Here is a 72,089-nt window from a genome sequence, read left to right on the forward strand (position 1 = left end):
TAAACTAGATCCTTATTTTTTATATTAGTACACAAATACCATAGCTGACTCTACACTGACTTTCCAAACAATCCATAACACTAAGATAGCCCTTCTCTCCTATAGTTCATTAAATATTACATTGGAGTAATAAAAAAGAGGATGATTGATATCCTGTGGATGTTTTCTGTTCAAATGCACAGGACATAATTCTACCTACAAGACACCTTCCCATTAATTTTTTGGGGGTGACTCATGGTGGGGGAAAGGGAATGCACACACCAGTATGTCTGGGCAGAGGAGTTAACTGTGGTTGTTTTTCTCTGACAACAGCTATACATTTAGCAAAATTAAATAGTTTTGAATTGTTAATCATTAATTTACTTTCTTTGAAAGAGAGGTGCACTGAAAATTCAGAATCGCCCCTAAATATAGCTATTTTATCATTTGGCCCCCCAGTTTTGGACAGATCAGCATTTGGATTACTTTCTCCATTGCTCTACAAGAGAAAGCACAATTGTTAGGGCATATTTAAGTCCTGGAAATTCTATTAAATGTCTGCTTTAATCCACATGAGATATCTAATTACTTATGCACCTCAGAGCTGCTTTCCACTATACTCTGAAACAAGATAAGTGAAATAATCCAATGCTTTAGACCCCAGGTACTGAGCACCTCCGCATCTTCCAGTCCCATTTGACGTCTCATGAGTTGATGGCATTTTCTATCAACCCAGATAATTCTTTAGTATAAAGAAGACCAAAATCACCAGCATTTTCCCATCCAGAATTCAACTGGTTTGAGGAGATCAGAGAGAGGAAGTTTAAAGGTCCTCTTGCGCCTTAGGCTACATCTAGACTACAAACCTCTTTCGAAAGAGGCTTTTTAGAAAGCCTCTTTCAAAAGAGAGCTTCTATACTACAAGTAGAGTTTTTGGAAAAGCAAGCTGCTTTCTTTGAAAGAGAGTGTAGACGCTCTCTATCGAAAAAGCACAGTTTACATTAAATAGCGCCTTTTTTCAAAAGAGTACTTTCGAAAAAAGATGTTGTTCCTCGTAAAATTAGGTTTACTGCGATAGAAAAAACTGCCACATTCTTTTGATTTACTTTCAAAAGAACATGGCTGCAGTCTAAACGCAGGTGAAATTTTTTCGAAAAAAGGCCACTTTTTTTGAAAAAACCCTGTAGTCTAAACACAAAATATATATATAGATAGTATCATGATCTTTCATGGGCACAACCCACTTCTTCAGATGACAAATATCATTATTGCCATCTGAAGAAGTGGGTTGTTCCCACGAAAGATCATGACACTATCTCTAAATACAGTAAAACTTCAATAGTCCGACATCTAATTGTCCAGCACTCCTTATATTCCGGCATCAAAATGGCCAACCCAAGGCTCCCAACGGAAAAAAATTGCATCTCCTGATGGAACTGGGACGGAACCCAGAACCGCTCAGGTCAGCCACGCTCACGGCCTGCACCATTCCACTCATGGCCCCCAGCGCACTGTGTCATACCTTACACGTGCATGCTGGGTCGCACACAGCATCCCAGCCTGCACGTGCTAGCAACCAGCCACTGAGCACAGGCAGCTGCTTCGGGACCCAGACATAAGGATGGGGAGGAGAGATGCCTGGCTCTGGAGAAGGGGAGGGAAATCGGAGTGGGGGGGAGGGGCCATGCGCATGGCATCCCGCGTGCAGCACAGTGGCTCTGGCTCCAGGACCCGAGCATAAGGTTGGGGGGGGGGAGGGAAATTGGGTTACAGCAGGGCGGGAAGGTGTTTGGCTCTGGGGAAGGAAAAAGGAGGGGAGGGGGATTGTGTTGTGTATGGCATCCCAGCCAGCTCATGTTCAAAGCTGGCCTCTCAGAGCATGTGCCCCAGTGCCTGGAGGGAGACGCGCGGCTGTAGCAGCAGCTCTGGGACCGAGAATTAGGTTAGAGCGGGGGGGAGGGGGATTGGGTTGGGAGTATGCCCCCTCATAGTATTTCCTGATAGTCCATCATATCCATAATTCGGCACCACCTAGGTCCCAAAGGTGCAAGATTATCGGAAGTCTACTGTATATTTGATTAGTCTCTACAGGTATGTCTACACTAGCCCCCTAGTTTGAACTAGGGAGACTAATGTAGGCATTCAAAGTTGCAAATGAAGCTCGGGATTTAAATATGGAATGAGGTGTAACAGTTAACTCGAACTAAGGACTTAGTTTGAGTTAACATTTGACTGCCGTGTGTAGCCGCGGGCAGTTAGTATGGACTAAGGAGTTTTAAAAATGGCGCCCGGACAGGACGATGCAAATAAAGCCTGGGATATTTAAATCCCGGGCTTCATTTGCAACTTCGAATGCCTACATTAGCCTCCCTAGTTCGAACTAGGGGGCTAGTGTAGACATACCCTAAGGTTCTACAGGACCATTTTGGGTTTTTTTAAAAAAAGTTTAGTTACAGACTAACACAGCTACCCCTCTGAAGAAATTTTAAAATTTCTACTATTTTTCTGATACTAACATCTCACTTTGGATACTAAGTGTGATTTATTTTAGTGCCTCTTCAGTAACATAATTTTGTACGGTATAATGTAGTGGGTTTAGTGGTTTGACAAATTTCTGATATTTTTTAAAAAATACCAAATACCTAACATACATTTATCCATTTAAGTTTACACTAATAAACTTTGGCTAATGTAATCAAAAGTGATGCTTTGGCACAAGGACACAGCTTGGAAAATATTACGAGAAGTTCCTCTTACTGCTATAATTAAAGTCCTTCTTTTTATACATTTTTTTTCCTGAATCTTCTTTCTCTTCCTCATATTTTGAGGAGTAAGGGTTATTTTGAAGGAAGGGTTTTATCTCGAAAGAACCCCATTTTTTCTCTCAGAATAGCACTATTTCGAAATAGCACCATCATGTGATTATGCAAATGAAGCATGGGATATTTAAACCGCTGATTCATTTGCAATTTCAGGTGTTTGTATTTGCATGCCTCTCTCTTGAGAGGAATGAAGTGTAGACATACCCTGAGAGTTTATTTCAGAGAAACATCCAGAATAGCCAGCCCACCAGTACCAGTTCAGCTAGATCAAGTACAGGCAGTCCCCGACTTACGCGGATCCGACTTACATCGGATCCGCACTTACGAACGGGGCTTTCTCGCCCCGGAGGTCGAGGTGGCGGATTGCTACCTGCAAGCTCCGGGGCGAGAAAGCCCCATTCGTAAACTGCTCCTGTGCCCCTGGTCTGCTGGAGACCGTCTCCAGCAGACCAGGGGCACCGGGCGGGTTCCTGCGCTTCTGAGGCTTTGCCAGAGCAAAGCCTCAGAAGCGCGGGAACCCGCTGCTGCTGCGGCTTCAGTCCACAAGGAGTACAGATAGTTCAGAATGGCTACGTAGTTCGAACTATCTAGCCCGTGCCGCGTGTAGCCGCGCGGCATGGGGTTCGCACTAGCCGGCTTTTAAAAATGGCGGCGCCGGCTTTATGCTAATGAAGCCCGGGAAATTCAAATCCCAGGCTTCATTAGCAAGTTCGGTATGCATACATTACCCCGCTAGTTCGAACTAGCGGGGTAGTGTAGACATACCCTATGTAAGTCAGAACTGGCGGTCAGTTTCAGCAGCGGCTGAATCTGGACGCCAGTTCTGACTTACATACAGATTCAACTTAAGAACAAACCTACAGTCCCTATCTTGTACGTAGTCCCTATCTTGTACATAACTGCCTGTATCCGGAAAAAACAGTCCAGATGTGAACAATAAAAGCTATTACTAGCCACTACCTCCGGAGTCTCATATACTATTAAGGTTTGTCTACACTGCCGGCTTTTGCCAGCAGAGAGTATGCAGTGTTAATTAGCATTTTGTCTTGCTTCATTTGCATAATCAATTTGTGTCATTTTTGCACAAGGGGCTTTTGCTCAAAAACAAGCAGTGTGGACATTTCCTTTTTGCACAAAACCCCCTTTTTATGCAAGATCCTTATCCTGCTCCGGGAGAGGCATAAGGATCTTATGCAAAATCGGGGTTTTGCACAAAACGGAAGGGGCTACACTGTTTCTTTTTGTGCAAGAAGAATCGGCAGAAAATATGCTAATGATGTCACGACTCATGCTAATGAGTCCCTCATTAGCATATATTTTGTTGCAAAAACTTGCAGTGTAGACAAAGCCTTATGATGGAGTAGCCTACAGTTTAGTGTATGCAAAGATACACATACAGCTCTCAGTGAAAATTTTTCAACTCAGTGAGATCAGAAGATGCACAAGTGAAACAGGGAAGTATTTATCTTATCATGGTTTCATTAATATAGTTTTGCATATGTCTATTTTTTTTATATAAATCACAGAAATTTTCAGTGTCAATGGGTGAAACTAATATTGTTTTTTATTCTAATAAGCCACTTCTCAACTCCATTTTTTTCTTCCTACTGCAGTGAGATACTGTGTCCTGAGATACCTGGTAGCCAGGGATCACCTTTCTATTTCCGAAATCCCATAATGATATACAGATGCACAGAGGAAAACAAAGGAGTCTAATTCCTATTCGATTTTCACTGGTCTGACACTGTGCTAGGGATGCAATTCTTAGAGGAAAAAATTATTCCACATAGCACGAGGAATTAAATATTATGTTTCAATGCCAAACAACATTTTTATATGGAAATATGCAAAAGAGGAGCCAGAGAAATCCTTTACAAGACTGATAGAAACACACAGATTCCTTATATGGTTCTAAAATGGTCTGTGTCAAAAACATATTGAACACAACAGTTTATAGAATCATTACATCTTCAGCAACTAACAGAAAGACCTCTGCAAAAATGTATCAAATCACCCCTTTTACTTTAAAGGCAAAGACAATTCAATGGTCATTGACTTGTGTTTAGAGTGCTGTGAGTGTTCTACAAGATGACCTGAATGAAACCTTTGATGTCTAAAATGGCATGAAATTCCTTAGCAAGCGGTTTTCAGATAATAAACTAGTCAAAGATGGAAAACTTTGACAAAACCTTAGATTTGTCTGATCATGTTACATTCAGTCCATCATCCCCAAGGATAAAAGGACATGAAGAACGAACAGGTCAAACTCCAAAATATACTCAAAACATTAAAAGAGAATGATAAAGATCCTTCTTGAATATACATACAGAAATATATCCTAAAAGTTAATCTGTAATCTTCCACTCAATCATAAATGTAATATATTGTCATGAATAGTCCACCTCCAGAAAAAAGAATTAAAGAAGTATATATTTGTTAGTCTCTTTAGGGTACATCAACACTGCACACTTATTTCAAAATAAGATATTCTTGAATAGTTATTCCGAAATAGCTTATTCTGAAATAGCACATCTACACTGCAGGGAAGCCTCAAAATTAGTCCAAGGCAAGCTTTCCTAATGTAAATGTGCTATCTTGATTTAAAGCCCCAGGAGGCACTGGGGTGGAAAAACTTAGAATAGCCCTGGTGAGGGGCTATTTTGAAATAGCAGCAATGGAATGTCTACACATGCCTTATTTCGAAATAGCTATTTTGGAATAGGCATTATTCTTCATAGAATGAGGTTTAGAGATTTTGGAATAGGCTGTCAATTATTTAAAAATTATTTCAAAATTACGGAATGTCTGTGTAGACATTCGTATTAATATTTCAAAATAATACTAGTTATCTTGAAATAATGGTGCAGTATAAACACACCCTTGGGTGCCACAGGACTACTTTTTGTTTTTAAAATTACAGACTATCACAACTATCCCCTTGAGACTTTTACATATGTAGGTTGAGAAGACAAATGAAGAACTCAGTAAGGGTATGTCTACACTAGCTCGGTTGTTCGAGCTAGGTAGGCAAATGAGGGCAACCTGAGTTGCAAATGAAGCCCGGAATTTAAATATCCCGGGCTTCATTTGCATCTTCCCGGGTGCCGCCATTTTTAAATCCTCCTTAGTCCGAACTCCGTGCCCGCGGCTACACGCGGCACGGAGTAGGTAGTTCGAATTAGGATCTCTAATTCGAACTACCGGTACACCTCATTCCACGAGGAGTACCGGTAGTTCAAATTAGAGATCCTAATTCAAACTACCTACTCCGTGCCGTGTGTAGCCGCGGGCACAGAGTTCGGACTAAGGGGGATTTAAAAATGGCGGCGCCCGGGAAGATGCAAATGAAGCCCAGGATATTTAAATCCCGGGCTTCATTCGCAACTCTGATTGCCCTCATTTGCCTACCTAGCTCGAACTACTGAGCTAGTGTAGACATGCCCTCATATATCTGAAGCAGGTCTAGCTTTTTTCAGTACCATAATACCTACTTGTTATTAATGACTGCAGCTTGATTGTTGCTTCCCAACTTTTATTTTAAGGGGGAGGTTTACTGGTAAAAGCATGAAGCAATTATTTAATATGTAATTACATGAGCCTTCTTAGATGTAACATTTTGATTTATCAAGGACCTGCTATTGCTAAACCCAAACATTCTCAGACCATAAATTGGGTGCCTGTTTTTTAAATCATGAGCGGTCTTTAGTCTTCTGGTTTTTGAGCTTATAGAGTACATTTGAGCCACACTTCACATTTTTCTGTGCAGCCATAAGTGCTTATATTCAAAATGAAGGCTGAGATTTTAACATAGGGTCTGTCTACATGGCACACTCCTTTTGGAATAAACAATTTCAGAATAGAAACTCTGAATTAGTTTATTTCAAAATAGCATGTCTACATAGGAAATGCCCATCAAAATAGTGTTGAGCTATTTTGAAACAGAGCATCCACACTCATTGGGGGCTAAATCGCATTTAAGGTCACCTGGAAGCACTTCAGGCAGGGCATCAGGACAGCACTCACTTCCTGGAACTGCTTCCTGAGTCTATCTGAGGCTCATGCTTAAAGGGACTCCTTTGTACAGCAGTGTCTCAGGATCTTCTCCTATGCCTTTTCTCTGCCTGCTGTGGTTGCCCTTGTGGACATCACAGTACTTCCAGGCATGGAGCCAGACTTGCCTGCAAGCAGTCAACGGCTCTTAGGCTCCATGCCACACCTCCTGGTACAGTTGCTGCAGGCTGCCCTCATGGCCCTGCAGGAAAACACCCCCAGCTCATTGCAGGGCACCTCCTTTCCTCTCTCCACATGCTGCTCATGCATCATGACCCCTCTGGCCTTTCCCTGTACACTGTCCGCCACTGCTTCTGGCGACTGGACACCAATTCCAACAGGTGGAACCAGATTATCCTGGAGCAGTGGGAAGACCAGCAGTGGCTCCAGAATTTCTGTATGTGGAAAGACACCTTCATGGAACTCTGCGAGTGACTTGTTCCTGCCCTCAGTCAATGGGTCACCCACATGTTATCCACCATCCCTCTCCAGAAGCAGGTCACCATCGCTCTGTGTAAGCTCGCCATGGTGGACAGTTACCACTCCATCAGGAACCAGTTTGGCATGGTCATCCAGGTATGACACTCTTGTGCTATTGTCCCAGGAGGGTGGTGAACTGCTGGAATGGGGTTGCTTAGGAAAGGGGGGGAGAGTGGGGGAAGCTCCCTCCCAGGAAGGGTTTTTAGTCCCACCTTCACAAAGCCCTGCCGGGGGAAGGGATAACTAGAGGGTTGGTCCTGGTTTGTCTGAGGGGAATGTAGCCAGACAGGAACCCACCCTGTAACATCCATTTTTACTTGCCTGGAGCATACAGGGCACACAGAGCAGAAAGCCTTGAACAGAAGGCCCGGATATGCAGGCTCAGTGACCGTGAATGGCTGTAAACAGAGATACGCCAATTGCTGAACAAGAGGCTGCAGAGGAGTGCCCTTGACTGAAACCCATATTGATACGAACACACAGCCGTCCGCGGGGGAGAGGAATCTCTCGCCCAGTAAAAAAATGTCCAGTACTCACAATTTAGTTATCTCTCTTACAAGTGTAAATTAAGTTGAAACTTGCTTGTAAGAACTGGTGCCACAAAACGGACCAACACAATTTAGCATCTTAGATAAGAAAGAGGATACGGGCCCCTATGGGTATAAAGATGGGTCCAGCAGCACATTTACTCTGAGTGTCAATCTACCATCTATCTGATGGTCGTGTTAGGTGTTTGACCTCCCGAGGTTCCATTAGGATGCCCACCTCGTATTCGTCTTTCCTAGAAATTGAGGGACTGACCCTGGCCTGACACGCTAGGACCGAGAGGCACAGAAGGGGGTAAAAATTGTACCTGGATGTGGTCCTTTGTCTTAAGTGTACACATAGACTTAGAGCTCTTTAAAGATTAAGCTTTCACTTGGTACCATTATTTCTATTTTCTATCTTTATTTTCTTTGTAACCATTTTTAAGATCTATATTTGCTAGCAGTTAAGAAATAGAGCAATAGCCAATGTAACTATATGCTTTTTAAGCCTTTTTACTAAACCTGTAACTGTTTAAGTTTTAACCTGACTCCTTCACTTGCTGTAACAGAACCAAGCACAATTTAAAAGAACTTCAGCCGGTCATAAGGGACTGGTGTAGGAAGAGCTTGGGCATTTTGGATCGTGTCCCTCCCAGGGGATAGATCCATTGGGGCATCTCTCAGTCTTCCCTAGACTGCCTGCTGCGAAGGGATCCTGTATCCTAGCAGCTGAAATCTGAGATGTAATAAGCTCTTCCTATAAACTCTGGGGCATCTGTCAGCCTGTTGGCTGCCCTCCGTGACAGGACCCCGATCCTAGCAGTAAAGGCACGGATGTTAAACCTTTTCTCGGTAACACACACACACACACACACACTGCTCTGACCGTCGGCTGATAGGGAAGGGGATGGGCAACACTGTGATTCTCTGTGTCCGTCTACACATGGTGAGGACCATCAACACCATCCTCTTCCTCCTGGTCAACATGGACCCCATTGTCACCATCTTTGCTGCCATGGGCATCACAAACTGCAGGGGGGGCATTCACAGCACTCACATCCCCATCTGGGCTCCTGACCACCAGGCATCCGACTACATTAACCACAAGGGGTACTTTTCTATGGTCCTGTAGGCCCTCATGGACCAGCAAAGCTGGTTCACAAACATCAGCATCTGGTGGTCAGGGAAGGAAGAAACTGCATGCCAGTACTTCTTTCCCCAACCACACCATCAGGGTTGGGGATGTGGACATGCTTATGTGCATAGTGGGGGATGCAATCTACCCTTTGCTTCCCTGGTTGATGAAGCCCTACACAGAACACCTGGACCAAAACAAAGAACTTTTCAATGCCAGGCTCAGCATTGAGGTTGAGGGTACCTTCAGATGAATGAAAAGGAGGTTCTGCAGCCCCTTTATCTGCCTCAACCTTGGCAAGCAGAACATTCCCCAAGTGGTGGCCACCTGTTGTGTTTTGCATAATATATATAAGAACAATGGGGAGACATTCCTGTCAGGGTGGGGGGCAGAGGCTGAGCAGCTTGGAAGGGCCTTTGAACAGTCGTGCATGGCTGCCATCCTGCAGGCCTATCAGGGATCTGTGCCTATCCAAGAGGCCTTGAGGTAGAGTTTCACACAAGGACTCCAGTGACACTCTTCCCTGGGCCTCCCCATAAGGGGCCTGTGCACTGCCCCAATGTGCCTTTCCTCCCTCAACCTTCCCTTTCCCTGCCTTCCCTTCCACCCTCTCCCCTTTTTCCTTCCCCTGTTGATACAATAAAGCAGACCTTCAGTTTTTGAAATAAGAAACTATTTTTTTGATTCATTGAGGTAAATGTAACTGGGGAAAGAACCTGGGAGGGGGAAGAAAAGGGAAGGAAGGAGGAGAATGAGGAAGAGAGGCTCTGAGATTGAGCTGGGAGTGAGTCGGGTGGTCCCACCACCACCTGTGTGGGGCACTCAGCAGCCACAGGAGAGGGGTGGGGGAGAAGCCAGAGGGGCAGGACATGGGGCAGGAGCTGGGGCAGAACCGACCAGAAGGTGGTTGATGGCAGTGGTATAAGTTGCACACATGGTCTGGGCCTGCTGCAAGAGCTCCCACCAGGTGGTGCGGTGCTGCCTATATCTGTGTCAAGAGACCACTTGAGACCATGCAGAGTGGCAATGTGCTCCCGCTCCAGATCATTACAGATTCATTTTCAGCAGTGACTCCTTACAGGTTCATCTGCAGGTTCATCTTAGCAGCTCCTTACAGGTTCATCTGCAGCAGTGGCTCCCCTGGGGACTAAGGGTACGTCTAGACTACATGCCTCTGTTTGTCGGCTCAGCGCAATAGTCTGGACGCACGGGTGTCAACATCAAAGGTATTTGTCGACCACCCAGGTATGCCTCCTGGGATGAGGTTTACCTGGGTGGTCAACAAATACCTTTGATGTCGACACCCGCGCGTCCAGACTATCGCGCTGAGCCGACAGACTATCAGCTGTTTGTCGGCTCAGCGTGGCAGCCATGTAAATTTAAATGAAGCGGCGATTATTTAAATCGCTGCTTCATTTTCCTATGTCTGGTAGCCTAATTTACATGCCTCTGGCGACAGAGGCATGTAGTCTAGACGTACCCTAAGACAGGCCTGTGCAGGAACCCGGGGTGCAGGAGCACAAAGGTCCTCTCTGGCAACCTCCTGGGGCTCAATGCTCCAGACTGGCACTCCATGTGCACCGATGTGTACAGGCTGCTATGTGATGCCCAGGCCAAGAAGGCTGAGCAAGGAGCACACAGTCTCTCACTGCCCACTGCCTCCCCCTGGGTGTATCTTGGAACAGTCCTGGAACGCACCTGATGACCCTTCCCTGTCTTTGCCCAATCCCTGAGTAACATCCAGGGAGGGTGGAAATGGCTTCAAGGACAGAGTGAGATCCTGGCTGGTGGGCATCGTGGATCCTAAGGCCTGCACCTCCTCCTAATCCTCCTCCTTTTGGCCCCAGGCCTGCCCTCCGGGAGGGTGATAATAGGCATCTCCCAGCCAGAGTCTACAACTGGGGGAGAGGGGAAAAGGGACTGACCCCCTCCCAGAATCTGGTGGAGCTGGTCATAGTACTGGCAGCTCTAGATTGATACCCCTGAGTGGGAGCTGAACTCCCCTGCCTTAGCTTCTTAACTTTCATCCACACCTGCTCCTGGGTGTGGCTATATACCCTCTGCTCCAGGCTGTCAGCCATCTGGTGATAAATGTCCACATTCCTGTGTCTGGTGCAAAGATCCTGGAGGTTCATCTCCTCACTGCAGATCTCAATGAGATCCAGGATCTCCTCACCATACCAGGAAGGTGCCTGCCTCTTCTGTCCCTGGACAGGGGTTTGGGAGCTTTCTGCAGCTGTGCTGTCAGCCATGTGTGTGGAGTGGGGGGAGGAGGTTCAGGTGCAATGCTCCTGAGGGATGGCTGCTGCTGTGTGGCATGGTGCAAGCTGGGCTTGCTATGTGCTACACAATGTTTCCCCTGTGGGCTGCACCTTGAAAGCTTACATGGAAAGAGGAACTACAGAGTTCTGATGCATGTGGACAGAGTGGCCAGCAGGGCACCTGTGAGAAGCCCTGGAGGCCCCTTATTTCAAAATAACCACAACTGTGCTGTCTACACACACCCTATTCCAAAATAACTATTTCAAAATAAGCATTAGTCCTATAAAATGAGGGTTATGGATTTTGGAATAAGATGCCCGTTATTTCAAATTATTTTAAAATAATGATTTTGCTGTGTAGATGCTCACTTTATTTCAAAATAACACTAGCTATTTCGAAATAATGCTGCCATGTAGACATGCCCATAGTGACCAGATTCCAGAAGCTATGGCTTTAACAGAAATACTGAATGCAACAAGACTCACAAGAGTTAGTTTACTTTGCAGCATAAACATAGCCCCACTGACCTCACGCTCTGAGAGTTTGCCAAAAAGTATCCCATGATCCCACAAGCTGTCTTTCTTTGTCCTCTGAACAGACAATTTTGGTTGAAAGTTAAGTTTCCACACTGTACCACAAAAAAGGATTATCACAGCCACATTTTGGGAGGGCACTAGGAATCATGGGATAAGCCTGGCTGGACACTGGATTGTATATTGATGCTGGAACCCTAGTTTGGAATCCAGGGTTCAACAACTTCTAAACTGGGTTTACAAATGGTTATAGAGGCTCAAGACCTAGATTAACAAACCTAGGGTCTTCTAACCCAAATTCTACTAACCCCATGCTTATTATATTGCAATGTAGACATATCCCCACAACCTAGGGCATATGTTGTAGGGCTGAAAATAGCAGTGTAAATATTTGGGCCCAGGCCAGGAGCCCAGGACCTGTAATCCTGTGAGGTAAAAGGGTTGGTCTCAGAGTTTGGCTCCAGCCCAAGCTCATATGTCTACCCTGCTATTTCACTTGACCAAGGCTCTAAAACTTGCTTCAGCAGAGTTTTTTGTTGTTGTTGCTTCATTTGTTTTTTAATTTTTATACTATGTACCTGTAAGTGTCTATCAGGAAATGCGGAGGCAGGAAGTGGGCTACAGAGGGAGATGACACATACAGAGTTTAGGCATTTTCTCAATACAGCAATAAACCTGGTTTCATCTGTTCTTGATGTGACAGATAAAATTGTTAAACAGGCTTTTTGAGAATACAGCATTTTTCTTCTGAATACAGCACCCTTGATACTCTGGCTATAATAGTTATATTACATTTGACAGAAGAACAATCCATTCTTGATTATTTTATTGATTATTTCTCTTTTCAGAAATGTCTTCCTTAAATAGACACAAATTTTTCCTTTTCTTACTCATGTGGGACTCATTTCCCCATCACAAACACCTTGGCTGTGTTTAGACTGGCAAGTTTTTCTGCAAAATCATCTGCTTTTGCAGAAAAACTTGCCAGCTGTCTACACTGGCCGCTCGAATTTCCGGAAAAGCACTGACGATCTCATGTAAGATCATCAGGGCTTTTCCAGAAATACTATGCTGCTCCCGTTTGGGCAAAAGTCTTTTTCTGAAAGACTTTTGCGCAAAAGGGCCAGTGTAGACAGCACAGTAGTGTTTTCCGCAAAAAAGCCCCGATCACGAAAATGGCGATCGGGACTTTTTTGTGGAAAACCGTGTCTAGATTGGCCACGGACGCTTTTCCGCAAAAAGTGCTTTTGCAGAAAAGCATCCTGCCAATCTAGACATGCTTTTCCAAAAATGCTTTTAACGGAAAACTTTTCCGTTAAAAGCATTTTCGGAAAATCATGCCAGTGTAGACGTAGCCCTTAAGTTCAAGTATGAGGTGAGGGTCTGTAAGGTCTGTCTACACTGCAGTTAGACACCCAAGGCTAGTCCGTGACTGCTAATTCATGCTTTCGGGCTCAGGCTGAGGGGCTGTTTTTTGGTGGGTTTTGGCCAGGGAAAGTGCCAATGCAGTCCCCCACTACCACAAATTATGCAATCGAGTATCCCACATTTGGGCTACATCTAGACTACAGGCTTCCTTTGGAAGAAGGTTTTTTGGATGAGATCTTCCAGAAAAACTTCTTCTGAAAGAGAGCGTCCATACTGCAAATGTTCATCGAAAAAGCGATCTGCTTTTTTTGAAAGAGAGCGTCCAGACTGAATGTAAGCTCTCTCTCTCTCTCTTGCATGTAAGCTGTGATTGCAAAGGATGGAATGGCCACGAGGGCACCTGTGCTTTTTCCTCTTTCCCCTTCTTCTGAAAGAACTCCCTCTTCTTTCGCAAAAAGGCTTCTTCCTTGTAGAAAGAGGTTTATCAATGTCGGAAAAAAAACCTCTGTTCTTTTGATTTTCTTGCAGAAGAATGCAATTGCAGTGTGGACGTTCCTCAAGTTTTGTCAGATCATCGGCTGTTTTTCCACCAAAACTTTATAGTGTACACATACCCTTGGGGAAATCACAGGGTTCAGCACACCCACAATGCAATGGCTGAGCCTCACCCTGGGAAAACCACCTTCATGATCAGCGGCTGTTTAATTGTGGTGTAGATGTTTAGGCTCTAGCTGCTGTCCAAGTTCTGGGACCGTCTAACCTCATAGGTTCCTAGAGCTGGGGCTCCAGACTGAATCCAAATGTCCATATCACTGTTAAAGAGTCCCTTAGCCTGAGACCTGCAAGCCCAAGATAACAGGCATGGGCCACCCATGGATGTGTAATTGCAATGTAGACATCAGGGTTGTCAAGTCCAAATCAAGTCTCAAGTAACTACAGTTCAAGTCTCAAATCAAGTTTCGAGTCCCTAAGTCACTTTCGTCAAGTCCCAAGTCAAGTCTCGAGTCTTAATTTAAAAAAATGTCAAGTCACTTTTGTATAAACCATCAATATCAGCATTTTCAGACAATTTTTTCACCAAGTCCATTTAACAAAATTAGCAAGTCTCAAGTTGAGTCTCAAGTCACAAACAATGAACCCGAGTCAAGTCTCAAGTCAAGTCACCTAGGCGACTTAAGTTGGACTTGAGTTCAAGTCGTGGGACTCGAGTCAACAACTCTTGTAGACATACCCTAATGCTTAAAATGTTATGTGGCTAGTATGCTATCTTCTTTCATTCCTTGTGGCATAATAGAAAACACAATTTAATATTAAACATTTTACCCAGACCAAAGGCTGAAAGTTAAAGCCAGATATATTCACATTAGAAAAAGGACACTTTTTTTTTAGTGAAGGTGGTTAAGCATTAGAATAAATTACCCAAGAAAGTGGTGAATTTTCCATCTTTTGATGTCTTCATATTTGAAGACTTGTTCAGTATCAGGTCACCCTCAGTCTTCTTTGAAAAGTTTCCATGCAGCTTGCAGGGATTTAACTTTGGTACGGTACCTTTTAATTTCTGTGTAACTGACCTCCTCATCTTTTTGTAGTTCCCCTTTCTGAAATAAAATGTCACGGTGTTAGGTTACTGTGATGTTTTTCCTGTCATAGGAACATTCAATTTAATTATATTGTGGTCATTATTTCCAAGCAGTCCAGCTTTTGCACCAGCTCCTGTGTTCCACTTAGGACTAAATCAGGTATTGCCTCTCTTCTTGTGGGTTCCAGAACCCACTGCTCCATGAAACAGTCATTTAAAGATACCAGAAACTTTATCTCTGCATCCTTTCCTTAGGTGAGATATACCCATTCAATATGGAGTCAGTGGAAATCCTCCACTATTAGTGAGTTTTTTATTTTTACAGATTTTCTAATCTCCATTATCATTTCACAGTCACTATCACCATCCTGGTAATATATTCTTATTATTAGAGCATGGACTTACTATTCAGGGAGATTCTATAGAACTGTTTGGTTCATTTAAGATTTTTACTTCATTTGATTCCATGCTTTCTTTCACTCCCTCACTCCCACACCAGTATGATCTCTTCCATCCTTCCAATGTATTTTGTTTCCTGGTATTACTGTGTCACATTGATTTTCTTTATTCCACCAAGTTTCTATGATGCCTATTATATCAATATCCACATTCATTATGAGGTACTCTAGTTCACCCATTTTATTATTTAGACTTCTAGCATTTGCATATAAGTACTCTAAATCTTACCACTATTTAGCTGCCTGCTATTACATGATGTGATTGAATGGGACTCTTTTTCATTTGACTGTTTCGCATCACACATTAACCAATATTTTATCATCTTCCATCTTCTCCTCTTTACTAAGACATGGAGAATCTCTATTAATAGACTCTCACCTAAAGAATGTGTCTGTCTAACCCATGTGTGCCTCCACTCCTGTCATATCTTCCCCAGATCTTAGTTTTAAAACTGCTTTATGACCTTTTTAATTTTAAGTGCCAGCAATCCAGTTACATTTTGGTTTAGGAGGACCCCCACACTTCCTGCATATGCTCCCTCTTTCTGCAGAGTTTCCCTACTTCCTAATAAATCTAAACTACATACTCCTTACACCATTGCCTCATCCACATTATTGAGACTCTGAAGTTCTGCCTGCATATTTGGCTCTGCATGCAGAACTAAAAGCATTTCAGACAATGCTACCTAAGAGGTGTCTTACCTAGCATCCTAAATTTGGCCTCCAGGACTTCTCTCCTATCCTTCCCTATGTCACCGGTACCTACATGTGCCATGATCATGGGCTCCTCCCCACCACACATAAGCATATCTAGATGTCTCAGTAGATCTGCAACTTTTGCACTAGGCAGGAAAGTCACCATATGGTTCTCCCCGTCATCACAAACCCAGCTGTCTATGTTCCTAATGATCAAATCCCGCATTACTAACACCTGTCTCTTCCTAATAACTGTAGTTTCCTCTAGAATCATAGAGCTGGAAGAGACCTCAGGAGGTCATCAAGTCCAGCTCCCTGACCAAGGCAGGACCTATCCCAAATAAAATCAACCCAGCCAGGGCTTTGTCAAGCCAGGACTTAAAAACCTCTAGGGGTGGAGATTCCATCACCTCCCTAGGTAACCCATTCCAGTGCTTCACCACCCTCCTAATGAACCAGTTTTTCCTAATATCCAAACTAGACCTCTCCTACTGTAACTTAAGACCATTGCTCCTTGTTTTGCTATCCATCACTACTGTGAACAGCATCTCTCCATCCTCTTTGGAACCTCCCTTCAGGAAGTTGAAGGCTGCTATCAAATCCCCCCTCACTCTTCTCTTCTACAGACTAAACAAACCCAAATCCCTCAGTCTCTCCTCATAGGTCATGTATTCCAGCTCCCTAATCATTTTGGTTGCCCTCTGCTGAACCCTCTCCAATGCGTCCACATCCTTTTTATAGTGTGGGGCCCAGAACAGGACAAAATACTCCAGATGTGGCCTCACCACAGCCGAATAAAGGGAAATAATCACTTCTCTAGATCTGCTGGCAATGCTCCTCCTAATGCAACCTAATATGCCATTAGCCTTCCTGGCTACACGGTCACACTGTTGACTCATATCCAGCTTCTCATCCACTGTAATCTCCAGGTTCTTTTCCGCAGAACTGCTACTTAGCCAGTTGGTCCTCAGCCTATAACAATGCTTAGGATTCTTCCGTCCCAAGTGCAGGACTCTACACTTGTCCTTGTTGAATCTCATCAGATTTCTTTTGGCCCAATCCTCTAATCTGTTTAGGAGAGGTATCGGCAGTTGAGATGATACCACAACATTATCTGGAAGGAGTGTCCCAACTGTGGGAACATTTTCCTCTGCTCCACTTGGATATTCTCCTTCCCTGAGATTTTTACCTTCGTCCAAAGCACAGAGGTTGTCTAATTGGAGGTATGACCATTCTACTGTGTCCCAGAAAGTCTCATCTATGTACCTCTCTGCCTCCCTTAGCTCCTCCAGTTCAAAGCCCATATGCTGTCTCTGAGAGGCAGGAGCTTCTTGCACCAAATACACACATATCACACCTGCACATTGGGCAGGTAATCATATATGTTACATTGGGTGCAGTAAAAAAGATAGCCATGACTTTGTTGTTGGGCTTCTGCCTGCATTCGCTTTTTAATCCTAGAGCTTATTCTCATTTTGTGTTAAATCATGTGGTTTGGGTTTTAGTTTTAAAAAGGTTTAAAGAATTTTAATTGTATTTAGCCCCCTTCAAACTACTTTAGCAATCTTTGGTCAGATAACCTTGATAAGGGGGATGTTAAAGAAAGCAGGCTGAGAGTACAGTATAATGTTTAGTCACTGCTAAACTGGACTGGTTTTGAATTGGCAATCTGCAGGTTAGCAGTTCAATATCCTACTAATGCTGCCAGGAAACATTTAGTCCTCCTAGTCCTCTGTTATCTGGCCCTGCATTGCACTTTCAGTTTGGCTATATTTTTATAATTACCTGGAGTTTGAAATGAAATAGATGACTATAGTTGTATAGTAAAATTCTGTTGCTACTCACCTCATGCCATATATCATGGATAAATCATCATTTTAAAATGACATCAACCATAACCAAGGCTTTTTATTAAACTATTATAATAATGACCCTTTATATTTTATAAGCTCTCCAAAGAAATATAGTTTTAAATTATTTTATTGTTAGTCACTGCCATACTTCCTGGTAGTTCCTGTAACAGACAATTCACTAACACAGGCCTTCATTTTGCTAGGAGGCCCAATAAGAGCTGCAGGCAGAGATACCAGGGTAAAGGGATTACTTGAAAATGGAAAGAGACACTTTTAGAATTTAGATGAAGGTGCCATGAAGGATGCTGGGCTGCAATATATTTTTAATACTATATGTTTGTCTGGTTGTTGTAAGGGATGTTTACTGTGTACATATATTGTTTTAGTTAGTGTAACAGAAAGCTGTTGGGGAAAAAAGCAAATGGGAAGGCAATACAATTACTTGAGAGAAGACATCAGTTAACAAACATGTGGGGGTTCAATAGAAGGGAAATTGGCCCAAGGAACTTTGTCTTTATCTCCCCAGCAGCTTCCCACAATGATTTTGGGCAGCAGGTTAAAGCCCCCAAACCGAAGAACAAAGTTTCTGATTTAGATTTAAAAGGTCTCTCTCTCTTTCATTCGCTCTCTCTGGGGGAGGCAGCTGCAAGAGAGCTCTTTGGGGAGCATAAGCTGACAGCACAGGTTTCAACTGGTGTGTCTGAAGATTTGTGGCTTTCCTGGGATCTCTCACAGAGTGTCAGGGGTTAGGTAAGACAGAGATGTGTGCAGACTTTTCATTGTTTTGATAATCTTTTCGCTAATGTTTTGCTTTATTCCTACTGTTAAAATTGAACCATAGTTTGCTTTGAGAAAGCTTCTGGTCACTGTGTTTACTACTAGTCACCAGATCCTGAAGGTGTTGAATGGAGTTGGACTTGTGGGATTAAGCAGTTGATCCACTATGCAATTTTAGGGCATGTTTACACTAGGAAATTATTTTAAAATATCTTATTCTGAAATAACAACTCCCAAAATAACTATTTTGAATTAGTATGTCCACACTACAGGAAAACCTTGAAATTAGTCTAAGGCAGGCTCCCTTAGGGTATGTCTACACTACGGGATAAGGTTGAATTAAGATATGCAACTTCAGCTATGATAACAGTGTAGCTGAAGTCAAAGTTGCTTAACTCAACTTCTGGAGCTGTTCACACTGCAGGAAGTCGAAGGAAGAACACTCTCCCTTTGACTTTCCTTACTCCTCGTGGAAGCAGGAGTACCAGCATTGACTGGAGTGCCCTTCTCAGTTCTAATTAACATGTTTTCACTAGACCTGCTAATTCGAACCCTGGAAGATCAATTGTGTCAGCTTTAATCTTCTTTGTAGTGTAGACATACCCTTAATGTGGATGCACTCCCTCCACAGTTAGCTAAGCTCCTAATAGTCAGGATGGTTAAACAGGGGAATAAATTGTCTAGGGAAGTTCTGGAATCTCCATCACTGGAGATATTCAAGAACAGGTTAGATAGACATCTATCAGGGATGATCTAGATAGTGCTTGGTCCTGCCATGAGGGCAGGGGACTGGACTTGATCTCTCGAGGTCCCTTCCAAGTTCTAATATTCTATGATTCTATGACTCTATGACTTACAACCCCAGGAAGCACTGGGGAGTAATTACTTTGAATGACTCTGGGGAATAGCTATTTTGAAATAGCAGCACTGGAGAATCCACACTAACACTAGTTTAAAATAACTATTTTGAAATAAGCATTATTCCTCATGGAAACAGGACTTATTATTTCAAAATAACCAGCCCCTTATTTCAAAATAACAGGCTTGGTAGTGTGGACATTCTGCTTGTTATTTCGAAATAAGGGGAGTTGTTTTGAAATAACTCCCTAGTGTAGACCAGCATTCAGAGTGAGACAGTTGTGGGATTCTTTCCCAGGAAAGGTAAAGGCATAATATCTAAAAGCTGGGGGTGGTGCACGCACAGAAACTAATGAGAGGAATTAAAGGTGCATCTAGCCCTGTCAACCATGACAATTCCTTCCCCGGGTGCTAATGAGAAATGTTTCCTTTTCTCTGTCTCTGTTGGGATTCATGATGGTGATTTGCTGGGTACCCAGTCATAGTTATGAGATACACAGGCATCAATGGGGATCAGTGTAGTTAGCAAGCCCTGAACTGATGAAGACATGAAAAGGATACCTCCTCCTCCACATAAATATATTACTTAGTCCATTTGGCTCCCACTCCCAAAGGAACCTTGATCTCCAAGTATGGCACAGTCTATCTGCTCCTTCCTCCTGCATGGCTTTGGACCCCAGATATTTTGTGTTTCTTGGACTGGTGAGAAGTGTCATCTTTTAGTTTGCTGGCTGCTGGAGCTATTTAGATCCTCTTTCTGTGTGTGTAGTCTTCACCTACTAGCCAGGTAACTAAATTAATATACATATTCTATGGAATTGCCACTTAAAATAATCAAAAATTCTAAAAAATTTTAAAAGGAATTGTTTATTAATAGTTAAGCTATAGGATAGGAATTATAGTGAGGGAAAAGTCCAGGAAACCAATAAATGAAAGATTAAATAAGTCTTACAACAATAATCAGACTCCCTCTCAAATGAAAATTATCCTCTCTAATCACTGAGAGTACAACTACATAGCAGCGTTATTTCGGAGTAACTGATGGTGTTCTGAAAAGCATAGTGTGCGTCTAAACTGCAAGCCTTTATTTTGAAATCATGTTCAACTGGAGGACTTCTTACTCTGACCCATGGTAAATATCATTTCACACAGAGTAAGGGAAGTTGGAGGAAGAGTGTTCTTCCTTTGACTTCCTGCTGTATAGATAGCACCAAAAGCCGAATTAAGCTATTTCAACCTAAGCTATGCAATTGACATAGCTGAAGTTGAGTAGCTTAATTCAACTTTAGCCCTGCTGCGTTGATGTACCCTGTATGTCAATACAATCTCACATGGAATACAAAGGCAAGGGTTTTGCAATCCCATTATCAATCGGCAGCAGTATCAGGGCGCACACTGTGCTTTGTATTGGAGTTCCTGAAGGCAGCTTGAAGAAAGGTAAAGTAAGATGATTAAAGGAGTGGTTGGGCCTGACCGTAGCCAGCCCGTGCCCCTTTAAGGGCTCCGGGGCCGGGAGGGGGGCATAGAGTTTCCCTGGTGTTGGCCAGAGTGGCCACCAGGGAAACCTGGGGAGGGCTAGTCTCCCACTAGTTCGAATTAAGGGTCTACACAGCCCTTCAGTCGAACTAGCTAGTTCGAACTAGGCTTAATCCTCGTAAAATGAGGTTTACCTAGTTCGAACTAAACGCTCCGCTAGTTCGAATTAAATTCGAACTAGCGGAGCTCTAGTGTAGCGCCTATTAAAGTTAGTTCGAACTAACGTCCGTTAGTTCAAACTAACTTTGTAGTGTAGACATACCCTAGGAGAGGGATAAGGATCTTGCACAAAAAGGGGCTTTGCACAGAAAGGAAACAGCCACATTGCTTGTTTTTGCACAAAAACCCCTTGTGCAAAAACAGCTCAGAATAGATTACGCAAATGAAGCACTACAATATGCTAATCAGCGCTTCATTTGCATTGCCTCTTCTGGCAAAAACTGATAGTGTAGACAAGGCCTATTGCAGTTCGGTTATAAGCCTAGCCCCACTAGAACATGAGACATAAGTTTCCTCTTCATCCAGAGGTAATGCATACAATATAGATAATGCCGTAAATGATCGTGTATTTATGCATCCCTGCAGTGAATTTAAAATGGATTTTTCCCTTTTAGGGTGTGTCTACACAGCATTCTTAGTTCTAAATAAGTTATGCAATTTGTGCTACGCAAATTGCGTAGCATATTTCAATGCTGTTTCAGAATAGTTTATTTCGTAATCAGGCACTGTTTTGGCCATTTTGAACTAATGGGTTGCTTCAATAGATGATAATGTGCTGCTTCAATAGACATGGAATAGCTATTTGGGGATACTTCTGGAATCCCAAAATAGCTCCGTAGTGTAGACAAACCCATAGTGAATACTACAGGATTTCACCCAATTAATAATCATTAACGACAATATCATCAGGGCTAGATTCTGAAGGATTCCTACTCTTTTCTTATCTTCTATAAATGAATCAGTTTACATAACACTGACGTTTAGCCTCTTCTAAACTAGGCCATCATCTTCTTTCTTTATTTTTATACTCCCACACCCTCAGGTGCAAAGGGCATGCATCCATTTTTTTCCATTTATTTCACTCTTGTGCTGGTCTTTTCAGGCTTTTGAGTGTCATGTTTATGGATTTGACTTCTTTCTCTATTGTTCTGTGTAATATTTCTCAAGGTCACCCTCTTTTTTCTCTTCCCAGGTATCTTCCATATTATCACTTGACATGGAAATCATATTGATGACATCTTTAAAGCATGTCCTAAATATGTCCACTGTTACCTTCCTACCATGTTTGACACTTCAGGTTAGTTTGTTCTGGTTAGAATGACTTGGAAACTAGAGTGTGACAGCTGTTTAATAGCACCCTACAACATCTTACGATGGGAAGTGGTGATAAGTGCTATGTCCATTTCTAACTGCAGAGGGAATTGAAATAGGCAGATTTTCTAGTGCTGTGAATCTGTGACTATATTCAGGCTCTATATTCACTTTCAAAAGGATACAATGAATAAAAAGAAAGGAAAATTACCCCAAATATGCTAATTTGCAGCTTTGAAAAGAACACAAAAATAATTCAAACCCCAATCTTCTTTGTAAAGTTTCCTGCTGTAATAATCTGCCACCTCGATCCATTGTCAGCACAATGACATCCTTCAATTATTGCATCAGCAGAAGTAGGTATCTAATGGAGTAGAATGATGGTGCACAATAAAAGATTGCAGTGGGAGGGGGCAATGACTATTTTGGAGACTCGGTTTATAAAAGTTTGTTGTTGTTGTCATACATTTCTTTCGAAAATTAGCTAGTTGGCCTACAAGAAATGCCTTTCTTTACCCAGTGTCTCCAACCAGTTAGGAATCTCTCAACCTAAAATGTTGGACAGAATTTCTGATTACTGAACCAACTACTAAGTTAGTTAACCTAGACATCTGCAAATCTGATCATGAAAGCATATCAACTACTCAAATCTTGGAAGTTAGATGAAAATTGTGATGAGAGTTTGCTAGAAATCTTTCTTGTTAGTTGTTTAGCTAAGTTAATCTATGATTTTCTGAAGACATAGCATAAATTGCTTACATTAGCATTTAAATTTTCCATTTGCAGAGAAAAAAAATGAGATCTCCATTACAAATCGTTCATGTTAAGTGAAATTGTGAAGCTGAAAAGTCAATGTCTGTTCTCCTATTTTCAGTTTCTTTATTCTTGTTTGTAAACAAACAATTTGTAACTACTTTGATGGGCAAACTCCAAACAACACATGGAAGCTATCATTCTAACAACCAAAGTTATATAGAATTTAAATTAAGCAGGCACAGAACTGAAGTTACTATATCTGAACTGGGACTCTCAAGCTATCTCTAAAGTAGTGATTTTCTATCTCATGTATCATATTTTCTATCTTGGTAGTGCCAGAAATTTAATAAATATGTTCAGATTCCTCACCTTTACTATTTTTTTCATGGGAATCTTCATGTTCTTCCATTGGTAAAGATTACAAATAGACTGAGAATTTAAAATTAAACTGTACTTTAGGGACTCAATTTACAGCAGAACTTTATCACATGTCCAATTGGGAAGTCTGCAAATCATTATCCAATAATATTACCTACACTTGCTGATACAATCAGAAATAAGAAAAGGAAATAGAACAGCTATATACAATTAATTGTGTTCCAGCATGACCTTGTTGTGTTAATGGTGTGTAAGGTAGATACCAGAAACAAAAGCAAATAAATTATGATTAAATAGTCTCCAATATATTAAAACAACATCCAGATGATATGACTTCTGGAGGATATAATATTCAGTGCTAAAGAATAATTTATAATATTATGGGATTGGGTGAGATTATTTTGGGATTTTCCATGCCTATACCATGCAAACTTTCTTCTGAGATTCTCCATGCCTATCTCACACGAACAGCTAACATATGAGACATTCCTTGATACTGATACTTTGGCAAACATTTTAATTTGGTCTATTTTTATTCTAGATTTAATACCAATCCCACTGGTACAACTTTCAGAATATAATATATGTGTTCCCACTTCTAATCCTGTAAGAAAGTCCCTCACCAGGTCTGTGACATGTTATGATAACTGTACATGTAATCTGAATGATCTAATATACTGACTTCTTTTAGACAGAAAAAAAAAGTGAAAGACAGACCCATAGGGAGGTCAGTGGTGTAAGCTGTAGACTACGGATAATGAGCACAGATTGTTAAAATGCTACTTCTCCTTCTGGTAATGTTGTTCAAATGGTCCTATTACCATACATATGTCAATGTTTTTACCATTTCAAGAACACTGAATTTGATGTTTTGAGCTGTGCATAAGGCATGAGATGCACATAAATTCATATCAATGTTATGTTTCCACTAACTCTTTTGAAGACCTAGGAGAAGAAGCATGGTCTAATTGCTAAAGCACAGGACTGCAAGCAAGGCTGTCTGGAGCCTGGCTCTGCTAAAAATCTGTTGCATCACCTTGGAAAGTTTGTATACCTAAGTTACTTTGGCCTTAATTTCCTGTATGAAGAAAGAGGATAAAATATTTGCCCCAGAAGGGAATTGGGAGTCTTAATTCAGTGATGTTTCTAAAATGCACTGAGATATTTGCATTGAAGGAATTTCAGAAGTGCAAAGTATTGTTAGATAGTATTCAGAGAAATTATTCAAATTGTATTACTATGCAATGCAGTATGGTTTTAAAAGGTTGCTTTAAGACAAAGAGTGAAATCCGGACTTCAATGAGCTCCAACTTACGATTGACTTCAATGGAGCCAGAACATCATTCATTGACTTTAAGGGAGCCCGTTTTTCATTCAAATTCTGGAACCACTGAAGCCAATAGAAACTTTGTTGATAACTTCAGTGAGAAACTAATGAATTGTGCAAGAAAGAGATTGAGCAAAAATGTTGTCTTGTCTGTGTATGACATTACAGTCCTAATAAAGATGTTATAGAACAAGCTGTAGCACCAAAGTACATTGTGAGAAGGTTTCTTTTCACATAAAATTATCATTATTATTTACATAATTATTTGTCTAGTTATCTTGGTATGAATGTATCAGTAGTGATGAAAACTAATATAATGGAGTTTTCCATTCACCTAACTTAATCTAGTTTGTTTGAGGTTCTTAAAGACTTGTCAGAAACGTTTACAATATCCATGACAACAAAATTACATTTTTATGTCTACAAGAAAATAAGATGTATCTACTTGAAACAGATAAATGTAACCTTCCGTATTTTTTAATGAGTAATTTGGGAATTCTTCATTTCTTTCACCTTTCCTTTACCACTTGTGAAATATAACAAGGCCAGGTTCTGTGTATTTCTATTCTGCAGTATTTTTATGGTTGGCGCAAATAGCCAACAATTTTTTCATAACAAGCACTCTTCTTATAGCTAAAGCAAGCATAATATGTTTTACACTCTAAAGTGCCTCTCGGGTAAATGTGCAACAAATGAGAAAAGAATTAATACATTTGTGACTAGTGTATCTTTTGTTCAAAGAAAGCTATCATCTATTTTTGTACATGGGTTAATATTATCTTATCACTGACCAAAGTGTTCTGGAAATAGGAGTATCTGAAATTACATTTAATTATTTAATTGTGTAGACAGCAAGTAGTTAGCATCACTCCTGGACTGATCAGATTTCTAGATTGATTTTATTGTTCTTTCTATGGCCTGAGCAGAAACAATTACCAGTCCAATAAAGCAGGTGGTCAGATTACATGGGACTGAAATCATGATTAGTGAAGTGACCTGGTTATGGTACAAATTAACTTTCCTTCTTGTTCTTCTCTTTAATAATGCAGGCCTGCCTTTCTCTGGGTTTGCGTGTTAACAATGTTCTGATATAAAGAGCACAAAATCCTGTCACAATAAATATTTCTGATTCAGTGAAATTATTAATAAGCTCTCTCTAATTCTCATAACCAGTCCTGATATCAACTGCTTTTCATGTTAATCAGAACAAAACAAAATGTGCCTCTTTTGAAAAGAAACTGCGCTGGGTAAATTGACTTTAAACTTGAAAAGGAGCTTACTTGTTTATTCAACTACTATATTGACAATGCTAGAGGCTTTGATAAAATGATTAGTTACATAACAGGCAAATGCTGTGAAATGAACTGCTTAATTTTGACAGTGAAAAAGTACTGGAATTAGCCTAACTTTAGAGTCCAGAAAAAATATATTTTGTTTAGACATGCAGCCAATATTTAAAACAAAGATAAAACTACAGAAAACTATAACAACTGTAAAGTAACTGGAAAGAAACAAAGGTTTTTTTTTCTCTCGTATTTTGATTCCATATTACTATTAAAATACTGTGGTAATCCCCAATAAAGATTGACACTATTGGGTTATATACTATAATATATTTTATAAGGGTTATTATTCTCCTTAACTCAGATCTTATTTTTTCTCACAAAGTTTAATACTTTGTGCTTTCCCTTGACTCTAAGTTTCCATCTCATTCATGCATATATTCTTACCACTTACATATCACTGGGAGAGGGTCTGGAAAACTGCAGACAAACTAGATTAGTTCCCAGAAAAGGAATTACATCACCCCACTGTCAATTTATTTCCAGATTCAAAATTATCCTATTACAGTAAAACTCCATTAGTCCAGCATCCAATGCTCCGGGACTCCTGATGGTCCGGCACCATCAGGAACCCGGAAGTGCTGGGGCAGCCGGACAGGCTTCCCCCATTCAGCTGCTGCTGAAACTGACCAGCAGCTGAATTTGGTAAGCCGGGAGCAGAGCAGCTGGAGTGCTGCCAGGTTGGTCCCGCAGCACCAAAGGACGGCGCTGCGGGACCAACCCGGCAGGACCCCACCTGCTCTGCCCCAGGTGTCGGGATTCAGCCGCTGATGAAACTGACCATCAGCGTCAGTTTCACCAGCAGGCTGAATCCAGACACCTGGGGCAGAGCAGCTGGGGTGCTGCGGGGTTGGTCTTGCAGCGCCGCCCCTCGGCGCTGCGGGACCAACCCAGCAGGACCCCAGCTGCTCTGCCCCAGGGGTCCCCAAGTCAGCCGCTGCTGAAACTGATCAGCGGCTGATTCCAGGAAGCCCTGGGCAGAGCAGGTCTGCCCTGGGCTTCCTGGAATCAGCCGCTGATCTGTTTCAGCAGCGGCTGAATCGGGGACCCCTGGGGCAGAGCAGCTGGGGTCCTGCCGGGTTGGTCCCGCAGCGCTGTCCTTTGGCACTGTGGGACCAACCCGTCAGCACTCCAGCTGCTCTGCCCCAGGCATCCCCAAGAGCAGCTGGGATGCTGCCAGGATGGTCCCGCAGCCCTGAGGGGCAGCGCTATGGGACCAACCAGGCAGTACCCCAGCTGCTCTGTCCCAGGCGTCCCCAAGAGCAGCTGGAGTGCTGCTGGGTTGGGGCCGTAGCGCCGCCCCTCGGTGCTGCGGGACCAACCCGGCAGCACCCCAGCTGCTCTATTGCAGGCATCCCCGATTCAGCTGCTGCTGAAACTGACCAGCAGCAGCTGAATCAGGGACGCCTGGGGCAGAGCCGGACTATCGTAAGGGGGGGCTATGAGGGGTCTGGGGTGGCATCCCCTCCCACCCCACTCCAGACCCCTCATAGCCCCCCCCCTTCTGATAGTCCGGCATATCTGATAATCCGGCACCCCCTGGGTCCTAAAGGTGCCAGATTATCGGAAGTTTACTGTATTTTGAAATTTTCTGTGGCACCTTCCATCTTCCTATTATCATTTGTATTTCAGCAATGCCTAGTAACCTATAATGAAAGACAGTCCATACCACCAGGCAGACAAAGGGTATATTAAACTGTGAACAGAGAGAGTCGGGGTTGGGTTCTGTGGTCTGCTAAAACCACACTGTGCCATAAAAGCATTGGCCTGACACGGAGAATTGGGACATTTGTGATATACCTACACTTACATAAATTGTCAATACCAGAAATAGGAACTGACACACATTTCCTGGGCCCCATGAAATGTGTCATAACTACATGTCATACCTTACACACTGCCCCTCTGTCCCACTCCTTCTAGCACTCCAGTCTCAAGCTTCTTTCAATGCTCTTCAAGGAAATACTCATTGACACTGTGTTGCTTTGTTTGTTTCCTCTACCTCTGGTACTTATATGGCTTCCATTACAAAAATATCTGATCACCACACTATCTTGAATGGATTTTTCCACACAACAACCTTGTGAGATGGGAAAGTGCTTCTATGCCCCATTTTGTAGATGGGGACTGAGGCGCAGAGAAGCTAGGTAACCTGCCCAGAGTAAGTCTGAAGTGGAACAAGGAATTGATCCCCAGTCCCCAAGTGCGGGGCTACTGCTCTAACCACAGGATAATCCTTCCTCTGAATAAATTGCTCCCTTTATTTAAATTTCAACACTATATACTTTCTTTTCTGCTTGATTCACAGAAGACACTTGCTATAATATGTTGAGACAAAGAGCCCTAAGGATACTACATACAGATGAAAATATTGAAGTTATTCATGTACTAATATAGTAACCGGTTGATGGACATTATTTTATAATATGGTCTCTATCTGAAATTATATGGCCATGCTTCACTTATTTGTATCTTTATGAATTCACTCTAGTGCAGTATTTCCCAATTGGTGCTCCACGGAAACCTAGGGTTCCGCGGAGCACAACGAGGGGTTCCGCGAGGAGCCAGCACTCCACCGCCCCCTCTGAAAAAGAGAGAGAGAGCCGGCTAGCCAGCATGGAGCTGCGCGTCCTCCCAGCCCGGCCCCAGAGTGTCTCTCCCCCAGACCTGTCCCTGCTGTGCACGACCTTCCCTGAAGGTGAGCGCCGGCCCCGGGAGCACCGCAGATTGGCTGCCCGCGCTCTGGGGGGGGGCGCTGGCCTCGGGCACGTGGCGCTTGGGGGGGGCGCCGGCCACGGGCTCGCGGCGCTTGGGGGGGGTGGCCCTGGGCTCACGGCACTTCGGGGGGGCGCCGGCCCCGGGCACGTGGCGCTTGGGGGGGGCGCCGGCCCCGGGCTCGCGGCACTTGGCGGGGGCCCACCCCCGGGCGCGCAAGTGTCCGCGCTCTCTGGAGCCCGGTGGGCAAATGGCCACACCCCCTGTCACCCGGCAACCTCCAGTGGTTGCGGACCACTGAACCAAAGGGACAGCGGTGGAAGAGAGACAATTGCCAGGGGGCCAAGCACAGACAATGAGGAAAAGGGCAGGAGAGGAGGTGTCAGTGGGAGGGGGACAGGTGCTGGGAGGGGAGAGGGTAAGATCATTGGGGGCTAGAGGAGGGAGGGGAGGTGCTGGGAGAAGGCTTGAAAGAAGGGGTGGGCGTGAGGAAGGCTGGGATGGAGCAAGTCATGTGAGAGGGCAGAGGGGCATGAGGGGAATGGGGGCAGAGGGTGGTGAGGGGTGGGCATCAGGGAAAAATAGAGCAAAGGGGGCAGGGGAAGTGAGGGTAGGGGGAGGCACCAGGAGGGTGCAGGGGTAAGAGAAGGTGCAGGTGCCAGGGGATTCTGGGCAGACACCTGCCCAGTGGAGGGACCACCATCAGAGGAGAGATGCAGGGCAGGTTTGTAGAGGGAGGTGTTAGAAAAGGGGATGAGGAGGGGTAGTTCACATGATCAGAGTGGGGCTACTGGAGAAGTGGGAACAGGGAGGAGAGAATGGCTGGTGGAGGGGGGCAGGTTGCAGGAGGGCTGAGGACAGTGAGAAGAGCAGGAGTCAGGACAGCAGAGGAGGGAGAGGAGTTGGGGGGCAGCAGGCACCAGGGGAGCTGACATGGCAGCAGAGGGAAAAGGTAGAGGTTTAAAAATATTTATTAATAACTTGGGTGGCACATCCAAACAATCTACATGAACTCAATACTGGTGCACAACACAAAATTCATTTTGCTCATGTGAGGAAACTCTTAGGCTATGTCTACACTGGTTGTTTCTTGTGCAAGAACATCTTGCGCAAGTGTTCTTGTGCAAGAACACATCCACTCTTCCATGTGCGAGCTGTGCTTTTGCACAAGCGCATCTATGGCAGTGTGGACACTCTTGTCCAAGAAAGTGCCGATGGCCATTTTAGCCATAGGGCTTTCTTGCTCAAGAAATTCATTTTGCCTGTCTACACTGGCCTCTTGCGCAAGAATAGTTGCTCAAAAGGGCTTATTCCTGAGTGGGAGCATCGTAGTTCTTGTGGAAGAAGCCCTGATTTCATACATGAGAACGTTAGTGTACTTGCGCAAGAACACACGGCCAGTGTAGACAGGCAGCAAATTTTTGTGCAAGAGCGGCCGCTTTGGCGCAAGATCGTGCCAGTGTATACACAGTCAAGGGGAGGGAGGAAGGCAGGGGCAGGGAATCAGCACTGGCTCAACATGTCTACATGGTTTGGGGGAAGGTGCAGGGAAATTGAGCTCAGCTGGGTTGCAGAGTGGGGAGGTCTGGGGACCTGGGCTGGGCGGTGGGGTGGGGTGGGGTGGGATGTGTGTGTGTGGAGCTCAGAGCTCAGTTTGACTGCAGGAGGAGGGAGGTGCCGGGAACCGGGGCTAGACTCAAGGGGAGGAAGGGACAGGGAATCGGCTCTTGGCTCAGCAGTTTTGTGGGGCTTGGAGGAGGTGCAGGGAAACGGGGATCAGCTGTGCTGTGGGGGAGGCATGCAGTGAACCAGTGCATGGCTCAGCTGGGCTGAGGTGGATGGGGGAGGGCATACAGAACAGACAGGCAGCTCAGCTGGGCTGTGAGGGGCTGCAGGGAACTGGTGCTGCACTCCCTTGGATTTTGAGGGATGGTTTTGGGGGAAGTGCAGGGAACCAGCAGGGGTGGGCAGCTTAGTTTGGTTGCAGGGAATAGAGGTGCAAAGAAGCCTAGTGGGGAAGGGGGGGGACCAGGAGCCCTGAAATGACCTCCCCTGGTCCAAAAATTCCTCATGTGGGACCAGTCAGGTCTCGAGGGTGCCAGATCAGGGAGGTCCAACTCCTACCCAAGTCCCCTCCTCGCACCCTCCCTCATAGCCAGACACCCTACGTCCAGCCTGCTTCTGCACCCTACCTATCTGGTCTGCACCCTACCCAGACTTTGTCCCCTTCCGCCCCCCAGCTCCCTCCCAGATCCTGCACCCCATCCCTATCCTGCTCTTTGGCAGCTCTGCCATCCACCCTAGAACCGCCCTGGCCCCAGCACCTTGCCTCACACCCCGTCCTGGCCCCAGCCCCAGCACCCTGCCATCCACGTTAGCACCCAGCAGCACCCTGTTCCTTGTCCCAGCACCGTACCAGTCACCCTAGTGCCCAGCAGGACCATGTCCCTGACCTCAGCACCCTGCCACCTGCCTGTCCCAGCACCTTGCTCCAGCACCCTGCCACCTGAGCCAGCATCCTTCCACCCAGCAGCACCCTCTCCCCAGCACCCACTATCACTCTGTCCCCTACCCCCACCAGCACATTTGGGACCACATTAGTGAGGCTTGGGGGTTTTTGGAGGAGCTTTTTTTTGTTTTTTTGCATCTCACTTGTGTGGCCCCAACTGATTTTTCTGTGGGTCAGTGACCTTTGACTCAAAACAGGTTCCTCACCCCTCTCACATATAAAGACAATGCTAAACCTTTTGAGTTTGACATACTATTTTATTTAAAAATGAAGCCAGGCCAACAAGCCCCCAATTGGGACCAAACCCCCATTTCACTGCAACATCATAACACTCCTGCACCACCTGACCCCAAATCTAAGCCTATCATACACTGGAACGTCCGTCCTGAGCCTCTTACATCTCCACACTCCTGCATCCCCACATCCTCAGTCTTCTGCCACAACATTCCTCCACCATCCACACATCACAAATCTGTGTCCTGAGCCCATCATACTCACAACCTTATTGCCCTGAGTCCCTCACATATCCAGCCCAAACTCCTGCACCCTCATATCCACAAGCCCTGGCTTGCTCAGCACCCTAACCTTCCACCTGAATCCAACACTCCCCAGCCTAGAGCCCCCTCCCTGAGTCAACAGCCCTTTCTCCTGCATCCAAATTCCCTCCCAGACCTTGTACTTCTCACCCCTTCCCACACCCAAATCCCTCATTCCCACCCCACATCTCACTCACTAGGTTGAGACAAGTATAAGGGCTGGATATAGCAAGTGATGGAGAGGAAGGGAACAGAGCGGATGAGGCCTCACAGAAAGGAGATGGGGGGAGGTCTTGGGTCATGAATTGGTGGGTCCCTCTCTCCTCCCCCGCCCCCCCTTTTTTTGCTTGACAAACCTAGGGGTTCCTTGAAATTTTGAAAAGCTGAAAAGGGTTCCTCAGCCAAATAAAATTGGGAAACACTGATCTAGTGAATCAGTTGGTTTAGTTTCTCTCCAAAGACTGGAAATACTCAGAAATACTAAGATAATTTAGCCAGAGCACTTTCAGAAACAAGAGTCAAATTGGTATTTTCTAATTAGCCAATGTGAAAGAGCTGCTTTCTGAAAGAGTAGATCCAAAAGGTGAGCTGCACGACACAAATAGCATACATAGCAATAATAAACACATGGCTGGAAGCCAATGAAGCCCTAAGTGTGGAGCAATCGATCACATCTCCTTGTCACCACTCCTGTCAACCCTGTGTACAAAGGAATACAATTGAATATTACATGCTAACGTTGTACATCTATGGAGGGAAGTAATTTGAAAGGCAGATATGCAATATTAGGCAGCACTTTTCTGTACATCTTATGAAGATGAGTAAGCTTTAGAATCCACATTTCACACAGGAGGAAACTGAGACATAGGGTATGTCTACACTAGAAAGTTAGTTCGAACTAACGGACGTTAGTTCGAACTAACTTTCCTAGGCGCTACACTAGCGCTCCGCTAGTTCGAATTTGAATCGAACTAGCGGAGCGCTTAGTTCGAACTAGGTAAACCTCATTTTACGAGGACTAACGCCTAGTTCGAACTAGCTAGTTCGAACTAAGGGCTGTGTAGCCCTTTAGTTCGAACTAGTGGGAGGCTAGCCCTCCCCAGGTTTCCCTGGTGGCCACTCTGGCCAACACCAGGGAAACTCTATGCCCCCCTCCCGGTCCCGGACCCCTTAAAGGGGCACGGGCTGGCTACGGTGCCCGTGCCAGGTGCAAGCCTGCCAGCACCCAGCTAGCAGACCCTGCACCTGGCACGGCACAGAGCCACCCACCCGATGCCCCCCAGCCCACCCCCTCTTGCCGGGACCAGGCTGGCGGCTCCCGGGAGTTTGCCCTGGACCGCAATAGGCGGGCACCTTCCTGGGCTAGTGCGGACATCGTGGACCTCGTCCACGATCTCCGCACTAGGCACAGGAAAGTGGCCGTCTAGGGCAGGACAGCTGCCAGCCTGGCCACCCAGGACCAGGTGTGCATGAAAATCAAGGGGGTCCACTGAGACCCCCGACCCTGAGCCCTGAGCTTACAATGGCCGTCCTGGGTCAGACCAAAGGTCCATCTAGCCCAGTAGCCTGTCTGCCAACAGCGGCCAACCCTACGGACCCTGGAGGGGATGGACCGAAGACAATGACCAAGCCATTTGTCTCGTGCCATCCCTCTCCAGCCTTCCACAAACTTTGGGCAGGGACACCACTCCTACCCTCTGGCTAATAGGACTCCATGGACCCAACCTCCATGACTTGATCTCACTTCCGTTTAAACTCTGTTCTAGTTCTAGCCTTCACAGCCTCCTGCAGCAAGGAGTTCCACAGGTTAACTATTTGCTTTGTCAAGAAGAACAACTTTCTCTTACTAGTTTCAAGCCTGCTACCCATTCCTTTCCTTTGGTGTCCTCTAGTCCTTCTTTATGGGAACTCAGGAAGAACTTTTCTGAATGCACCCTCTCCACCCAACCCCTGCTTTTAGAGACCTCTATCCTGTCCCCCCTCCGTCTCCTCTTTTCTAAGCTGAACAGTCCCAGTCTCTGTAGCCTCTCTTCATCTGGGACCTGTTCCCAACCCCTGATCATGTTAGTTGCCCTCCCCTCTCCCAGCCTTTCTCTTCCCCTCTCCCACCTCCTTTTCCCAGTCTCCCCCAGTTTTTGTTCAATAAAGACAGAGTCAATGTTGGAAGAAACGTTATCTTTATTTTGTACATCAATAAGAAGGGGGGCTAAGGAAGGGTAAGTGGAAGGAGGTGAGGGAGTAATGGGGTACGAGCCCCCGATGGGGAGGACTGGGCTGGCTCTGCAGGCTTCTGGGGGTGGAAGTTCTCCTGCAGCCCCCCAATTACTCCCTCTCCCCAGATGGCAGCCTGCGGCAAGTGCAGCTGGGCTGATGGCCGAGTGGTGTGATGTGCCCAGTGTGGGCACTCAGGGCACTCCAAGCCAGAACTTCTTTGCAAGCGGGGCACCCCTTAGAACTGTGTGTCCGGGATGGGGGTCGGGACCCTTTAAGCGCAGCCCTCGGCTAGCCTGAGACAGCATCTCCATGCTCTAAGTCCTCCTTTTATGCCCTGCCGGCACTGCTTCCGGCCATCCTTAAGCCCTGTTCAGAGTCCACTCAATGTGGACTTGCTAGTTCGAACTAGCAAAACGCTAGTTCGAACTAGTTTTTAGTTCTAGACGCGTTAGTTCGAACTAGCTTAGTTCGAATTAACTAATTCGAACTAAGTTAGTTCGAACTAGCGCTGTAGTGTAGACGTACCCATAGTGAGGATTTTTTTTATGAGTAAAATAATCAAATGCACTGAACTGACTTATAATCATAACTCCCATTTCCTAAAGTAACTTAGGCCTTTAGCAGTCTAACACTTATTGACCTTCAGTGAGATTTAGGGTAGCATTTCAAAAGTACCCATGGGGCCAAGTATTAAAGTTATTTAGGTACCTAAATCCTATTGACTTCCAGGGTAAGTTAGGCACAGATACTGCCATAGGTACTTTTGAAAATCTAATTAGGCACCTATCTGCATCTTTAGGAGACAAAATTATTTGAATATTTGGCTCTTACACACGTGAGTGCTAAAGTCACTTTTGAAAACAGGACTTAAGTAGCCTCTGAAATTTTTATTTTAACTGTTTTCTACCAGGTCCTAAATAGGCTCTAAGTCCCGGTCTAGTTCCTTGGAGGCTACACAATCACCTGCTTATCGAAATATTATTCTATCCTTCCTTTCCATCTTAGCCCACTAACTAAGATTTCTAAGACAGCCTCTATTTCCATATAATAAATCTTTGCCTACATAAATGACAAAGGCTTTATGTACATATTACATATTTTCCTGTTCAAAATTGTATGGTGTAGTTGCTTGCACACAGTTTTTTATCTCGCTCATCTGGACACTGGACATTCAGTTAACCAAATCCCAGTGACAGTCACTCAAAATTTGTCCTCAGATGGGATTACTGTTCCCCATAGTTTGCCCAAGTTTTCATGGAGCATCCACATTGGCCCTGAAAGCCTGAGGTCATATTTGCAGTGAGGATAGGAAAAGCAATCAAGAAAAATAAACCAAGGAGTCATATGCAAGGGCTAGTGAGGACAGGAGGGGAGATACTTGGGCCCTTCATCATGACTGAGGGACTTTTTCCAAGTATTGGACAACTGTTGGACAGTCAGAAAGCTTAGGAGGAATCAGAAGACGTTCTTGTGACTGCTTCAGTCTTATTGCAATAAAGTTCTGTTCAGCTTCACAAGTGAGAATTACTGTGCTGAATTGATCCTTCTGGCCTTCTTTGCTTACAGCATGGTTTCTTGCTTAGAAGAGTGATCAAATGGAAGTGTGGCAAAGAACAAAATTATCCCAGTTGCTGTTGTCTTCACTATTGGTAGATTGACTAAAAACTCTCAGAGATGACAGTTATCACAGTGATAGAAGTTGAATACATTTTGCACTTTATACATTCCTCCTCTGAGATCTTTAACCAAACTCTTATTTTTTCCCACAAAAAATGTCATAATACAGATAGTCCAGTCTGATGCAGTTCTTCACATAGGATATGTCTACACTACAGCGCTAATTCGAACTAACTTAGTTTGAATTAGTTAATTCGAATTAAGCTAATTCGAACTAACGCGTCTAGAACTAAAAACTAGTTCGAATTAGCGTTTGTGTCTCAGGCTAGCCAAATGATGATTTGCTACTCGGATATAAATGATAAAGAGATTGCTTCTTGTATTGGTTACCTGTGTCTGTTACATTGGTTTGGCCCAAGTTTTCCCTTTCCCTCCCTTTTTTTGTTCAACATTTGAAAGACGCAAATATATGGCATTGGATATTGTAAAAGGCAGAAACAAAACACTTAACAGTTACAATAATAGCACCAGAAGGAATTTGAAGGAAAACAGGATACATGAAAAATACTGTCAACCTGGATAAAAAAAGTTACATGAATTCACATGTACAGCTATGACATTTTAGTCTAGGGAATGACTCAGTATAAGCCTGAAACTACACATGTCCTTATATTGAAAAAAAAATCAAGACATCTAAGGCTTAATTCTGATATTCTTACTCCAACTTAGTAGCAACTAATGCCATAATGTGATCCATTTAATGGACCTACTTCCTTATTAACAAGGAGCCCCAATTTTATTTCTTTATTCCCCTTTTCTGTATTTCTAATGCTCCAGTTGTACCTGCTCCTGAACATAAGAGATTCTGTGCTACTTGTCTGAATATCAATGATAATGACGTCAGTTGCTTAAAAAGACTCAGCTAATGTCTAATTTGACAACTCAGAGTGAAATCGTATTCCTTGAAGCAGCATCCCTCATTTAATGTAGCTGAGGTGTTCCTGAGCCTTCCATACCAATGCTTTTTAATTGGATTCTCCAGAATCAAGAGGCAATGAGTGTTTACATCTAAAAAAAATCCAAACCAACAAAAAACAAGCAAACTTTGGATGTTCTTAAGCAACAGAGCTGAGAGATTCTAAATGTGATTCAGTATGACTGAGCAGGTGGAGCATAGGATGAGTCATAGCAGAACAGATGAAAGGTCTGTCAAATCCTGGATTCTGTTTACAACTGCACCTGATACCAGATGCTTCAGAGAATTAAACAAACACCTATAATCCACTAGCTAATTGTGCTATAGTATAATTTGAGGAAGGAATGTTTCCTCCTGGGACTTGGTTGGGTTCAGTTTGCACCCTGGAGCATGTGGATTGCTGACCTATGCAATGTCATCACACAGATCTGTTTCCAGTAGGGTCCCACAGGGATCAGGTCTTAGCCCTACACTATTTATTATTTTTATCAATGACCTCGAAGAAATTATAAAATCATCACTGATCGTGTTTGCAGATGACACAAAATTGGGAGACTAGCAAATAAGGACAAGTTATTGCTTCAGAGAAATCTGCTTCATTTGATAAACTGGAAGGATGCAAACAATATACACTATAATATGGCTAAACGTAAAAGTATACAGCTGGGAATAAAGAATGTAAAGCCATAGTTAGAGGATGGTGGACTATATTCTGGGAAGCAATGATGCTGATAAAGATCTGGGGGTCTTGGTGAAAAATAGCTGAACATGAGCTCCCAGCATGAAGGTGTGTCCAAAACAGCTACCGCAATCCATGGATGCATAAATAGTGGAATTTTGAGCAGCAGTAGAGAGGTTAATTTGCCTACATCTTTGGCAGTGGTTCAACTGTTGCTGAAGTGATTTCTCCTGTTCTGGTACCCACAATCCAAGAAGGATCATAAATTGGAGGAGGTGAGAAAAGAGCCATTAAAATTATAAAAATAATAGAAAGCATGTTTTATAGTGAAGGTGCTAAATCTATTTAATTTAACAAAGAGAAGTTTAAGGGATGACTTGATTAAAGTGTGTAAGGGTATGTCTACACTACAGCGCTAATTCGAACTAACTTAGTTAATTCGAACTAAGCTAATTCGAACTAACGGATCCAGACTAAAAAACTAGTTCGAATTAGCGTTTTGCTAATTCGAACTAGCATGTCCACATTAAGTGGACCCTGAACCGGGGTTAAGGATGGCCGGAAGCAGTGCCAGCAGGGCATCAGATGAGGACTTAGAGCGTGGAGCTGCTGTCTCAGGCTAGCCGAGGGCTGTGCTTAAAGGGACCCGACCCCCACCCTGGACAGACAGTTCTCAGGGGTGTCCCACTTGCAAAGCATTCCTGGCTTGGAGTGCCCTGAGTGCCCACACTGGGCACATCACAGCACTCGGCCATCACACCGGCTGCACTTGCCGCAGGCTGCCATCTGGGGAGAGGGGGCAATTGGGGGGCTGCAGGAGAGCTTCCACCCCCAGAAGCCTGCAGAGCCAGCCCAGTCCTCCCCATCGGGGGCTCGTACCCCATTCCTCCATCACCTCCTTCCACTTACCCTTCCCTAGCCCCCCTTCCTGATGTACAAAATAAAGAAAATGTGTTGTCAAAAATAGAATCTCTCTTTATTGAACAAAACTCGGGGAGACTGGGAAAAGGAGGTGGGAGAGGGGAAGAGAGAGGGTGGGAGAGGGGAGGGCAACTACAATGATCAGACGTTTAGAAGAGGTCCCATATGAAGAGAGGCTAAAGAGACTGGGACTTTTCAGTTTAGAAAAGAGGAGACTGAGGGTGGATAGGATAGAGGTCTATAAAAGCATGAGTGGGGTAGAGAGGGTGCATAAAGAAAAGTTCTTCATTAGTTCCCATAATAGAAGGACTAGAGGACACCAAAGGAAAGGAATGGGTAGCAGGCTTCAAACTAGTAACAGAAAGTTGTTCTTCACAAAGCAAAGAGTCAACCTGTGGAACTCCTTGCTGCAGGAGGCTGTGAAGGCTAGAACTAGAACAGAGTTTAAACGGAAGTGAGATCAAGTCATGGAGGTTGGGTCCATGGAGTGGTATTAGCCAGGGGGTAGGAGTGGTGTCCCTGCCCAAAGTTTGTGGAAGGCTGGAGAGGGATGGCACGAGACAAATGGCTTGGTCACTGTCTTCAGTCCATCCCCTCCAGGCTCCCTAGGGTTGGCCACTGTCAGCAGACAGGCTACTGGGCTAGATGGACCTTTGGTCTGACCCAGGATGGCCATTATAAGCTCAGGGCTCAGGGTCGGGGGTCTCAGTGGACCATCTTGATTTTCATGCACACCTGCTCCTGGGTGGCCAGGCTGGCAGCTGTCCTGCCCTAGACGGCCACTTTCCTGTGCCTAGTGCGGAGATCGTGGACGAGGTCCACGATGTCCGCTCTAGACCAGGTGGTTGCCCGCCTCTTGCGGTCCCGGGCAAGCTCCCGGGAGCCGCCAGCCTGGTCCCGGGAAGAGGGGGAGAGCTGGGGGACATCGTGTGGCTGGCTCGAGCCGTGCCAGGTGCAGGGTCTGCTAGCTGGGTGCTGGCAGGCTTGCACCAGGCACGGGCATTGTAGCCAGCCCGTGCCCCTTTAAGGGGTCCAGGGCCGGGAGGGGGGCAATAGAGTTTCCCTGGTGTTGGCCAGAGTGGCCGCCAGGGAAAGCTGGGGAGGGCTAGCCTCCCACTAGTTCGAATTAAGGGGCTACACACCCCTTAATTCGAACTAGTAAGTTCGAACTAGGCTTAGTCCTCGTAGAATGAGGTTTACCTAGTTCGAACTAAGCGCTCCGCTAGTTTGAATTAAGTTCAAACTAGCAGAGCGCTAGTGTAGCGCCTATCAAAGTTAATTCGAACTAACATCCGTTAGTTAATCCAGATGTTAGTTTGAATTAACTTTGTAGCGTAGACATACCCAAAGTTCCTATATAAGAAACAAATATTTGATAATGGGCTCTTTAGACTATCAGAGAAAAGTGTCACATGATCCAATGGCTGGCAATTGAAGCTAGATAAATTCAGACTGGGAAATAAGGGTACGTTTAGACTACACAACTTTTTTGAAAGAGACTTTTTCAAAAGAGACTTTCAAAAAAGCCTCTTTTGAAAAAGAGCATCTAGACTACAACCAGTACTTTCGAAAAAGCAAGCTGATTTTTTGAAAGAGAGCCCCCAGGCAGTCTGGATGTTCTCTTTCAAAAAAGCAGAGTTTGCATTACATAGCGCCTTTTTTCAAAAGAGCACTTTCAAAAAAAGGCGTTATTCCTTGTAAAATGAGGTTTTCCATGGTTGAATAAACTTCCACGTTCTTTTTATTTACTTTTGAAAGAACACGGCAGCAATCTAAATGCAGGGGAAGTTTTTTTCGAAAAAAGGCCACTTTTTCCAAAAAACCCTGTAGTCTAAACACACCCCATGGTTTACAATTTTAAAGGAGAGTAATAAACCATTGAAACAAATCTACCAAGCATAGTGAAGGATTCTTCATCACTTACAATTTTTAAATAAAGGCTGGATATTTTCTAAAAGGTCTGTGGTGGGAATTATTAGGTTAGATGATCACAATGTACCCTTCTGGCCTCGGAAACGATGAGTCCTTCCTAGAGAGTTAATCCACAGATTCTATTCTTCTTCATAAAGCCATCTGGTCCTTTTCTAAGCCAACTGCCTCCCTAACTGTTGTGTTGCAAAGGCTAATTAACTTTTTAATAAAAAATGTATTTTTTTTCCTCCACCATAGTTTCATCCACCACAGTTTCATCACCGGAGCCAGGAGGACAAAACACACAATCCTTGTGTTATAGTATAATTTGAGGAAGGGCTATATCTTCCTTCTGGTCCTCTTTCTGTGAATTCCAGACACATGCTCAACGGTAATCATTAATACCACAATTCAGCTACTCTAATCACTGAAAAGTAGATATTTACCAAACCTAAAAAAATCCAGGAAAAACTTGAATGTTTGATATTTTATTTTAAAAATACTCTACATTCTATATTCAGAGACTAATGGATGTGTATTGAATGTATCAACTAATATATGTGCACATATATTTCTCACTGTATTTACTTTAAGCTATGGAACAGCAATAAATGTATAGATTTCTCATATTTTGTTTTACAATTATTTATATTTCAACATATTTCAATAGTGTGCTTAATATTTTGAAATATTGGGAAATATTTGGGATAACAGATGGCCACTATGTGAATGCAAAGCAGTAATTCACTAGAGGGACTCAGCTGCTATCATAAACTAGGCATCACCAGTTTAAGTGGTTTATGAACTGCTTCACAACTGTGAGCATGAAATATATTGCTGCATTTAATGGGTGTGCAGTTATTGTTATTTATAATATATAAATATTTTTTGTCATTCACTGTGTCTTCCAAAGAGAGGAGCATCCTTTTTCCTCAATCTTTCAAAATTGAACAAGTATTCTATGGGCAGTGGCACTATAAGCTTCACCTACGTCTCGCCATTAATGTATATCAATCCTAACATGTGGCTGGGAGGGTAGGTAAAATGGTTTGCATGTTCGTTCTGTACATGGCCTCTCTAATAAGCAGAGCCCTGTAAATCCATGGATATCCACAGGTATCTGCATCTGCAGAGGTGGCTATCCAAAGCTCATTTTTGTGGATGGGGATACACATTTTTGTATCTAAAACCCTGCAAATTTGCAAATACAGGCTTTATATCTATGGGATGTCAATGTGGATAACTGTAGCTCCTTTTTGTGGAAATGGATTTAGAGGACGATACAAATTTTGTATCCATGCAAGGCTCTGCTAATAAGGCTTCCAGAAAAGGGTATGAAGTAGTCTATTCTGATGGGAACGGGACTGAAAAACATAATAGTCCAGAAAGGCCATCAGCTGATTGTCACTTTTGAACACTGTCAAAGACCGTGTCTCCAACCAAAGACTCACATTAAAACCCCCACGAACTTGGGGAAGCTGGGAGGAAAGTTTAGATTCCTAGTTCATAACTGTATGGAGGAAACTATGGACACTGAGGCTATGTCTAGACTGTAGGCTTCTTTCGGAAGAAGTTTTTCCAGAAGAGATCTTCCAAAAAAACGTCTTCCGAAAGAGAGTGTCCACACTGTCAAAGCACACTGAAAAAGCAATCTGCTTTTTCAAAAGATAGTGTCCACACTGAATGGATGCTATCTCGCATTTAAGATGTGATTACTATGGATGGAGTGGCCACTAGGGCACCTGTGCTTTTTTCTCTTTCCTCTTCTTTCAAAACAACTCCCTTTTCCAGTTTACACATGCCTTTTTACGAAAGAGCTCTTTCGGAAAAAAGGCTTCTTCCTCATAAAAAGAGGTTCACCAATGTCGGAAAATCCCCTCTGTTCTTTTGATTTTTTTTTTTTGAAAGAACACGATTGCAGTGTGGACATCAGTGAAGTTTTTTCGGAAAAATTCTGCAGTGTAGACATACCCTAAGTTATTGTAGTCCAGAAGCAGAACAAAGATCTACATGACAAAAGCATTCAGAGACAGAAGTTTGAGACTGCAGCAGAATTTCTCTAATATGATTGAAAAATAATTTTAGAGCTTTAGGTGTGGAACAATTTTGTTCCTCAAACTCCTTAAGTCATTCTGCCTCACTCACTGATCTTTACACATTACAGACCAGATTTGGCTCTCAGCTACACTGGTATAGAGTTCACATAACTGTAGTAAAGTCAACCCCGCCACTTCGGATTTATATGTTATAATTGAGATCACAATATGGTCTGGCATCTTATTCATAACATTTCCGTGATTATTTGTGGTCACTTTTTTCCATCCCCAGAAAAGATTTACTTAAAGTCCTCTAGAAATATTTAAATTAAATTCATTGCAGAAGTGCTCGAAGTGTTCAGCGCTCTGAGTGATAATGTGACTCAGAGTATTCCCTAGGATAGCGGAGACCAAGAGCTTTGAAAACTTGGTGTGATTTTTAATGTTTACCCTGAGGCTAGAGCAAAATGGATTGCATTCAGAAAGCCCCTTTGGAGTCGGAGGGTACATCTACCCAGCAATATTATTTCAAAATAACTAGTGTTATTTCAAAATAACGTAGTCCGCTTCTATACAGCAGGCAGTTATTTCAAAATAATATTGAAATACTGTCAAGATGGAGGACTTTTTACTTGGACTCCTATAACCCTTATTGTACAAGGAGTAAGGGAAGACAGATGAAGAGTCCTGTATTTCTAAATAAGTGTTATGTAGAGGTTCCCAATTTCAAAATAAGCAATTTTGAAATAAGCTGTGCAGTTGATGTAGCTCATTTTGCATAGCTTATTTTGAGTTAAGCCCCACTGCGTGGACACACCCTGGCTGTGTCTAGACTGCATCCCTTTTCCGTAAAAGGGATGCAAATTAGACACATCGCAATTGCAAATGAAGCAGGGATTTAAATCCTCCCCGTTTCATTTGCATAAACATGGCTGCTGCTTTTTTCCGGCTCGGAGTTTTGCCAGAGAAAAGCGCCAGTCTAGACGGGGATCTTTCTGAAAATAAAGCCTTTTCCAAAAGATCCCTTATTCCTTTTAAAATAAGGAAAAGGAATGAAGTCTAGACACAGCCCCCGGGTTTTAAAGCTAATAGACTGATGTGCTAGTCTTCTGATTTCTGTACAATTATTTGTCATCCTAACAACCTGGTGGATAAGTTCTGTCATCCACCTATAGGAATGTTGGTGTATTGAGGAAGTGCCAACAGAAAATCAAGGAAGGAGAAAAGTTAGTGACCCCAGGCTAAGGAGGCTGGCTTCTTTCCTGATGCTCCATAATAAGTAGGATGCCTCAGTAAACTTATGAGGCATGCAACCTTATGGGAGAAGTTATTTCAGAATGGTTGCATAGATATCCAAACATTTTAAATTATATTCAAAATAAACCTAGAAAATGAGCCTCATGAGATTTACTGATCATTACCTATGAGCAGGACACACATTCTCGCTCCACCACTCTGTCTTCTAGTATCTGCCACAGACGGCCTTTTATTTGAAATCTCTATGTGTAGCTTATGGAATGTTTTGGGGAGCTATATATTGCTTAACACCAAGATGACATATGAAAAGCAATATTCTTTTTCTCTGCAGAAGATCAGGATTATAGACGAATAATCCATTGCTACATACATAAAAGAAAACTTGTCACCACCTTCTAATCCTATTATGCACCAGTATGTATGTTATTCAACAACGTATTTTTAACACGAGACTAAATATAGTAGGTAAGAAGCTTAGTGAAATTCTGTCTCAATGAAAAAATATTCAGTACAAATTCTGCTTTTTTTCAGTTCTGACAAACTCTTATGAGGTTTGCTTTGAAATCCACATAAAAAAATCATTCCTCATTGTTCAGAGGAAAGTGCATGTTAATTACTCATGTATTGTTTAGTGCCATTTGAGTTCATATTGCAATCTATACTATTATAAAAGAAGAGGTGTCCATCACGCCATCTGTCACAGAGAATGTTTGAGAATACACTGGAAGACTTGAGAAGTCTGGGTCTGGGTTGGGTCCCCCAGTGGCCTAATGGATAAGGTGTTAGCCTCCAGAACTTGGGTTTGTCAGGTTGTGTTCCACCCTAAGAGCAGCCAGGCAGCTGCCTCTAGCTTCCCCAAGGCTAGAGCTGGTACCAGCTGAGGATAGGGAGGTGAGTTACCAGCTTCCCCAGGGCTGGAGCTAGCAGGGATGAGAAGCTGGCTCTGGAACTGCTTGCTCTGGCAGCAGTGAGCACAGCAGCAACTGGCCCAGGCAGGGGAGGGATATGTGCGTGAGGGGCACTGCCCCAGCTCTGGTGTGTGTAGAGCAGCCCTGGGCCTACTCTGCTGGAGAGGGGGCAGGACCTGGTGGGGGTGATGCTGGTACTCAGGGGCTCCCAATCCAGTGGGGTGAGTGGAGTTGAGGCATAGTGACTCACCGGGGGACAGGTGCTGGCTCCATCTCCCTTCCCTCCCCCTCCCCCACTCGCTATGGCAGCTCCTCCTAACTTCCTACCACCTCCAGCCAGGGCAGCTCCCCTCCAGATCCCCCACCCCAAGAAAGGACAGCTGCTCCTTCCCTGCCCCAGTCAAGATAGCTCTTAGGTCCCCAGCCACACTTTCCCCTGCAGCCGGGGATAAGGCTGGCTCAGGTCTTCCCAGTCCCTCTGGCCAGGGCAGGAGAGCAGCCCACCCTCGGGCTGATCCCACTAGGCTAGATCAAGGACTCCCAAACCCCAGCACCACTGTCTGTAACAGGATTTATTTATTTTAACACTCACTCCCACATGGCAGCCAAATGCTGCTCCAAACAGTGAATACATTAGTGGTCCATGGGCCAAGTGTGGAATGGAAGCCATGCCTTGCCAGGAGCACAGGGAGTCCAGTGGGTGGGTCCGGGCAGGCTGGCCAGGATCCAGCCCACTGGCATCTGGATGATGGACTCCAGCAGCCTCACAGCACTGTCTGGTGAGTGTGAGCTCCTGGCTCACATGGATGGCACGAGATAGGGGCGGAGCAGCAGAGACATGGCCATGGCAGCAGCAGGTCTTTCATGGGCAAGAAGGTGGCCAAGTCTTCTTTTGCCCTCCCGCTCCCGCGTGCCAGGCCAACCTGAATGTATGTCTACTATCACAATGGGATGGGTAATGCTAGTATTTATAAAAATGAGCCAAATATGTCTGGAAGATTGTTTAGTTGCATAAAAGAAATTCATTCAACAGAAGTTTCATAAGGTTTTAACAGACTGTGGTTCTGCAGTCTGCTAATTTGCTAAGCAAGAAGTACATTTTAAAATTATGTGGAAAAATCGAAACAGGTGGAAAAGCCCCCACAAAAACTACTAACAAATCCTTCTCTGATTTGAAAAGGCAGTCTGTCACTTGCAAATTCTTGCTGAGGTATATTTGTCGCTGGAGTGCAAACGTTTCTGACCAGGCATCTATGCAGGCATCTATATCAGTTAGACTCACCAGACAGAGTGTGAAACAAGAGTGTCAATGTCTCACACTTTGAGGCACTGAGACCAAATGGCCTACTCTTAAGGAAAAGTGGGAACCCTAGGGCATCTGGAACACTGAAGGGGCTCCTCTAAGGAACTGTTTAAAAGTTGGCCATAACACAGGCTACATCCACACTACCGCAGAAATGCAACTTAAGATACACAACTCCAGCTACATGAATAATGTAGCTGCAGTCAACGTACGTTAAGTCAAGTTACTGCAGGGTCTGCTCCCCAGGGGGGTCAAGAAATAAACTCTTCCATCAGCTTTCCTGTGTGGGGGACACAGCTCCAAACCCCCAGAAGGGATGGGGCCTCAGGTGGAAGGGATGGGGCCTGGGCAGCCAGCCGTACACACCATCTGACCATGGCACTGGCTCCCCCAGACCTCTTAGACACATGGAGTGCATAGCATGGTGCTCTTGCAGCAATTTAAAGGGGCCCAGGGCTCCAGCTACTCCTAGCTATGGGTGTTGCAGTGCCTAAGTCCCTTTGTAGACCTGGGCCTAACTTGATCCTCAGCAAATGAAGTCTTATATTTGAAATACTAGAAGCACATCTTCTTAACCACAAGTTGTCTCACAGTACATAGTCAACTAGATGTTCCCAACTGGGAAACTGACCATCAATATCACATTGTATTGTTTAATGCATGTTGTAACCTGTCTGAGGGCCTTCCTTCTAGAAACAATTCCCCAGGCTTTGCAAAAGCTATAATTCAGTTTTCACCAATTTCTACTCATATTTCGCACCAGTCAAATATATGAAAATATTGATCACGTTATATAAGGTAGATGTGTTTATAGTACTAAATTAGTATAAATTTGAGACTATCAAACTAAGACTATCAAATTTGAGACTATCAAACTAGTGGAAGATACATACACACATGCATGCACATGCATAATGCATTGCTAATAAACAATTCATGAAATCAGCCATATTCAACTGTTATGCTCTTACTTTTCTCTGTTTGTCTTGAAAAATTGAAGGGCTTTGTCAGTAATTCCATACATTTACAACTATTCTTTAAAAAATAAGCAAAATGGAACACCCCACAATTTGTAATGAAAAATAGACATATGTAAAATTGTGTGAGTAATGCTCAGTGTGCTAACATCAACCTCAGATTCACATAATCATTTACACATTGTCCATATCCCTCCCTTACTTATACAATCAGCTAAAATACAGGAGTCTTGTGCAACATCAGTAGTGGAGTCATCCAGGCTGTCCATGGCACTTTTCTTTTCACACAGTAAGTGCAAAAGCAGCAATTTCACCAGGTCGCCCATCTTCATTTTCTCCCCACAGAAGATTTCTGAAGTGCTGTTACTGGACCATAATCACTGTTAGTGTTCTTAGCAGTATCCTGATTGCAAAGAAATAGAAATGTTACTCCAAGTCTTCTTTGTCTCTGAAGCAGCCAGTCACTCCCTCTTTTCTGCCTGATTCTGTAGAACAGTGCTTGAGCTGTTCTGCTTCCACTCTGCTTAACAGCAGCATGCTCTGCTAAATGAACCTGTGACATTGAGTATATTCTAATAGTGCATCATTCACCTGGACCTACAACTCCAGTAATATAGGGAGTGAGAGGAAAGTTCTCCAAGTCTCAGAGAACAACATTGAGTCCGAAGTATTGTGAAGCTGATCCAAAAGTCAACTGAAGTCAGTAGGGCTATGTCTAGACTGCAAGCCTCTTTCGAAAGAGGCTTTTTCGAAAGATACTTTCGAAAAAGAGCGTCTAGACTGCAAGCAGAACTTTCAAAAAAGCAAGCCGCTTTTTCAAAAGAGAGCACCCAGGCAGTCTGGATGCTCTCTTTCGAAAAACCCCTGTTTGCATTCAAGAACGCCTTTTTTCGAAAGAGCACTTTTGAAAAAAGGCGTTCTTCCTCATGAAATTAGGTTTACCGCCGTTGAAAGAAAAGCCGCGTTCTTTCGATTTAATTTCGAAAGAACGCGGCTGCAGTCTAGACGCAGGTGAAGTTTTTTCGGAAAAAGGCTACTTTTTTCGAAAAAAAACCCTGAGTCTGGACACAGCCTAGGGCTGCTTACTGAGTAAGCTAAAAATCTACTACTCAAAAACAATAAGGGCATCCCGATCTGACCCAAAACAGGAAACAAATACAGGCACAGTTTTTAAATAAATGCTTTTATAATTTGGTTCAATTAGAATATTTTTCAGATTGAAATGCTGCCTATTAAGTGGGTTGCTGCTATTAAAATTGCATATTATCTATAATTTTTGTATTTGCATTAGAAAATCAGTATGAAAATCTTCAAATCAGAGGCTTTGATAAGAAACTTATGTGAAACTGCAGGTGTCTCACTTCTCAGATGGTTCTGCGTGCCTCTAAATGTATTGAATTGATATATGTGCCTTAAAACATTATTCAGAGGGTAAAAATATAATACTCACAGGTGCCTACAAGACAGACTGTCTTTCCCCATACACCAGAGAAACTCTTTCAAACCATGTTCTGTATAACTGTACAGTATGTAAGATGAAAATACATTTAAGGCTTCATGGGTTTTGGTCCCATGATACATTCCATTGTCATCTTCTATTTCATAAATAGAAAATCATGCACAGCTGCAAACTACAAGCCTTATTTGGTGTCTTTAGTCAACCTAATAATTCCTTTTCACTTTACCCGTGCAACACAATTGCCCCCTTATTAAATACAGAACACCAAAACCTATTCTGCCTTTTTACACCTTACATATGACAATATGGACAAACCTAAATGTCCACCCAGGAGCCTTAGGAGAAGTAAAACCTCCTCATAGCCTAGTGTGCCTTCCCCATCTCTCTACTATATGGGGAAAGTAGGGGCAGACCACCTTTACCATAAGTGTATCTAAGAAACAAATGGGCTAGGATATTAGCGGAATCTTGGCTCTCTCCCTCAACATACTGCCAGCACACCTGCCCTTTGCTCATGAGTGGGTGGGAAATAATCTGTTATTGATATAAAACAGTAATCCATGGGATATTTAACTATTAACCCTCCCATTAATTTCCAGGAGCAAGTGGTAGAGCAGGGAAAGAATCAGGATTCTCAAAATTACTTCTTCAGGAGTTCCTGAGGCAGTGCAGCTGCACATAGTCCCTTTCCTAGGGCTTACTGAATCAGCACATCCTAGAATTCAGAATATTGCCAAGTTCAGCTCCTCTTTAGAGTCCTAGCTTCCTGCTACTTCTTCAAGGAGGTCTTCTGCAAAAACTTCTTGTGCAAGAGCGCATCCACACTGCAAAAACGCATTGAAAAAGCGATGCACTGTTGCGCAAGACAGCATCCAGACTGTATGGACTCTCTCTTGAAAAGAAACTCTGATTGCTATTTACAGAATGGCCACCAGGACACCTGTGCTTTTTTTGATTGCCTCTTTTTGTGCAAAAAACCCTGGTTCCCCGTCCACACAGATCTTTTTGCTCAAGAGTTCTTGCACAAAAAGGAGTTATTCCTTATAGAAGGAGGAATACATATACCAGAAAAAAACCTCTGTTCTTTCATTTTCCTTGCGCAAAAACACACTTGAGGTGTGGACTCTCTAGCATAGCCCTAGCCCTGAAGACACTAGGAAATGCTTCTAAAGTGGCAGTAGAGTTACTTTGATGGCTCTCTCAGGATATCATTAAGATGTACCTCACACATTTATATTCATTATATGAAGCTTGGGAGTAGGTTTTTAATTTATTTAAAAAGTATTTTAATGGGATTTTAAATACTCAGCAAAATTTCAAATGGTTTATGTGTGAAAATAAATCTATTTACTGAACACACATTATTCAGAGTATTCCTTTCCTGTTTTTCTGGCACAGATATTTTGCTTTGAAAACAAGAGATTTCTGCCTCAGAGCACATCTTCAATTACTGTAAGATCCTGTGGTGAAGTCACAATGCTGAAATTGTGATATAATAATAATTACCATAGTAACCACTGAGGTGTGTTAAATACAGGACTATCATTCAATTGTAAGTTCAACCTAGAGAAACTGGGTATTAAGCAGAAAGTCCCTGTTCCAAACATAATATCTGCAATAATAATGAACACAGTGGAGAACATAATGCTTCCCCAGAGAGCACAAAATAATTAGTGGGAAATTAAATTGTTTGGTGTATATACGTTTTCCTTTTCCAATTATGCTACAGTAGAAAAAAATCTTCTTTAAAATAAACTAGTAAGGATATATGATGGCATGAAGCAGAGGGGACTCTAGTTATAGGCAAAATAGGCCTAGGGCAGGGGCAGCTGGGCCAATCCTCATGATCACAAAACCACTCATGCAGTTTTGGCTAGCCTGCTTCTTGACAGAGAAGCAGCTGGATCAAACGTGATGTGGCACTGCACACTAGTGCACCACCACCATCAAATTGTCAGAAAACTCACTGCAAGCGCACACATCAGAACATTTTGATGGTACACCAATCTAACTGAGCACCTCTGTTTTAGGGGGTAGGGGTAGCACAGTGAAGTTTTGCCTAGAGCTGCAGATTATCTTGAGCAGCCTCTGACTTCAGGAGTATTGTTTCTGCTATTGTTCAGCCAGATGCCCCTATGTAGATGTTAATCTCTTCATCCAGATGCAGAAGAGTTCATTTGCCACTGACATGTGCCCTTATGGCTGTGCCTGGCATACAGGTTTACCTCAGGAGGAGGTCCCTGCCAACATCTTCTCCAGCCCTGCAATGATCTGCTCTTTTCATGACTCAGCCCTCCAGCCAAATCATAATTAGTCCCACCCGTTCTGCAGTATACAAAGGGTTCAATAAACTAACTTCAAACAAACATAACTTCATGCTTTCCCAGCCTCTTCAAGGTTGTACTCCTGCTCTTGTGTGCAGCAACACCTCCAAGGACTTTTTTCACAGAAGTCCAGCTCCAAACTCAAGTAGCTCTTCTCCCTCTTGTATCAAAGTTCACACAAGAACATAAGAAAGGCCATCCTGGGTCAGACCAAAGATTCATCTAGCCCAGTATCCCGTCTGCTGACAGTGGCCAAATGCCAGATGTCCCACTGGGAGCGAACAGAACTGGTAATCCTCAAGTGAGCCCCCTCCTGTCACCCATTTCCAGCCTCTGAGAAACAGAGGCTAGGGACAACATCCCTCTCCATTCTGGCTAATACGATTTTCCCACATCACTTCATTGGAAGTCTTCTTACCTTGGCATTTCTTCAGGTACTACTTCTCTTTGGACTTACTCTACGTCTGCTCCCCTTTCTCTCTCAGGTCTTTCCTCTACTCCCTAGCAGGCAGAGAGGAACAATAGAGTTCTTCCCCTCTCTCCCTGCATCCCTCTTCTTCCCTGGGCTTCCTCTCTTTATTCTCACCACCCAGCTCTTCCTTCAGCTGGATTTTATCTTTAAGAAGGCCAGAAGTTTAATTGACCCTCAGGCCCACTTTAACCCCTTCATTACTCATGTAGGGTACATACTCCCCTAAGATTGCACCCAGTAGCCCCCTCTGTACTACCTCTACCATGGAGTTGCAGCATCTGCTTATATTGATTGTCCACCTTTTCTTTCCTCTTCTGCAACACTGAGGGTATGTCTACACTACCCCGCTAGTTCGAACTAGCAGAGTAATGTAGGCATACCACACTTGCAAATGAAGCCCGGGATTTGAATTTCCCGGGCTTCATTTGCATAAGCAGGGCGCCGCCATTTTTAAAACCCCGCTCGTTCGAACCCCGTGCAGCACGGCTACACGGGGCACGAACTAGGTAGTTCGAACTAGGCTTCCTAGTTCGAACTACCATTACTCCTCGTGGAATGAGGAGTAACGGTAGTTCGAACTAGGAAGCCTAGTTCGAACGAGCGGGGTTTTAAAAATGGCGGCGCCCCGCTTTTGCAAATGATGCCCGGGAAATTCAAATCCCGGACTTCATTTGCAAGTGAGGTATGCCTACATTACCCTCCTAGTTTGAACTAGCGGGGTATGTAGACATACCCTGAGTGAATGCATTCCCTGTCTTTTCAGATAACTCCCATCTGACTATTAAATGCCCATTTTTGTCATCTAGAAGATCCTTTTGAAATCACAATCCTCTTTCCTTGTCTATAGCTCCTTTTTCTGATGCCTCTCCATAGCCTTTGTCACCTTCACCAGCTTTTCCACATAGACTTGCTACTTCGGCCACTACTTCTCAATTCTTATTTCCTTAGGTACCTGTGCTTTTTGGGCCTCTGGGAGTTTCACCCAACTTCTCATTGGGCTTCCAGCAGCCTTAACAGGAAATTTATCCCACATCAGCTTTTGAGTTGTAGTCTGAGTACCTTTTTGAAATTCATTTTTGTCCCTAGATCTTCAGCTTCGTACGATCTCCTCTTTTCTTCTTCAAATATTTTTTCTTCTTCAGAAAATGTAGTTTCCTTTTACTACCTTCTCAGTTTCCTGTGAGCCTTCTTTATTGAGTCCTGTGAGGATAGTGCCCCTTTATTGAGTCCACTTCCCTACAAAACAATCCATCCAACCCTCCCATCCAAGCAACCCTCCCCATCACACCAGTAGGCCATATCTCTGCAGCTTTTTTTTTAGGATTTTGGCACTGGAGGACAAATTATCTCACAGGCCATAAAGGGACATGTTCATCCCAGACTCTGGTTCATGAAGGGTGAACCTAGAGAGAATTGGAAAGGGTCCAGAAAAGAGCAACAAGAATGATTAAAGGTCTAGAGAACATGACCTATGAAGGAAGGCTGAAAGAATTGGGTTTGTTTAGTTTAGAAAAGAGAAGACTGAGGGGGAACATGATAGCCGTTTTCAGGTATCGAGAAGTGTCATAAGGAGGAGGAAGAAAACTTGTTCATCTTGGCCTCTGAGGATAGAACAAGAAGCAATGGGCTTAAACTGCAGCAAGAGAGGTTTTGGTTGGACATTAGGAAAAAGTTCCTAACTGTCAGGGTAATTAAACACTGGAATAAATTGCCCAGGGAGGTTGTGGAATCTCCATATCTGGAGATATTTAAGAGTAGGTTAGATAAATGTCTATCAGGGATGGTCTAGACAGTATTTGGTCCTGCCATGAGTGCAGGGGACTGGACTCGATGACCTCTCGAGGTCCCTTCCAGTCCTAGTATTCTATGATGGGATCTCAGAAACTATGATAGTTTTCTACTTCTCGGGAGTTGGCCCTCCATCCAGGACATATTTCAGTTCCACCTTCTCTCCATTACAGAGAGTCTACCCTTACAAAAGGTCTCTGTCTAAGTTCTGGGCCCTCTGGTGCTCACATCCTTCTCTCACACCCTCTCTCTACTTTGAAGTAGGAATAAGATCCTCCGGAAAAGGGTGCTTTTTCCGGAGGATCGGGGCCAGTGTAGACGCTCTTTTCCGGCTTTTCTAAAAGCCGGAAAAAAGCGGTGGACATTTTTATTTAAATGCCGTGGGGGATATTTAAATCCCCCGCGCATTTCCCTATTGCGATCTCAAAAATTACCATGCCCCTTCCGGAAAAGGGGCCAGTGTAGACGTAGCCCAGGAGAAATGAAATGAAGAAGCAGAAACAGCCAAAGTGGACTAATATCATTAGCACAGGAAAGCACAGGAGCACTTCAAAACAAAGAAAAGCAGGAGAAAGCAAATTATAACATCTGCTCATAAATATGGATCCCTATAGAACAAAGGGCTCTGCATATAAACTGTGGTTGAAGTGCTTTATGCAGTTTATCTAAGGCTGCCCAAAAATACTTTAAGGGTACAGCTACACTCCAGAGGAAGATCGAAGCTGCTGTTGTCAATCTTCCAGGGTTTGAATTAGTGGTCTAGATAAGACAGCTAATTCAAAGTGAGAAGGGCACTCTGATTAATGCCGGTAACCCTGTTTTCATGAGGAGTTAAGGGTAGTCAAAGGAAGAGTATTCTTCCTTCGACTTCCTGTTGTGTAGACAGTGCCAAAAATTGTGTTGAGCTACTTCAACTTCAGCTACTCAAATATCATAGCTAAATTTGCATATCTTAATTTGACTTTGTCCTGAAGTGTAGACATACGCTAAGAGAACTACCCCCTGAGACCCATGGGCTCTGTTCAGAAGTAATTATTGCAAGTGCATTTAAAACATAGTTGAGCTACCCATGCCATTTTTAGTCTAATCTGAATCAGAGTATAAATTTGGTTATATAATAGGTATCTTGTTCTACTAAATTGTATATGACAAAGCTCAAAAAGGATACAAAAAATTAAAGACTTTGCAAATTTCATGCCAAGAATGCAGCAATATCAAGTAATATTATTACCTTTACTTTTACAAAATATAAAGACATCTAAATAGGAATGATTATCCACAGTGCAAGTATTCAACTTGTGTAACAGGTAACTAACAGAAAACAGCTAACTGAAATTCTAGTGCACCAGCTAGAATGGTTTCCTCACTACAATTTTTTTTCACTGATGGGTTCATTGATTGTGAAACTTGATCAGTAACATCAGTGCCGAGATACTCAGAGCTACATTACATGCTAGACAAACCAGCAGAGACAATTCCAATAACATACAAATTATGAAGATAGAGTCAGTTTCAAGATTCAGTATAACAGCTGAATTATCTATATTCCAGAATCTAATTCAAATAAAGCACGTACAGGAAAAGCAAACAAACCTTTTGTGCATTCATTCCATCCAGACGAAGTTATACAGAGAAGAAAATAATTTGCAACAGTCCCTATTAATGTGACAACTAGGCATTATTTCCTATGAGAAAATATCTGATGAAAAGCTGAATGAAAGAATAGGGTCTCAGTCTTTTCCTGAAAAAGTCTGAAAGAGGGGCAATGGTTAATGGAGATTGCCACTCAAGCAGAAATTCATTTGCTTTTTTATTCTTGGTCTGAATCTCAAAAAGGTCAATTGCTTCATATTGTGTTCATCAGATGCTATAGTGGGAGAAGAAATAGACCCAATCAATACAACTATGGAGATTTTTTTGAAACACAACATCGTAAGGCTGCATGGAGGTTTAGGCCCTCATCCACTGAAGTTCTGAGCACCCTTAACTCCCAGGATAAACTCAACTCCATATAGGATATAGTCCTTATTAAGAAATGAATGTTTGGTCATCAAGCAACATGGCTACTGTGTGTGGTTTAAGGAAACACAGGTGAACTAAGTATGTATGTGTTCAAAAGGCAACAGCAGTTATCTTTCAGTACATTAAATAGCAAGTCTCTTCTAAAAAGAGACTATCAAAATGGTATGGTGGGTTTCCTTCTTTATTATCTCTCAGTAATTTCTATATCAAATAATTGCAATTAAAATGATTTTCCTTCTGCCAGCACCTCAAAATCAGCTTAGGTTCTGACAGTCGAGTCTTTCTATCCCAGGATCATAGCCAACAACATAATTTCTGCGGGGATAGTTGAGCCCATGGTTGACTTCGATGGGTTTGGGGTTTGCAGATGTGAAAGTGAGTGGAATTTAGCAAACAATTCTATTGATGATGTAAACAGTTCTAACTTAGACTACACCAAGGCTATGTTTACACTGGCATGAATTTCCGAAAATGCTTTTAACGGAAAAGTTTTCCGTTAAAAGCATTTTCGGAAAAGCACGTCTAGATTGGCAGGATGCTTTTCCGCAAAAGCACTTTTTGTGGAAAAGCGTCCGTGGCCAATCTAGACGCGGTTTTCCGCCAAAAAGCCCCGATCACCATTTTCGCGATCGGGGCTTTTTTCCGGAAAACACCACTATGCACTGGCCCAAAGACTTTTTCCCAAACAGGAGCAGCATAGTTTTGATTTGTTGAGCAGGATGGTTCCAATTTTGCAGTCACTTTCTGAGTACAACTGCACTTTAAACTGAAATGACCCTTGATACATTAAAAATAACTTTTTTGGGATGGTGATCAAACTGGGTTAACAAATCTTAAAATAAGTGTCCAAAGAGATATTAATTTTATTAAAAGCAAAGTGTTACCAGATAGTTTAATTGTTTCCTTGAATTGAGGACATATATACCTTTGAGAAGACTATATAAAGTGCAAATATAACACTGCCAAGTAACAACTGGGAATGATGGTGCCTTAAAAGCTGAGTTTTGATGCTTCTTTGAGGTTTTGCTCCTGAATGAGTTTCTTTCTTTCTCAGTTAAAACAGCATCACAGTCTGAAAAATAAATGAGAATTTACTTGCTCAAGGAGGAAATTTAATTTATAAAATACCAAATTAAGTTCAAGAATAAATATAACAAGATTAAGAATTTTGAAAGATGTATTACATGCATTGTATTGGAATTGGGGGAAAAATCGCTCAAAACAAATCTATCTTTTACTTGATTGTATTGACAGATTTCTACCCAATCAATTGCTGTTGGAGAGTGATGTATGAGATTAGGATTTCTGGCTTTCAAATATTATATTTTTTTCTTAAGGAATTGGCAATTTCATGCTATTTTCCTTCTCATCATAGAGAGCTCCACCAGCTTTTACTAAGTTTGCAATAAGGAATCTGCCAATTTTTTTTAGACTTTGCTTTCAAATGTTCATCTGGTTCATTTTCCCTAGTCTCAGTTGTATGTTTTGTGAGATTACAATAACTATATTCAATTTCTGGTACTTTTGGGCAGTGTTTGTTTAGAGAGACTATCTCAGTTCGGTTGAAACATCTGGTTTTCAGTCAGGTCCTGCTCTTATCCAATTTTTCAGCTGACTTGATTAATGCACTACATTGACTGAGTGGTCCATCTGCATGCATTCAGTCTCAGTGGCCAGCCTTTCACCTTCTCCAGAAAACTGACTTGTACTCTGGCCACAAACAGGAAACCCCAAGCACTGTAGGCAAGTCTTTGTAATAAAATACTAGATTGGCATCTGTATGTTATTTAAAAAGTAAAATGTGCTGATAATTTAAAAAATATTTATTTCTCCATGAAATGTGTTTTGCTGATCAGAACATATAACCCTCAAACGTTTATAGGCTTACTTGGAAAACTAACGACAAGATGTTACTGTGCTCTTGCACATGAACAGACTGCTGACAGCTAATCTCCTTGATTATGTAAAGATGGAATTATAGCATGAATTACTGACAGGCTGGTGGGTTTGGATTCCCCACTTCAAGAGTATTGAATTCTTTCTTTTATGCTCTGTGACAAATGACCTACCTAGCTGTTCGGCCATGCAGTGGAACAAGCTGACGAGACAGCTGATGCTGGCAAGAAAGCAGTGATGCTGGAAAAGTCTCACTGCAGAAGACATACAACCCTTCAATGAAAGCAGATTATCTCAGTATAATTAATATTATTTTCTCTGTCTCAGCTTTATACCATAGGAGAAGTTGTGTTTGTTTCTGCTGTGCTTGAAAGGGCTCTATTCATTTAAAGTTATATACACTTACATTAAAGAAAAAAATAGGCAGACTCGTGCCTCATCAGGGAGCCTGCAAAATGTGCACTCAATACACAAAAGAAACATAGCAATATCGTCAGTGAAAAACATGAGACATGGGTATCCTTCCTCACTCACCAACTCACATTTCTTAAATGTAGGCAGGATGTTTGCTACACACAGAATATGTGCTGGGATTTTTTAAGAAAAGGACTGCACTCAGGTATCTAAAAAGCATATGTGTGGTGCTGAATGAGTGGTTTAAGCACCGGTTTTGATAGGTAACAGAAGTGATCACTTTTTTCAAACATTCTCATCAACCCGAAACTACCCTTATGGAATTGTAGAGGAGTAGTTCTGCCTTGCATTGAGTCGAAGGACAGCTTAGTGATCTAAGCATTGTGGTTAAAACACCTACCATCATGACAATTGCTGCTTTGAATGCTACAGAAACAACTGAACCCCTAATCCATCTGTAACCCCAAGTGGAGTGACTGGATGTCCTGATTTTATAGGGACAGTACTGATGCTTGGGGCTTTGTCCTATATAGGTGCCTATTACCCCTTCAACTCCCCATCCCAATTTTTCACACATGTTATCTGGTAACCCCACCCCCAAGGAGCTTATATGCATTCTCGGGTCTTTCTGTGGTTGTAACTGAAGCAGAGTTGCTACTTCTGGGAGGAAGGGGGACCAAGGGCAAACTCAGAGCCCAGTAGGCAGATATAAGGTGGGATAACAGCCCTTGTTAACTTGCAAGAGAATAGCAGGTATTCCTGGATAGCCTTCATCATGCCGCTCAGAGGAGGAGAGAAAGGAGGGGCAAAGTCCAATGACTGACAAGTGAAAGCCCACAAAGACAAGATATCCCAAATGATAGGAAGTGAGATGCCCACATCTGGGAGCACTGTGAAAGAGGAAAAGCCATTTTGGAATAAGCTAGAGCAGGGGTTTCAAACTCCTGGCCTGTGGGCCATCTACAGTTGGAGCATATTCTCAAAATGGCCTAGAAGACTTAGTGGCCAGGGTGGGGGGCATACCTGTCCCCATCTTACCAAGTTCCACTGCTTCCTGCCACTGCCCTTCCTTCCCCTCCCCCCCCCTTGCACCCTGTCTCTCAAAGACCTGGTTCAGAGCAGCATAAACAGTTGGGTCCCCCACACTTCGCACTTAGGTGGGAGCCATGGCCCATGTAATCCCCAAGGCTGTGTCCCATGGACATGGGATATAATGGGTGGGAGGGGGCAGGATGGTGATGAGAAAGGGCAAGGTTTGGGGGACAGGTTCGGACACTGCTCTCCTTCCCCCTACCCCTAACCAGGTCGTCTGGGCGGGTTTGTAAATATGCTCCAGCCTGCAGATGCCTGAGGGCCTTCAGTTTGAGACCCCTAAGCTTGAGTCAGCCATGGACAGGACAGGACTTATTGTTTGGTGAACTCCTGACTCGTGGGGTACATGCAAATTTTCCCTGACAACTGGCTTCTGGGTACCCGTAAGCAAGATCCTTCAACTTGGTCCTTTCCCTCTGCAAGGTGACTCCCAATTTAAAGAGTTTTGCTGGGAAAACTCCCTACCCATCCAGGCTGAGTGAGTACTTTAGATGTCTACATAAAATCAGTCGCTACATGACACCACTGCTCTGGCTTTTAGGTTAGGGCTGCCCACTCGCTGTAAGTCAGATCAAAATTTAAATAAATGTGCTAATTTCATTTAGAGAACAAGGAAAGAAGCTATATTATACAACCTGACCAGGGATTCTAATTTTCCATGACAACCCCATTATCCAATAAAAAAACATAAAAATCTGCATTTTTCCATGATTCAAATGAAGTTTCTTAGTACAGGTATAAGTTCCTGCCACTGCTGGAGAAGTTGTGAAGTAAATGTAAATTGCCCACGTTGATTAGCAGGGACCCTAATTTTCTCTGGTAAAAAAATCCTTCAGAATTCTCCAATAAAAACATAAAACTCTGGTTTACTGCAGTTAAAATGAAACACTGAACTTCAGTTTCCCTAGCCACAATGTATATAGGTATTAGTGGAACACAATGTTTTACTGATGTAAAATATAACCATGTTTATTGGAGCCTCCTTTATCCAGATCTCTTTATTCACCAAACAACCAGATGTCTGGGCTGACAGCAGTGAGATTCAGTTACCTCCTGGGCCGCTGGAACTCTGGCAGTCAGTCATATGGGGCTAACAGTCTAAGCCCCAGTCATACAGTGCTGATAATCCAGTCCCAATTAGATAGTACAAACAGGGTTCCAGTGTAAATTTAAAGCACATCCAAAAATCAACCACAAGGGAAGGCTGTGCACATTGAATACATGACACTGGTAGTTGCAGTAAAATATAGTTAATAGTTAACATATGGGCTTAATGTTTTTTCCCCACAAAATGTAACAGCTAAACATTTTTCTGTAAAAACACAAATTCCTTCTGGAGCTGACTGCCTGAGCCCCACCCAGCCTGACTGCCTGAGCCCCACTTCTTCCAGTTCCAGCTATTGGTTGTTTAGTGAATATAGGTAGCCTGATAATGGATGCTTGGATAAACAGGGTTCCTCGGTATATCAATAAAACATTGTGTTCAAGTTATGTCTATATATATGGGGCTAGTGAAACTAAAGTTCAGTGTTTCATTTTCACTGTAGAAAAGAACATATGTTTTTGTTTTTTATTGGGGAAATTTGAGGGATTTTTATCACAGAAAACTAGCATCCCTGCTGATCAATGTGGGCAATGTACCCCTCCTCCACAACTTCTACAAAAGTGGCAAACATTTGCACTTGCTCCAGGAACATTCATGGAGGCTGGAGCAGGTGTACATTCATCGGACCCCATTCCAGTTCCCAGAATGCATGAAGCCCACAAGGTGTGGTAATGCCAAAGACTTCAATAATCAATTCAAAGAGACTCATCTTACATAACTAAGTACTAAGTACTAAGTGTGAAGTGGTTCATGATCCCCTCTTCAACCTTACCGAGAGAAGAAGAGGGTCCATGGAGGACCATAAGATGAGGAACATGTGATTCTGCAGTTTTTCCCAAAGGAGCAGGTTGAACAAGTTCACCATCCTCTGATGAACCTGAGGAGGTCACCAAGCCAAAGGAGGAGCCCAGAAACCAAGGATGGTAAGTTACAATGCCTTCCCCTCATATGTATCACCTCTTGCTCTGGTGGTAAATTCCCAGTATCCCTGGATAATATGCCATGCACTGCTAAGTCTCTGCACATTTCAACTGCAAGACAGGAGTCACAGCATTGTCATGCCCTATTCCCATTTACCAAAATCCTATAATCTTCTCCCCATCTAGCCTTCTCCTCTGTTCCACTCCAATATGGTCCTCCAGTAAGTCAGCATTTTGAATCAATGATTTGGCTGATTTCTGATAAACTACAATTAGGATTTGGCTTCCAGAGTTATTTGTTCAAACACTTTATATAGGAAAAATCAGTTTGTCTTTGTTCTCAGGCAGGAACCGGGTAGTCAAGGGAGTGAAGGGAGGGTATGGAACAATCCCAAATGGGGAAGGGAAGAGAATGCAGCTATAAACAATTACACTTGATTGGCTTAAGAAAATTTAGTTATGGCACTCTGTTCTCCCTTGCAAGATTACACCATTTAAGGGTTTTTCCTACACCCATCAATCTTCCCTTTGGACTGGGGAATGATTGTGGGATGGAGTTCCCTGTTGGAGAAGAGAACAGAACACAATTGTAAAAAATGTACACTTTGTTGTCTAAGGCACAGTAAGGGTGTGTCTAGATTACAGGGTTTTGTCGAAAAAAGTGGACTTTTGTCAACAAAACTATACCTGCATCTACACTACCACCGAGTTCTGTCAACGTAATGTCGACAGAACTCGGCAGTTTTGTTGGCGCCAGTAAACCTCATCCTACAAGGAATAATGCCTTTTGTCGACAGAGTTCTGTCAGTCAGATAAAAACTATGCAGTGCTTTGTTGTATTTCTCTGAGGCTAGGAGTTGCGACGCTAAGCTGAATCTTCAGGAAACCTAATGAAGTTGTAGTTTATCTTTCTTTCCCTGTGAGGCAGGCACAAGGCTAGGACTTTCAGATGAAGCTGGGGAAGGGGAAGAGGAGGAGAAAATTCATTGTTCAGATCTTTTTTTGCATGAAATCTCCCTATGCTAGCTAAAAATATAGTTGCTATTCAGTGGAATTGCCTCCTAATCCTCTAAGTATGTTTCAGCAAACTTCTGTTGTAGCATAAACTCCAGCTGGTTCTTCAGGTTCACTGGCAGTGCAAGTCGGCTTGGTGTATGTTTGAAGCTGACCAAACCTCTCCATTCTGCTATATCTAAAGGGCTGACTATTAGCAGAAACATCTCTCTGAGACAGATTAATGATTCTCTTCTGCAAGCCTGGAGAGCCATTTCTGATTTCCATTATGGTACCTTGAAAACAGCTCTACTCTCCAAATGTTGGCCAGCCTTAAGGGAAGAACATAGACCCTGGAACATAGACCCCACTGCCCATTGAGACAATATGAACATTGTAAAGTGTGAAAAACATCATGAGGCTTTTTCAGCTTGCTCCAAAGAGCAAAAATATTAAGCTCCCCTTCTCTTTAAATTAGCAGAACTTTAGCTCCCAGGAGTAAAACCATGCCACCGAGAGCAGGAATGGTACCCCTGAGAAAGCTGAGGGAGACAGAGAAGGACACAGCATCATCTTCTCATGAGTATGTGAGGAGAAAAAAGGGCAATTTGTATTCCTCAGAGCATAGGAGGAGTGGTCTCTCCAGCAGGAGAAAACATTTATGAACTGGCTCATCGATAAGGACATTCCAAAGAGAATGGTAGCATTCCCAAATAAAGAAGGTTATTGAACTGGTGGCTGAAAGAATGCAGTGTCCAACTATTGCTGAGGCCCATCAGCCATCAGTGTTGATTCCTCCAGCTGCCATTCAGAGAGCAGCTGAGCCAAAGTATCCTGTTGAAGTGACCTAAAACCCTCCTGACTAATCAGGATGAGAACAATGAGCCTGCAGGAGAACCTGAGCACCATCGAATACAAACTCTCAAAACCAGACATCCTGGTTTAAACCAATAGTCACTGTCCTCCAACATTGTTTCTGGGGAGGAAGGAAAGATTGATGAAATGTAATTAAACTGCGGGTAATGTTCTTGATTGTGAACAATTACTTTGGTAACAATATTTTGAGTTCTTTTTCAAAAGCTAGCTATTAAACCTTCTATCTTATAACTTTATTAAATAATATGTGTTGTTTAACTGTGTGTTGGTCCTTCTTCCTAATAATGAACAGAAAGTGTTTTGGTTTGGTTTTCTCTAGAATGGGACACAAGCTTCCAACCTCATGTAATGATATAGTGTGCAAAAATCTGATACCATCATAGTACAAATATTCTTGAGTTTCTCTGCAGTATTTTAAAGAAGCCTTATTGAAGGCACAGGAACAAACCATCCTGATGCACAGTAAAAAAATCAAATGTGGTAGAAGGCTAGCTTGGCTTAGCAGTGAAATCCTTGGTGAGCTTAAATACAAAAGGAAAGCTTACAAGAAGTGGAAACTCGGACAGATGACTGGGGAAGAGTATAAATATATTGCTCGAGAATGAAGGGGAGTAATCAGGAAGGTGAAAGCACAATTGGAATTGTAGCTAGCAACAGATGTAAAGAGTAACAAGAAAGGTTTCTACAGACATGTTATCAATAAGATGATGCTCAGGGAGGGTGTGAGGCCCTTACTGGATGAGAGAGGTAATCTAGGTACAGATGTTGTGGGAAAAGCTGAAGTACTCAATCCTTTCTTTACCTCTGTGTTCACAGACAAGGTCAGCTCACAGAGTACTGCACTAAGCAACACAGTATGGGAAGGAGGTGGATAGCCCTCAGTGGAGAACGAACAGGTTAAGAACTCCTTAGAAAAGCTAGACATACACAAATCCATGGATCCAAATTTAATGCATATGAGGGTGCTGAGGAAGTTGGCAGATGTCATTGCAGAGCCTTTAGTCATTATATTTGAAAACTCGTGGAGATTGGGAGAGGTCCCGGATGATTGGAAAAGGCAAATGTAGTGCCCATCTTTTAAAAAGGGAAGAAAGACAATCCAGGGAACTATAGACTGGTCAGCCCCACATCAGAAAAATCATGGAGGAGATCCTCAAAGAATCCATTTTGAAGTACTTGGAAGAGGGGAAAGTCATCAGGAATAGACAACATGGATTCACCAAGTGCAAGTCATGCCTGACCAACCTAATTAGCTTCTATGATAAGGTAACTTGCTCTATGGACATGGGAAAGTCAGTGGATGTGTTATACCTTGACATTAGCCAAGCTTTTCTTACAGTCTCCCATAATAATTTTGCCTACAAGTTAAGGAAGTATGTATTGGATAAATGGACTGTAAAGTGGATAGAAAGTTGGTTAGATCATCAGGCTCAATAGGTAGTGATCAACGGCTTGATGTCTAGCTGGCGGTCAGTTCAAGTGGAGGGCCGGTTTTGTTCAACATCTTCGTTAATGACCTGGATGAGGGAATGGATTGCACCCTCAGGAAGTTTGTGGATGACACTAAGCTAAGAGGAGAGGTAGATATGTTGGAGAGTAGGGATAGGGTTCAGAGTCACCTAGACAAATTGGAGGATTGGGCCAAAAGAAATCTGATGAGGTTCAACAAGGACAAATGCAGATTCCTCCACTTGGGATGGAAGAATCCCAAGCACAGTTACAACTTGGGGACCGAATGGCTAAGTAGCAGTTTAGCAGAAAAGCACCTGCAGGTTACAGTGGATGAGAAGCTGGATATATCCTTGTAACCAAGAAGAGTAATGGCATATTAGGATGCATTAGGAAGAGCGTTTCCAGCAGATCTGGAGAAATTAATATTCCCCTTTATTCGGCATTGGTGACACCAGAACTGGAATATTGCTTCCAGTTCCGCTCTCCTCCCTCACTACAGAAAGGATATGGACGCATTGAAGAGGGTTGAGCAGAGGGCAACCAAAATGATTAGGGGACTGGAGCACATAACTTACAAGGAGCTGCTGAGGGATTTCAGTTTATTTAGTCTGCAGAAGAGAAGAGTGAGGGGGGATTTGATAGCAGCCTTCCACTTCCTGAAGGGAGGTTCCAAAGAGGATGGAGAGAGGTTGTTCTCAGTAGTGACGGATGGCAGAACAAGGGGCAATGGTCTCAAGTTACAGTGGGAAAGGTTTAAGTTGGATATTAGGAAAAAATATTTTGCTAGGAAAGTGGTGAAGCACTGGAATGGGTTACCTAGAGAGGTGGTGGAATTTCCATCCTTAGAGGTTTTTAAGTCCCAGCTTAACAAAGCCCTGGCTGGGATGATTTAGTTAGGGTTGGTCCTGCTTTGGGCAGGGAGCTGGACTCGATGACCTCCTGAGGTCTTTTCCAGTCATAGGATTCTATGTGTGATGGGGTGAGGTCACAGAAGATTCCTTGGGGGTGCCTCTCAGAGTGCTGACACAGCCACTGTCATTTGCCTTCCAGCTCTCTGAAGCTTCTCACTCCCCTGTCCTTCTGGGCCATTTCCCTGTTCCCCCCAGCCAAGGCATAGAACTGAGATTAATTCCCTTCTGAGAAGCAGTACAGACACTGAACCTCTTCAGGTCCAAGGAGCGTGCAGTTTTGAGCCCAGCTTCCTGAGATAACACTCCCCAGATGGGATCAAACCCCCCATGGATTACTTGAGTAAGCCCCCTTTAGCAATGAAAGGAGGAAATGTTCACATTGATTTCCTCCTCCCCCCCTCCCCACAGGTAATAATTGTTTATGTTGGGCTTGATAGAAAATAAAAATGATTTTTATTAAGTAAAAGCAGCAGGATTTAAGTGGTAATAAGTGAGAACAGGCAGAGCAAAAGAGAATAAATCAAAAGTAACAAAAAAACGCATCACTAATTCTGACACTAAAATCCTCAGGACAAACTTATTATAAACTCACCCTAAAACTGTTTCTTTTCCAGCAGCCTTCCAAACCCGGGAAAATCTCCACTTTTCCCTGGGGTCTCTGGTTCACCTTCCTTGGGTATGTCCAGTCAGCCGAAAGACTCCTATCTTTCTATTCTTTTTAAAGAATTCCCTTATTGCATGGGGAATCACCTGGCCACTCCCTACCAACTGTTAAGACTTAAGGATAAAAATCTATTTTCATATAATTGCCCAGACACTGAGGCCTCCCTTGATGGCTTTCATTCACAGATTTAAAAAAACATAAAGCATTCCACACCCCATATGTCTAATTTTACACAGACAAATGATACATACTCCAAAATAAGATAAACAGATTGGTAAATTTTCAGATTGGAGAGGGGTAACTAGTGGTGTACCCCAAGGGTCAGTCCTGGGACCAATCCTTTTCAACTTATTCATAAATGATCTGGAGAAAGGGGTAAGCAGTGAGGTGGTAAAGTTTGCAGATGGTATCAAACTATTTAGGATAGTCAAGACAGAAGCAGACTGTGAGGGACTCCAAAAAGATCTCACCAAACTGTGTGAATTGGGCAACAAAATGGCAAATGAAATTTAATGTTGATAAGTGTAAAGTAATGCACATCAGGAAAAATAACCCCAACTATACGTACAGTATGATGGGGGCTAATTTGGCTACGACAAATCAGGAAAGAGATCTTGGAGTTCTCTGAAAACTTCCACACAGTGTGCAGCGGCGGTCAAAAAGGCAAATAGGATGCTAGGAATTATTAGGAAAGGGATAGAAAATAAGACCCAGAATATCTTACTGCCCCTGTATAAAACTATGGTACGCCCACATCTTGAATACTGTTTACAGATGTGGTCTCCTCACCTCAAAAATGATATTTTGGCCTTGGAAAGGGTTCAGAAAAGGGCAACTAAAATGATTAGGGGTTTGGAATGGGTCCCATATGAGGAGAGGTTAAAGCGACTGGGACTTTTCAGTTTAGAAAAGAGGAGACTGAGGGGGGATATGATAGAGGTATATAAAATCATGAGTGGTGTGGAGAGGGCCGATAAAGAAAAGTTATTTATTAGTTCCCTAAATAGAAGAACTAGAGGACACCAAATGAAATTAATGAGGAGCAGGTTTAAAACTAATAAGCGAAAGTTCTTCTTCACACAGCGTGTAGTCAACCTGTGGAACTCCTTGCCAGAGGAGGCTGTGAAGGCTAGAACTATAATAGAGTTTAAAGAGAAGCTAGATAATTTCATGGAGGTTAGGTCCATAAAAGGCTATTAGCCAGGGGATAAAATGGTGTCCTTGGCCTCTGTCTGTCAGAGGCAGGAGAGGGATGGCAGGAGACAAATCGCTTGATCGTTGTCTTCGGTCCACCCTCTCTGGGGCACCTGGTGCTGGCCACTGTTGGTAGACAGGATACTGGGCTAGATGGACCTTTGGTCTGACCCAATACGGCCGTTCTTATGTTCTTATGACCCAGAGGACTAAAACATGAAGATTGATAATTTGCTCAAAGCATCTTTGAGTTATGTACATTGATTGTATGATTCTCCCCACCCCCAAGATTGAGAAATACCTTAAGACATATACAGATACATTAGAGGGAGGGGACAGTGCAGAATATGGTGTTATGTGTGTTAAGAAGCAAATACTGTTTTTCTGTGTAGTAGATGCCTAAAACAGACATTTATCTATTGATTTTGTTTGAAGGCAGGGGTTTTTAACCTGTGGTCTGTGGACCTCAGGGGGGAGGGGAACCTGCAGACTATGTGTAAGATTTCCAAAGAGGTTAGAACCTCCATTTGAAATTTTAGAGGCCTAAAAATGATTGAAAACTGCTCTCCTAAGGGCTTTATTAGACACATTGAAAATCAAGAGCCAGTAGCAAAGAAAGAGGGAATATACCTGGCAATACAAGGTGTCAGCCAACAATTTTCCTCCTCAAAAAGGTAAACTGTTTCAACCATACCAGGGATTAGTGCTCTCTAAAAGCCATTACTTGCACACAGCACTGCAATAATAAGCATTGATAATAAAAACTCAATAAAGAGTGTGCTTACAGTACTCTCTACCCAAAGCTAACCAACATAAACATGTTTAATAAAAATGTAAGTGCTCTCACTAGGAGAGCTAAAGCCTTATGTGCACATTGCACAATGACAGCTTAACACCACAGCTGCCAACATCCACAGCATAAACCCAGACCCAAAATGATAACCTAACTATCTTATTCTGGACAATGTCACCCAAATGAACAGCTAATGACTTTTGGCTACAGGGGAACAAAATCCACAAAGAGTTCCATAACCTGGTTGGTATGTACCAGTGTTCCCTCATGTGCATGTTTGACAGTCTTCAGGTTGTACCTTCACTAGGGCACAGATAGATGTCTTCCTTTTCCTTCCTACTTTGCCAAGGTATGAGTATATATGCCATTCCCGATTTTTCTTTGCCACTGGGAAGGATCAGTATACACAAGGATGAAACCCTGCTAATTGTACAGAGTTTGTAAGCAAAATTTGTCCTGAGCCCATTGGGAATGGAAGCAATCCCCTTTATCTTCACAAATGTTATATAGTGCACATCAAGCAATGATTACGTAACAGTAATTATGTAATGATTTCATGAGAAATGAACAGCATTTGTCACCTTGAAATTCAGATGGGTGAATAGGCAATACTAACAGGCTTTCACCCTATACAATGCAAACTCATGAAGCATTCTGTAGCTATGTAGCTTTTAACTTAATTCCCTTTTTCCAGGATAGTTGATGTTGCAGTACAGTTTTATGAGCCAAGATAGGAGTAGGTATACAGGGTCTCTCAAATGAAGAGTTGGCACAGATATGTACCAGACTGTATCATTTCTGGGGAATTAAATCTTTCTTTGCCCCATTACGTACTATCCTGATTTTGTTAGAACCCTGCTCTCATGAACTATTCCAGTGTTTCCTGCATTTGTACTTAGGAATCTGCCTGCATGGTTCACTAAGCATTACAGAGCAACTGAATAATAACCTTTTTTAGTTCACATACTCACCTGCCCTTAGTGATAGGTGAAGTATTGAGATGGGATGCCAGGGTTGCTTCCTGAACAATTCAGAAACCTCATATTTTGAAATACAGCTATGACTTCTGTACCTTTTCTCATGACAACTATACTTGGGGTAAGTCACACTGTCAATTGTCTCACAAACCTGTACCACAAGGAATTCAAAAGTGGACTTTCCATCCCTAAAGTGATTTTCATCAGATCTATATCTATCTTGTATAGCTTGCTGCCACAGGAATATAACAACTTGCTTTTAACTGCCATGACTTTTCTGAATTGAGTTTTCCTATTTTGGGAGGATGGAGCAAGTTCCTCACAGAGGGCCATGAAAGTCGGTTTCCTCATTCAGAAATTCTGAAGCCACTGCTGGTCACCCCAGTTCTCCAAAATGGTGTGATTCTACCACATTGTGTTGATTCTTCTTCACTGGAAGCAACAATTAACAAAAGGGCATACCATAGCAATACTGTCATTCACCATCTCTATACAGTATGGCTATGTCTACACTGGAACCCTTTTCCGGAAATGCTTAAAAACAGAACAGTTTTCCGTTATAAGTATTTCCGGAAAAAGTGCGTCTACATTGGCAGGAGGCTTTTCCGGAAAAGCCCTTTTTCCAGAAAAGCTTCAGTGGACAATGTAGATGCGCTTTTCCGGAAAAAAGCCCCGATTGTCATTTTCGTGATATGGGCTTTTTTGAGGAAAAGACTACTGTGCTGTCTACACTGGCCCTTTTCCGGAACAGTTTTTCTGGAAAAGGACTTTTGCCCGAACGAGAGCAGCATAGTTTTTCCAGAAAAACACTGATGATTTTACATTAGATCATCATTGCTTTTCTGGAAAAGCAAGCGGCCAGTGTAGACAGCTCGCAGCTTATTCCAGAAAAGCGGCTGCTTTTCCAGAATAAGTGGCCCTGTGTAGACACAGCCTATGAGTTAGATGAATTGTCATTGACTCTCAACATCAGCTGTCACTGATGTACTAGAAAATTCATTCAGCAATTGAGTCTTGAGTGTTCATTCCACTGCATAACATTTATCCAGGAATAAGGAGCATAACCAAATAATCCTTACTCTTCTTTGAAAATGTCCTCCTACTTTTATAATTCATCATGAAACTCTCAACCTGGTGTTTTTTACATGTTTATAGGTTTTGAATGAATATGTCATTATTGCTCTAGTAGGTACAGTATTATCAACATTGTATCAGTCAGTAGATAGACACACAGAGAGATTAAATGACATGATCAAAGTCACATAATCAGTGACAAACTCCAAGAATCCTGGAGGTCACTCTCTTACTCTAACCCAGGAATATACATAGGGTAACCAACTGCTGAACAATAATCTTTGAAGAAAACTGCTAATATTCTCACATTTCAGAGCCTTATAACATAGGCCCTTCATTGTATAGTGTATGTTGCTCATTAATTTAGTACATTTGACATATCAAGATAGACCAAGGGTGGGCAAAAGGGCTGGATCTGGCCTGCCAAGCAGGTTGAACCAGCCCACAGAGCCAGTTAGGGCCTGGGAGCAGGGGAAGTGCATGAAGTTTCTTCCACCCTGTCAGAGTGCACAAAGTTTCCTCTGCCCTGCTCCCACCTTGCAAGGAGCATGTGGCACTTAGAAGCACCACTTGCTTCTGACAGGCCAGAAGGAGACTTCACAGGCTCCCTTAAACCCAAGCCCTAATTGGCCTGGGGGCAGAAGGGAGAGTGCGCAAAGTCTCCTCCCATTGCCAGCAGGGCCATCTTATCCATTAGGCACAGTAGGCACAGTGCCTAGGGCCCATGATACTTTTAGGGGCCCACAAAAATGTTTTCATTTCTTTTAAATCAGAAGAAAAAAATGAACTTTTAGGGTTGAAGAAAATGTTTTAATTTTTTTCTCACATCAGAAAAAATGAAACTTTTAGGGCCCACGAAAATCTATTAAATTTTGCCTAAAACAGAAAAAAAAATGTTGAAGTATTTAAAGTTATATCAAAAATAATTTTTAATATTTTTTTTTATGGAGGAAGGGGCCCACGAAGGCAAAAGTGCCTAGGGCCCATAAAAGTTATAATGCAGCCCTGATTACCAGGGGTATGGGCATTTAGTTTAGGGGCTGTGGGGTGGGGGCAAAGGCTTCATATGGTTGGTCTGTGGGTGAGGAAGCAGGGAAGTATCTTGGCCCTGCCCCTTCCACTTGAGGCCCCGCCCCTTCCAGAGCGGCCCAGGGCTACTTTAAAAATTTCTTAAGTAACCTCCGGTAAAAATTATTGTCTACCCCTGAGATAGAAAGAAAGAGAGCATGTAGGCTGTGTCCAGACTCAGGGGTTTTTTCGAAAAAAGTAGCCTTTTTTCGAAAAAACTTCCCCTGCGTCCAGACTCAAGCCACGTTCTTTCGAAATTAATTCGAAAGAACGCGGCTTTTCTTTCGATGGCGGTAAACCTCAATTTACGAGGAAGAACGCCTTCTTTCGAAAGTTCCTCTTTCGAAAGAAGGCGTTCTTCAATGTAAATAGGGCTTCTTCGAAAGAGAGCATCCAGACTCACTGGATGCTTTCTTTCGAAAAAGCAAGCTGCTTTTTCGAAATTTCTCCGTGCAGTCTAGACGCTCTCTTTCGAAAGAGGCTCTTTCGAAAGATGCTTTCGAAGGAGCCTCTTTCGAAAGAAGCCTGCAGTCTAGACATAGCCCTAATGAAAGGAAACATTACCAGAACTGGAACCTACTTTCAGAACATTTGTGAAGCCAAGAGATGAATGACAACTAATAAGAGGTGAATGACAAATAATAAGATGGATATAAGCTAAATATTTGGGAAAATGTAGTTGAAGTGATCATTTAGTACTAAGAAAACCATATTACTTATTAAGGTCATTCACTTAAAGTGTTTACACATGTGGAAATTAAAACTAAATCTTAAGTTGTGTATTTGACATCTCGCTTGCCAAATGAAGGTTATATCTACTATATATTTGAGAGATTTTGTTTATCTGTTTGGTCAAGAACTCTTCCTAAATGGTAAGAGCTGGGACCACCACATTCAGTATACAACTTCCTCTTACCATAACTTAAAAGCAAGGTAAAGGTTTGATTGTGACTGGGTTGTGGGATGTGCCTGGAATGGGATTGCTTTTCATAAAACCTGAAAAGAGAAAGAATCACCAGGCAAGTGAAAGGGGCTGGCTGGTGGCATGCTCCCACATGTGGGATGACTGCCTCAGGTCTGAGTCCCCCACCCACCCTTTAGGGAAGGTGGGGAAGCTGAAGTTCCTCCCCCCCCCCCCAATTCATATAGGGACATTGCTGGCTGTTGTCCTTCATCGGGAGCAAAGGGAAAGTGTGCAGTTTGCTCCAGTCTTTACTCTGGCTGGTGAGTGCAGGGGGGCACTCAAACCTGGACCTGCCGCACACAGGGGAGATGCAACCCTTCTCTGGATGGGACTACTGGAACTGTAGCAGCTCACCTGGCCTCAAGCTGCTAACGTGAGAGAGAGGGCAGGACCCCTCATCCCTGTCTCTACCCCAGAGCAATGATTTGAATGAAGCATGTACATTTTCAGTGTCTTTTAAAAAACCTAAACATTAGCTGAGTCATCAATGGGAGTAACATCAGGTAAATCTTCTATTTCTAAAAACAGACAGAAAGAATGAAAACTGCCAAGGATGATACTGAAAATGCAAATGCAATCTCTGGCATCAACAGTAGTATTTTAGCGAAATATTTTCCTCTCTCAATAATTCTCCATTTGGATATGGACACATAGTTAACAGGCTCTTTAAGTTAGAGCAAAAATCATGATGATCAACAGTGTGAAGCAGATTGAAGTCTAGACATACCAGTGACTTCACTGTCAATTAAGGGTATTTAACCAATTCACAGTTGTGACAGTGCACAATTACAGATTTCTGTTCGCATCATCTCTGCTCCTAGATTCACAGATAGGAGTCAGTAATGCCTTTATTATGTCCAACTTTCGAAGAGACTATGCCCTTTTACCGATACATGAAATTAGCCACTCTGGTCTTTTGCCTTTTTCACCTTAAGAATGAACTGTTGTAATACATTCTGTCCCAGCCTGACCTTAAAAAGCTATCGGAAGCTGCAGCTGGAAAATCTTATGCGACCTTAACCATAGCAGTCACTGCCATTCCAA

This window comes from Pelodiscus sinensis, chromosome 1 (genome assembly GCF_049634645.1).
Source record: "Pelodiscus sinensis isolate JC-2024 chromosome 1, ASM4963464v1, whole genome shotgun sequence".
Classification (NCBI taxonomy): Eukaryota; Metazoa; Chordata; order Testudines; family Trionychidae; genus Pelodiscus; species Pelodiscus sinensis.